This window comes from Colossoma macropomum, unplaced genomic scaffold (assembly GCF_904425465.1).
Source record: "Colossoma macropomum unplaced genomic scaffold, Colossoma_macropomum, whole genome shotgun sequence".
Classification (NCBI taxonomy): domain Eukaryota; kingdom Metazoa; phylum Chordata; class Actinopteri; order Characiformes; family Serrasalmidae; genus Colossoma; species Colossoma macropomum.
The window spans coordinates 56,152-128,240 of NW_023495965.1; the positions used below are offsets into that span (position 1 = coordinate 56,152).

At 40.3% G+C, this 72,089-nt stretch overlaps 2 protein-coding genes across 2 annotated transcripts in view; one reads left to right on the plus strand and one right to left on the minus strand.

The window, feature by feature from the left end:
• The first annotated feature begins 248 nt into the window (after nucleotides 1–248).
• Nucleotides 249–39,214, plus strand: LOC118803793 (aldehyde oxidase 3-like). Its single transcript, XM_036564288.1, has 35 exons — nucleotides 249–354; nucleotides 529–586; nucleotides 1,522–1,618; nucleotides 3,816–3,924; nucleotides 5,421–5,547; nucleotides 6,087–6,148; nucleotides 7,648–7,725; nucleotides 8,012–8,092; nucleotides 8,904–9,048; nucleotides 9,601–9,693; nucleotides 10,795–10,946; nucleotides 12,955–13,048; nucleotides 14,249–14,358; nucleotides 14,500–14,708; nucleotides 14,955–15,117; nucleotides 15,611–15,700; nucleotides 16,670–16,839; nucleotides 18,157–18,283; nucleotides 20,240–20,362; nucleotides 20,784–20,880; nucleotides 21,214–21,338; nucleotides 21,761–21,894; nucleotides 22,890–22,977; nucleotides 24,420–24,506; nucleotides 30,078–30,269; nucleotides 30,426–30,653; nucleotides 32,263–32,358; nucleotides 32,633–32,761; nucleotides 33,325–33,399; nucleotides 33,498–33,550; nucleotides 34,959–35,073; nucleotides 35,646–35,711; nucleotides 36,023–36,211; nucleotides 37,282–37,449; nucleotides 38,324–39,214. Exons 1-35 carry the CDS (start codon nucleotides 301–303, stop codon nucleotides 38,375–38,377), a joined length of 4,038 nt encoding a protein of 1,345 aa, XP_036420181.1. The 5' UTR covers nucleotides 249–300; the 3' UTR covers nucleotides 38,378–39,214.
• A 2,234-nt stretch (nucleotides 39,215–41,448) lies between these two features.
• aox5 (aldehyde oxidase 5) overlaps nucleotides 41,449–72,089 on the minus strand; it is a 43,070-nt gene continuing 12,429 nt past the window's right edge. Inside the window, exons 13-35 of the mRNA XM_036564293.1 lie at nucleotides 69,977–70,086; nucleotides 67,706–67,890; nucleotides 66,267–66,429; nucleotides 65,726–65,815; nucleotides 63,375–63,544; nucleotides 59,805–59,931; nucleotides 55,619–55,741; nucleotides 55,411–55,507; nucleotides 53,599–53,723; nucleotides 52,452–52,585; nucleotides 51,325–51,412; nucleotides 51,150–51,236; nucleotides 50,394–50,585; nucleotides 48,341–48,571; nucleotides 47,208–47,303; nucleotides 46,827–46,955; nucleotides 46,081–46,155; nucleotides 45,376–45,428; nucleotides 45,177–45,291; nucleotides 44,082–44,147; nucleotides 43,815–44,003; nucleotides 42,502–42,669; nucleotides 41,449–41,499 (exon numbers count right to left, since the gene is read on the minus strand). Coding sequence (XP_036420186.1) covers nucleotides 41,449–41,499; nucleotides 42,502–42,669; nucleotides 43,815–44,003; nucleotides 44,082–44,147; nucleotides 45,177–45,291; nucleotides 45,376–45,428; nucleotides 46,081–46,155; nucleotides 46,827–46,955; nucleotides 47,208–47,303; nucleotides 48,341–48,571; nucleotides 50,394–50,585; nucleotides 51,150–51,236; nucleotides 51,325–51,412; nucleotides 52,452–52,585; nucleotides 53,599–53,723; nucleotides 55,411–55,507; nucleotides 55,619–55,741; nucleotides 59,805–59,931; nucleotides 63,375–63,544; nucleotides 65,726–65,815; nucleotides 66,267–66,429; nucleotides 67,706–67,890; nucleotides 69,977–70,086 — 2,864 coding nt within the window. The remainder of the gene's footprint in view (nucleotides 41,500–42,501; nucleotides 42,670–43,814; nucleotides 44,004–44,081; nucleotides 44,148–45,176; nucleotides 45,292–45,375; nucleotides 45,429–46,080; nucleotides 46,156–46,826; nucleotides 46,956–47,207; nucleotides 47,304–48,340; nucleotides 48,572–50,393; nucleotides 50,586–51,149; nucleotides 51,237–51,324; nucleotides 51,413–52,451; nucleotides 52,586–53,598; nucleotides 53,724–55,410; nucleotides 55,508–55,618; nucleotides 55,742–59,804; nucleotides 59,932–63,374; nucleotides 63,545–65,725; nucleotides 65,816–66,266; nucleotides 66,430–67,705; nucleotides 67,891–69,976; nucleotides 70,087–72,089) is intronic.

The following is a 72,089-nucleotide window of genomic DNA, read 5'->3' on the forward strand; positions in this document are numbered from 1 at the left end:
GGTATTTATAATTAATACACTTATGATGTACAGCAGTATCGTTTGTTGAAACAGGGTGATAATCGTTCACGTATTTATTGTGTCCAATGTGTGTAAATAAAAGGAGGAACTTCTGAAGTCACCCTTTACTCTAATATCTTACTGAATCAGTTGGGCCCTTTAAGGCCTCTCTAAGGCTGCGTTGGCCCTTTAAGGGGTGTTTATTTTTAACAGAGGGGGCGTTTCTCTGTGAACACGGCCTCTCTGCACTTCCTCAGGGCCCAGGCAGGGTGAAAGTAGTTCCAGCTGGAAGTTTAGAACATGGCTGAGCAGCAGAAGAGCGACGTTCTGACTTTTTATGTGAATGGGAAAAAGGTAAGGAGCTCTATGTGTATATAAACGCCTTTAATGCGCTCTAGCTGATTATTATGGTCTGTATTTCCTGCCACTGTGGAGCTGTGGAAGGTCAGCGCTTCTCCAACACTGGTTCCTCATTCTGACGTGAGAAAAAGTCTGAAATATATTAAAGTAAGTTCTGCTGTGCTGCAGGTGACAGTGAGCGATGCAGACCCGGAGACCACGCTGCTCGGCTTCCTCAGACAGAGCTGTATCCTTTCAGCTTCACCTGCTGAAGTGCTGCAGGAGTCTCAGCAGGTGCTCTGATCAGCCTCATTAGTGCTGCTTTAGGCTCATAACTGAGGTGTTTTCTGTAAGGAGACTTTCAGAGAAATCTTTCAGCTTCGTTTTGGAATCGATAGGAGCTTTTTGTGAAGTCTGACTTGGAGCAAGGAGAGAGTTAAGATCATTTCAGAGAAATGGACCGAATGAGTGAATGAGTGCACTGCCGAGTGAACCTCAGAGAAAGAGAGAGAAAGAAGATAAAGAAGAGAGAAAGAAGACAAATAGGTGATTTCAATACATATTTATAGATTTCAGTATATATTTATATAGTGATAGATGTAGATATATGTACACCTTCAGTTGTCTCTTTATTAGGCACGTCAACATTGTACCATCATTGTCCATAAAAAGTAAATGGACGAGAGGGAAGGAGAAAAAAAAACAGTAAAAAAGTAGATAGAAGATAGAAGATGGGAAAAAAGAAAAGAGAGAGAGCGTGATGAGAGTGAAAGAGAAAGAAGCAATAAAAAATAGAAGAAAGAGGAGAAGAGAGCGTGATGAGAGAGTGGAAGAGAAAGAAAAAAGCTATAAAAAAAGAAGACAGCAGGGAAAAAGAAAACGGAGAGAGCATGATGGAGAGAGTGAAAGAGAGATAAGTGATAAAAAAAGTAGATAGAAGAAAGGGAAAAGGAAAGAAGCAATAACAAGCAGAGAGAGGAAAGACAGAACGTAATAGAAAACAAGAGAAAGAGAAGATGAATAAAATGCAGTAAAGAAGTTACATAGGCAGAAATGTATGATTCTAATATAAATATATATATATGTATCTGAATGTATCTGAAATGTGTTGTTTTCCTGTGTGGGTGTGGGAGGTCAGGGAGGCTGTGAGTGTGTGTTTAATGTCCTTGACCGTTTGTTCAGTGCGGCTGACGGGCAGTAAGTACGGCTGTGGAGGAGGAGGCTGTGGAGCCTGTACTGTAATGCTGTCCAGATACGACCCTCAGACCAAACACATACAGTATCCTTCAGTGTGTGCTACGCTAAACAGTGCAGTAAGGTAGCGCGTTTAACGGAACGCTTTAAAGGGGACCTGATCCTTTTCTGATTTGTCCCTTTCCTTTATTGTGTTGTAGCTTTTTGTGAATGTAAACGTTCTGCAGAGTCCCAAAGCTCAGCGTTCCCTCCAGAGGGAGAAACTTTTCTCAGCTGCCTGGAATGCCTCGTTGGAATCCCAGCGCTTTTCCTTTGTTACAAGATGACATCATCTCATAACACAGTCCTTACTTGCCTGCCTACTGGTGAGCTCCGCCCCCTCACACAGCGCTCAGCGGCTACTGGAGGAGGAAGAGTGTGTTCAGTGATGTAGAGTGTGGAGAAGATGCTGACCAGACTTTCAGGATCCACTCTGGATCAAACTGATACAGCAGAACTGACGCCGCTGGAGAAACAGCCACAGTGGAGTTTACAGCTGCTCAGGAGAGAAGGGTCTGTCTGCAGACTGCAGGACAGGGGTGGAACCCGGAGGGGCAGAACCACTCTGGAGGCTGACCGATCAGAACAGAGTGGGCGAGCTGACCAATCATTGGGAGGCGGGGCTTAAAGACACAGGAGCTCTAACAGAGCATTTCAGCCAGATATTGTACACAGATATTGTATTTTTAGATAATCGAAGCATTTAAATCTGTTTTAATAGAGCCCTAAAATAAAATGATCAACACTGAAAATGAGAATAATAGATCCCCTTTAAACAATGAGTAAAAATCTCCAGTCTGATGGACAGAATGAAGCGCTACATGCTGTAAATGCAGTGCTCAAAACAAAAGACTCAAACCAACTTGAAAAGGGTTTTGGTCCAAGCATGCTAGCTGGCCAGTGCTACCCTTCTAGAAAAAAAAACCAGCAGAGACCAGTATGTATGCACATGTTGTGTTTTGGATGCTGATTTGCTGGTAAGCAGCAGAAACAGCAGATCATCACTGTCCAAAAAAAACAGTATCTTCATTTTCTTCTTCTTCTTCAGGCAAAAATGAAACAAAACATCACAAGCATGACAAAAATCACAATGCATTAAGATAAGATGAAGGTAGAAATACAAATGGATTAACTTTTGAAAGTTGCAATAAATTATAATAGATTTTTATACTATTAGACAAAATTGACGTTTTTTACCAAATGCAAAATTCTAAACATAAAGCCTGGTGTTTTGTTTTTATTGCTGAGTAAACAATTCTGTGACTCTGTGTATTGAGAGGGTGGCACGGAGGTGCAGTGGGTAGCGCTGTCACCTCACAGCAAGGAAGGCCTGGGTTAGATTCCCTGGCTGGGCGACGGGGGTCCTTTCTGTGTGGAGCTTGCATTTTCTCCCTGTGTCTACGTGGGTTTTCTCCCACTGTCCAAAGACATGCGGTCAGGCCAATTGGACACACTAAATTGCCCCAAGGTGTGAAAGTATATGTCTGTGTGTCTGCCCTGCGATTGACTGGTGGCTTTCCACCCAATGACTGCTGGGATAGGCTCCAGCTTCCCCTGCGACCCAGAAGGATAAGCGGCTTAGAAGATGTGTGTGTGTATTGATAGTTTGAAGGAGCGCAGTTTTTATTATAGCCAACAACCACATTGTTGTAAGTTTTAGGTGGAGAAATTGAACTAAACTGCCTTTAGGTGATGTAGACCAATCAGAAACCCCAGGTGCAGCGACATCACAACCACAACTAAATGCCAGTTCAGTTTTCAACCCTCAAGCCAGAAAAAGGACATGCTGGTCTTACTGGCTAAAAATGGCCTGGACTTTAATTCATAGAAAAGAATCACAGTTTAAATCACTGTCACAAAATTTATAAGAGAATCTTTGATTTCCCAAATTGCTCAGCCTTGTGTTTCAGTCACATTCCTGCTTTCAGTGTGTTTTTAAAAACAGTTTCAAACAATCAGATGAACTCCAGTCAGGATGAAATGTGGGATGATGCCCTGAATCGTTTCCTAAAGAATCATAATCGTATTGAACCGTTTAGAGATCAGAGTCTGAGCTGAAACGCTCCTTATAACTTCAGCGTGAGTGGGCGGGGCTGAACTGCTGTAGGCTAAGTAGGTGGATGTATGTAAATGTGTAGGTGTTTGATTTGGAAAAATACTAAAAAAATCAGTTTTATGTGATACAGGCCCTTTAATAAGTACTGAGGGGCGGTCAGTGTGCTGTGGTTTCCTTCACTGTGGAGTCATTTCTCTGTTAATGCCTGTCTGATGCCCGTATGCCAGCTGCACGGAGCGGCCGTCACCACCGTCGAAGGGATCGGCAGCACCAAAACCAGGTTACACCCTGTACAGGTAATCCGGATTATAATGCAGGACACTGGATTAGTCTGCGTTCACTGAGACTCAAATGGTTTCATTTACAACAGATCACAGTCTTAAAGGGATTTTCAAGCAAATACTTTGTTTGGAAGGAGAACTCTGTCAAAACTTGGTGAAGGATACCCTGTTCTTCAGTGGTCAGGACCCCCATGGACCCTCACAGAGCAGGTACTATTTGGGTGGTGGATCATTCTTAGCACTGCAGTAACACTGACATGGTGTTGGTGTGTTAGTGTGTGTGTGTCCACTCACTGTCCACTCTATTAGACACTCCTACCTTGTCAGTCCACCTTGTAGATGTAAAGTCAGAGATGATAGCTCATCTGCTGCTGCACAGTTTGTGTTGGTCATCCTCTAGTCCTTCATCAGTGGTCACAGGATGCTGTGTCCAGCAGTGACACTGAGGTGTTTAAAAACTCTAGCAGCACTGCTGTGTCTGATCCACTCAGACCAGTGCAACACACACTAACACACCACCACCACGTCAGTGTTACTGCAGTGCTGAGAATGACCCACCACCCAAATAGTACCTGCTCTGTGAGGGTCCATGGGGGTCCTGACCACTGAAGAACAGGGTAAAAGGGGGCTAACAAAGTATCAGAGAAACAGATGGACTACAGTCTGTAACTGTAGAACTACAAAGTGCACCTATATAGTAAGTGGAGCTGATAAAATGGACAATGAGCGTAGAAACAAGGAGGTGGTCATAATGTTCTGCCTGATCGGTGTATATTTGTGCATATATACACACACACACATGCACACATACACTCGTATGCATACACACTTGCACGTGCATATGTATGTATGTATGCAAGTAGGTATATAATAAATAATAATAATTAGAAATTGTGCACTAAAATTTACATTTAGAAAATCAGCAAATGAAGCTGGGGTGTTCAAACATTTGTATAGGACTGTGTGTGTGTGTGTGTGTGTGTGTGTGTGTGTGTGTCTTGAATGGCACATCTGTCTAGTTTTTCAAAGACGAAATAACTATTAAACTCATTAAAACTCGTGATCAGTAATTTTTATCTGCCTTACATCAACAGTGCTTCAACAAATCAACAAATATATGCAGCATTTTGTTTTGTAAAACATGATAAAAGAATAAAATCTACAGAACTTTAGCTCTAATAATAATAATAAACAGGTCATTTTGATCTGAACATAACACAAGTGTTAAAAATAAAGAGTCCTGTTTATCCGATTGGATTTCAGTCTGGAGCAGTAAATTCACTTTCCAGGTTTTATTTTAAATGCACGTTGTGTTTAAAGGATGGTTTTATCAAACATATTAATTTTGCTAAGAATTGATGACATCATCAAAATTGGTGGCCTGATTGGCTAAATTCTATTGGCTGTTAGCCGTATTAGCATGTTTGGATGAGCTGCCTGTACAGCTGTGTGAGTTTAGCTGTAGCCGTGTGGTTTCTCTGTGTGCTGTATCTGTGTGTGTCTGTGTTCAGGAGCGTATAGCGAAGGCTAACGGCTCTCAGTGCGGCTTCTGTACTCCTGGGATGGTGATGTCCATGTACACACTGCTGAGGAACAAACCAAAGCCCACCATGGAGGAGATCAGAGAGACTCTGGGGGGTAAAATATACACTTAATTAATGCTTTTATATTTCGATCAGTGCTCAGTAGCAGTAATGCTGCCCAATCAGCACTCAGTAGCAGAAATGCTGCCCAATCAGCACTCAGTAGCAGTAATGTTAACCAATCAGTGCTCAGTAGCAGTAATGCTAACCAGTCAAGACTCAGTAGCAGTAATGCTAACCAATCAGCACTCAGTAGCAGTAATGCTGACTAATCAGCACTTAGTAGCAGTAATGCTAACCAATCAGCACTCGGTAGCAGTAATGCTAACCAATCAGCACTCAGTAGCAGTAATGCTGACTAATCAGCACTCAGTAGCAGTAATGCTAACCAATCAGCACTCAGTAGCAGTAATGCTAACCAGTCAGCACTCGGTAGCAGTAATGCTAACCAATCAGCACTCAGTAGCAGTAATGCTGACTAATCAGCACTCAGTAGCAGTAATGCTAACCAATCAGCACTTAGTAGCAGTAATGCTGACTAATCAGCACTCAGTAGCAGTAATGCTAACCAATCAGACTGCTTTGTTTGTGTAGGTAACCTGTGCAGGTGTACAGGATATCGGCCCATTATCGACGGCTATCGGACCTTCTGTGAGGTAATCAGCTCTTTCATCTGTGCGTTCCTTCATACAGTGGGAGAAGCTCTAGAACCAGTTCAGTCTCTGGGCAGGACAGTGTTCATCCTTACTGCACCACTTTAATACAGTTACAGATACAGGCGTCCAGTTTAAAACGGGCAGCATCAGCCGTTTACTGAGGTCATTCAAGCTCTTTTTATCTATTAGTACAGTATAAACAGTTTTACACGCTCTGAATTTTAAAAAGACAAAAATGGTTTTATTTGCTTTTGTTTGTTTGTTTATTTTTTAATAATATGAATTATTATTATTATTATTATTATTATTATTATTATGTTACTGTTTTGTTGTTATTTTTATATTACACAAAGTTACAAATTTATAGCAATAATAATAATAATAATAATAATAATAATAATAAGGGGTCTATTTACATACTTCCACCTCTTCAGCCCCTCTTTAGCCCCGCCCACTCACCTTAAAGTTATAAGGAGGGTTCCAGCCTGGACTCTTTTGAATGAGGCACAGCCAATCAGAATGAAGCTTATTTGCATATATCGGCCTAAAACAACACATTTGATTCTAAGGGATAAGGAGAGGCTGGAAATGGTCATAATAATAATGAAACGCAGCACATTTCAAATATAATAAAGTCATAATTCATTTTGTAAAGTGTTGCGTTGTCATGATTTATGACTTTTGTTACGTAAAACTACACAAAGGACAAAAAAGTGGAGCTCCAATAAAAAAAATAACATTCAGGAAAAATGTAGGATATGAGCTGCTAAAATCCAGCCTTTTATCAGATTTCTTAATCGGATTTATAGAATTTATTCTGATCTCAGAAATCAGAGGGTGCTGTTAACATTACCATTTGAATAATCAGATAACTGCATAAATCTGATTATGATCAGATTATTGAGTGCATGTAAACACACTCAGTGTCCTGTTAATATCACTGTAAGCGCTCTGACTCTTACTGTAAGACTTGTATGTCTGTGAAGCGCTGTTTCTTTAAAGGGCTCATACCCTACATTTTCTGTCACACCATCTATGTGGTTTCATGTACCCATAATTCATTTCTACACGACCATTTTCCAGCCTCTCTTTATGTCTTATAATTAAACAGGCTGTTTTTGTTCCTATGTCTTTAAAAATGATATATATATATATATATATATATATATATATATATATATATATATATATATATATATATAGGCTCTGTTCTAATTGGCTGTGCCTCATTCAGAAAGCAGTCTGGGCTGAAACACTCCTTATAACGTCAGCATTAATGGGTGGGGCTAAACCACTGTAGGCCAAAGAGGCGGGCCTATGCAAATGATTTGGCTCATGACGTCACAAAAACAAAGCAGTTTGGTATCTATAAATGGACGGTATGTTCCGGGGAAGTGAACATTTTGATTATTTAACAATGTTTACATGCTGCATCACAAAATGATCAAAATTCAGTTTTTCGTGTTTTGGGCCCTTTAATCTGTTTGTTCTCTCTGCAGAGTGAAAACTGTTGCCAGGTGAACGGCAGCGCCTGCTGCACGGCCAATGGAAACAGACCTTTGGAACCTGCGGAGAATGTAAGATTATTTTCGGGTCATCTCGGGTCAGTGGCCTATTTAGATGTTTTATTACTTGGTTCAGACTCTTTGTTTAGGCTTTTGAGCCCTGTTTTCAGTTTTTTACTGATATTAACTGCACATATCATACGTTTCACTGTAATTATGACTGCAATGTTGTGGATTTATGATTATCTTCCTGGTTATGAGCCAATCATTGATATTTCACTGCCACAAACACTGAAAGTCCAGCCGAAGTTATTGATTAAATTTGTGAGTGAAGTGTTTCTTTTGTCTGGTCTCTCAGGGTCAGACGGGGCCGTCTGGTAAAGAGGAGTTTCTACCTCTGGACCCCACACAGGAGCTCATCTTCCCCCCAGAGCTGATAGTAAGACTTCAAACAACTAAAAGCTCCCTCACAGAAAGTTAAATGGTTATGAATTAACTTTATTCACTGAGACACCGTTTTATGATTTGTGTTGAGAACTTAAACTCCATTCATGGTGGAGGGATACATAATATGCAGGGTGTTGTGAGGCAAAATAGTCTCCAAAGAAGATTTGGAAGATTTTCCACTATTTTCCATCATCAACATTTCATATAAACTCTGAAGACACTTGTAGGTGATTCAGGGTGGTTTGGTGTGAAATGGTTCAGATGTCTTTACAGTGGTGGTGATAGGAACCAGGGGTCGCCATGACTACAACACAGATATAGACATTTTATTTACTATCCAGAACCACCAGTGAACCTACACGAGTCTTCTGAGTTTTATATTGATGATGGTAAAATAGTGGATAATCTGAAATAATAAGTTTTATTAGGGACTATTTTGCATCACAACACCCTGCATATCATGTATCCCTCCACCATGAATGGATTTTAATGCTGAAATCTTCTCAAAACTATCATAAACAATGTCAGATATAAATGATGGTAAAATAGTGGAACTGAGATGAACTGGCGACCTGTCCAGGGTGTATCCTGCCTTCCGCCCAATGACAGCTGGGATAGGCTCTAGCACCCCACCGCGACCCAGAAGGATAAGCGGTTTAGATGATGTATGTGTCTATGTAAAATAGTGGAAAATCTGAAAAAAAAATTAAAATTTAAAGACCGTTTTAAGATGCTCTGATGCTTTTGTGATGGTACCACTTTCATTTGATGTAGTAATTTAATCTGTGGGTGATTCTGTGTAGAGAATGGCCGAGTTGGAGGAGCGAACCACTCAGACGTTTCGGGGGGAGAGGATGACCTGGATCTCCCCCGTCTCTCTGGATGAGCTGCTCCAGCTGAAGAGTCAACACCCACAAGCCCCCATCGTCATGGGCAACACTAATCTAGGTATTTTTAAATGTTATTTCTTATCTGATCTTTCATTGAGCTTTTAGCTAACAGCTAGATGGCTCGTGATGGCTGATAGGTGCACAGATCGAAATGAAGCACATTCATATACAGAAGTTTTAATGTTTTGTAATGATTTTCTAAGTGAAAATATGTTGCCAAATCCTCTACAGAGAACACACTTAAATATGACATTGATTTTTCTGTATATTTTTGATTGACTTGCTGAGTTTAACATACTGAAAGGAAAATAAAACAAAATGCGCATTAACTTTTGCTAATTTGATGTGATATTTATTAAAGTACATGCAGTTTGAGACTAATTGTAAACTCCTGCCCACATGATCACTGTTATTTAGTCGTGTGCGTTTTAACATCCTTTAAACCAGACTGTCCGGTCCAAAACTGGACACCTGGCCACCTTGCCTCACTTTAAGTCTGAAATGTGAGAAGTGTAAATGTTAGTGTGAGTGAAACTGTGCACTACACTGTTGTTTGTTGATGAAGTGATTGATCTGCTGTCCTGATTTTATTGTGTGATGTTTTTATCAGGGCTGGACATAAAGTTTAAAGGAGTCGTCCATCCCATAATAATATCAGCCTTTCGTGTGCGGGAGCTGTTCGAGGTCACAGAGAAACCAGAAGGTAAGTGTCCAGAACACTAAGGGAGGCAGGAAGGTGTTTTGAGTTGGGGTTGTCCACTTTATCAGCTCCACTGACCATAAAGTTTCACTCTGTAGTTCTACAGTTACAGACTGTAGTCCATCTGTTTCTCTGCATACTCTGTTACCCTGTTCTTCAGTGGTCAGGACTCCCACAGGACCCTCACAGAGCAGGTACGTGGTGACGTGGTGGTGGTGTGTTAGTGTGTGTTGCGCTGGTATGAGTGGATCAGACACAGCAGTGCTGCTGGAGTTTTTAAACACCTCAGTGTCACTGCTGGACTGAGAACCAAAAACATCCAGCCAACAGCGTCCTGTGACCACTGATGAAGGACTAGAGGATGACCAACACAAACTGTGCAGCAGCAGATGAGCTATCGTCTCTGACTTTACATCTACAAGGTGGACTGACAAGGTAGGAGTGTCTAATAGAGTGGACAGTGAGTGGACATTGCTTAAAAACTCCACCATCGCTGCTGTGTCTGATCCACTCACACCAGCGCAGCACACACTGACACCACCACCACCATGTCAGTGTCACTGCAGTGCTGAGAATGACTCACCACCCAAATAATACCTGCTCTGTGGGGGTCCTGTGGGGGTCCTGACCACTGAAGAACAGGGTATCCTTCACCAAGTTTTGACAGAGTTCTCTTTCGATCGGGGAAGGGGTCCAAAGCGCAACCCATGTTCTTCTGCCACACACCGCATGCAATTACACATTTGCACCACAGGGGTCTCCAAATCCCCAGCACTTACATGGTGCAGTTTTAAACTGTGCACAGCTGCTGCAGATTTTGAATATAGTATAGAAACAAAGCATAGAAATGGAAGCTCCACTCAACAAGCACACATGATTATTTGAATGCATTATATGATTATTTCTGATTATTTTAAAGTGTATTTATTAACATTATTATTATTGTTGTTTTGGTAGTTGCAGTAAACCCATCCTGAAATCTGGAGGTGCTGCAGCCCCTCAGACCCCCCCGCCCCAACACCTTCACCCGACATCCCGTATCAATGCCTGACTCTGTGTGTGTGTGTGTGTGTGTGTGTGTGTGTGTGTGTGTGTGTGTTGTAGGTGTGTGTATTGGAGCGGGCTGTAGTCTGTCCACCGTGCAGAGTGTGTTGGAGAAGTGTGTGTGTTCTCTCCCTGCTGAACACACACAGACACACGCAGCACTGCTGGAGCAGCTGAGCCGCGTCGCAGGAGAGCAGATCCGCAACGTAGCTGTGAGTCTCTTTCATATATACGCATACAGTAGAGTCCACAAGGCAGAGACCACCCTTCATTTATTTAATTTCCCTGCTGAGTGGTTACCACTGAGACCGCTAGATTCCTGTTAGACACCTTTAGATCTCATTAGGAAACCAAACGCATCTGGAATCAGTCCCAGAACGCCATTAGAATCCCTTACACTGTGATAACGACCCAACACAACAACAGAATAGCATTTGTGTGTGACCAGTAGTGATGCACCAGTACCACTGTTTCTCTTCCAATACCGATAACTGATCCTTGAGTATCGGCCAGTACTGAGTACTGATACCAATACTAACTCTGTCTAACCCTTATTAACATATTAGTCTTGATATTCATACAGTTTGACTTTTTAAATATTTTATTTTAGTAAAACTGTGTTCTCTGTTGCTAATAAAGCATATGAAGTTTGAATGAACATCATTTACCTGTTGTAATAGTTATGTTTTAATATATAATCTAACAATTTTAGATGCTTAAGGCTATTAATTATAGGAGTGATGTTTAACATGTGAATTAAAGGTAAAATATATTTGTGTAAAGCAGTTAAAAACAGAACTGAACGATACATAGATAAACCTGCGATCTGTGCATGTCAGCATGCAGCATCTTCTCTGGCTCAGCAAAAATGGTGTGAGTGTTTTTATTTGTCTCATACGTGTGTCCCGTTCACTCGCGCTGCAGTGAGGTGTCATTTCTGGGCAACAGTGTGGTATATTGCGCCTTCGAAGCACATCTCAAACGCAGTTCGGTTGCACATACATTCATCAAAGTGCTGCCTTCTGAGGCACTGACTTATGAGACAACAAGGCATCAAGACAGCTGCCTTCAGTTTTGGACACAGCCTTAGACAACAGATGTTTCTGGTTCAAATTGGGTAGTGACAAGGCGAGGGTGAGTGGACACACAGGCTAGTGGGCTGCTGTGCTAAAGGCTAAACCCAAGCTAAAGATTACCTCAGGATTACCTCAGTGGTGGTTCCTTCCACATGTCACCTCTAAGTCCCTGAATAACAACCTGGACTAACATTAAACTCACACTGTTCAGTGAATTTTAACCAGTGGGTTTCAATGCAATTAACAGAGCAAGACACATCCGGGGCTAATGATTACAGGGCGAGGTTACAGATCACTGAAAGAAGCGGGTCAGCCGTTGAGGTAAGGAGCTCCCACTAGTGTGTTTTATGTTGTTTGCATGCAGCTCTGTGTTGTGTATTTGAATTCCGAATGGTAACTCGCCCACTTGCCTGTATATACAGCGTTTAAGTGCCAGTATCGGCACCAATACTGCTATATTATCATATTGGTGCAACTCCAGTAACCAGGTAGGTGTGGAGGCAGGACGCAAGTGTGAGTGTCTTAAATTAAAGTCTGGAGGGGTTTACATACACTGAACAGAGCTGGACACACATGGGGCTAATGATTACAGGACAGGGTTACAGACAAAACACAGGTGGGAGAGTAACAAAAGGGCGCAGCCAGGGAGCAGCAGGCCAATAAAACAGAAGCACATGGATAGACAAACAAATGCAGACAGAGACAGAAACAGAGCAGATGTTACGTAGTGACTATTGGACACCAGCAGAAAATGTAATGGTTTCTGTGATTTCAGCACGGCTCAGTTTTTAGGACCTTTTCTGTATCAAATTGCTGTTAGTTACAGTATTTATGGTACAGTAAAATACTCGTTTGTTATTTTACAGGATCATACTGTAAAAGATTGGGCATTGACTGCAGTGCACTGGTTTAGAGTAACATACCAGACAACGCAATTACAGTAATATACCGGCAGTCAGGTTTACAGTAAAGTACTGTAAATGCAAATGTAACTGTAAATGCAATATTCAGTTCATTACTGTAAAATATTTACTTTGAATATGCAGTATTATACTGGCAACTCTGCTGCCAATAAATTCCTATAAATTTTACAGTTACTTAAGTTCACATGTTCATGAGTTTGTGTTTGTGTTTGTGTTTACAGACTCTGGGTGGTAACATCGCGAGCGCGTATCCAAACTCAGATCTGAACCCTGTTCTAGCTGCTGGAAGATGCTCCGTAGTGCTGCTGTCCAGAGGTGAATAAAGCACTCACTGTTGTTTCCCAGTTTATTTGATTTAGTTATGTACTTTATTATACACAATATGCCCCATATGTCTCTTATTTCAGTGACATTTTGTCTGAAGCCTGCTTACATGAGCACTTCATAACATGCATAAGCACTGCATGATCACATCAGCATCTGAAAGATGACTGTATTATGAAGTAATAATAAGTATTGGTATAAGGGAATATTATATGCTGACTTTTTGCTGTGATGTTTTTCACATCATATAACTGATGACATTGGTTCATAGAGCATAGAATGACAGAAGACAATCAAGAACACAATTAATATATTGTTCCTATGGGGCAAAACCTTCTATCTCCATTTTTTCTTTTTTTAATTAATTACATAATTTGCAAACGTCAGCTGCACTTTACGTGTTAGAATGAATGGACCAGAATAATGATCAAAACATTTTTACAATTTGATACAGAAGTTCTTTTACGTCTGTTAGCTTTGATTTTGGGTTTCCCCAGTAAGAAAGTAACTTCATTGAGTGAAATGAGGTTATACAACATACTTACCTTTGCAGCAAGGAAGAATATTCAGTGGATTACTGAGAAGATTTCTGCTGTGATTGGTGGGCATAAGATATTAAGACAATTCATTCAACTGGAGTATTTAACTTGTGCAATATATTCAGATACAGACCACTTTTACAAGGTTTATATTTGCTCCATCAGATCTAATTTAGCATCCATTTTAAACTTTATGATTTTAATATTGGAATCATTTGCAACAGTTGTATCAGTAACAAGACCCTGTTTTTTTTGTTGTTGTTTTGTTTTGTTTTTTTATATAATGCCGAGCCGGAATCTGTTGAATCAGTTGAGCCTGTTGAGATTGTGGAAGCTGTTTGATTGTGCATTGTTAAGTGTTTTAAAGACAAAATCCAATAAAAATATATACAAAAAACACACATTCTTACAAAAACATCTTTTTGCATTAAAAGGTAACGTCCAAATGTTTTTTCCTTCTCCATTTTTGGAGATTTTGTTCGGACAGAGACGGAATGTTTTTGTGTTCCTTTGAATCCTTCACTGTAGTGTCGTTCATGCAGATTTGTGGAGTTTGATGCTTTTATGCTAATCAAATGATATTTATTCCGTTTATTACTCTGTTATAATGCATTATTCCCAGGTAATGTAGATCTTTTGTGTGTGATTTCAGAGGGAAAACGGGAAGTTCCTCTGAATAAGGATTTCTTTGTTGGTTTTGGAAAGACGATTCTGAAACCAGACGAGATTGTGCTGTCCGTTTTCATCCCAGTGTCCAGAAAGGTGATATTTCTACTGTAAATAATCAGAATCAGAATCGCTTTATTGGTGAAATACATGTATTTATAAACTATCTGTCTTTGCCAAGAACCATTTAGGAACCTTCATTTTTAAGGAGTCATGTATGCATGCTAATTTGTTTAGGATGACCCTTTCTCTCCTCCTGCAGGGGAGGTCATTCGGGCGTTCCGTCACGCTCCCCGTAAGGAGAACGCTCTGGCCACTGTGAACGCTGGGATGCGCGTGTGGTTTGAAGAGGGTTCGAATGTAGTGAAGGAGATGAGTGTTTGTTATGGAGGAGTGGGACCCTGCACGGTCAGCGCAGAGAAGACCGTCCAGCAGGTCATCGGCAGGTAGCAGAGTTATCCACCGCTTAAACCGGTTTTTACTGAGCTCTGAGAAACTTTCACTAAAATGATAACAGAATAATAGGCTTAACATTAATGACTTCATAGTAATACAGTAGTGTAGATGTGTTGTGTATTTGAAGCAGGTATGCGCAGCGTTCACAGGTACAAGGGGGACTTTTACTCTGATGTCTTTATTGTTTCGTTTTCTGATATTTTGTTTGGTGTTTATTTGTGTATTTTTTGTGGCAGGCCGTGGAACGAGTCGACGTTGAGTGACGCGTACAGGGCTCTCGTTGATGAGGTCACTCTAGGGGCTTCTGCTCCGGGGGGTAAAGTGATGTTCCGCAGGTCTCTGACCCTCAGCCTGTTCTTCAGGTTCTACCTGCATGTCCTGCAGCACCTCAAAGACACGGTACGCCCTCCTTCTGTCACCTGGTCCCATACTACTGACCTGGTCCTGCCCTGGTCACCTAGTCTCTTCCTGCACACCTGGCCATGTTCTGCTCATGTATTCCAGCCCCTGCACACCTGGCTCTGCCAACTCAAATGTTCATGTCTCATTTACCTGGTCCCAACCCAATCATCTGGCCCCACCCCCAGTCACATGATCTCATCTACCTAACATGGTTCTACCCTGGTTCAGTCTGGATTTGGCAGTACTTATTGATCTTTGAGCTTTTTAGAATATTTATCTTTTTCAATTAATTCTGTCATATTTTTTGTTTCTCTAATTTTTGGTTTTGTTTATAGGAAAAACAGTTCGAGGCTTGAAGACATGCAGATTGAAATTATTTTCATCTTAGTAGTAATTTGTGTCATTGTTGTTTTTATTTTAATGCTGCATACTGTAAATCACATATATAATGCTGCACATCATATATCTGACTATATAACTGTGTTGTCAGAATGTGAGCGAGGGGGAGATTCCCTCAGAGCAGCTCAGTGCTGTGGAGCATCTGCCCAACATCATCCAGCCCAGCTACCGCGAGTTCCAGGTACTGAATGGCACAGTTTACAGAAACCTACATACAGCACCCGAAATGTACAACTAGATGAAAATGTACACCTGCAGTTAGATTGACCGTGTTGTCAAAAATCAAGTGGCTTGTAAACCAATAGGAAAAAGAAACAAAAACAACCATCATTAACCCAGAACTGTGCCATGTATTTTCTGATGTATATTCAGTATATCAGTTTTTTTGCCCTTTACTGTCACAGGTTTTGATCCATTGCTTGCCACTACAATGAACTGGCATCTCTGATCTCCCTGTTGCTACATATTTTGGAAAAATACTTTGATAGTGATGAATGGGAGGGAAAAAAATGGATCATCCATTAAATGTAAAGGCATAACTCAGCCGATGTTTACAGTGAGGTACAGTAAATAAGTGTTGCAATATATAAATATATAACAGTATATACATTTATAAAAGCAGGGCAGCTCAGTGCTTCTTTTCTGGATTCTGTTGCATTTAATGCACATAAAATATTTAGTGTGACTTTGATGCCTTAATTTTGCATAAACTCCCCAATACAGTAAACAACAAAACAGTAAACAAATGTGCTGTGTTTTTGGTTGGTGGACTATTCTCAGTCCAGCAGCGACACTGAGGTGTTTAAGAACTCCAGCAGCTCTGCTGTGTCTGATCTACTCAGACCAGCGCAACACACACTAACACACCACCACTATGTCAGTGTCACTGCAGTGCTGAGAATGACCCACCACCCAAATAATACCTGCTCTACGGGGGTCCATGGGGGTCCTGACCACTGAAGAACAGGGTAACAAAGTATGCAGAGAAACAGATGGACTACAGTCTGTAACTGTAAAACTACAGAGTGAAGCTATACGGTCAGTGGAGCTGATAAAGTGGTCAGAGTGTAGATACAAGGGGGTGTTTCTTGTGTTTTACTGTCTGCATCCATGTGAACATCTGTAACCGTATGCATGCTCATGTGTGTAGGATGTGCTGAGTGGTCAGTCGGAGCAGGACCCCGTGGGCCGGGCGGTTCAGCACCAGTCGGCTCTGTCACACGCCACAGGAGAGGCTGTGTACTGTGATGATTTTCCACACACACAGGGAGAGCTCTTCATGTCTGTGGTCACCAGCACCAGAGCGCACGGCAAAATCACGTAAACATACCTCACCAACACACTACACGTTACATCACATTAGCCAGGACAGCCCGGAATTCTGATCGGAAGTCTAGAGACCAGTTTATGGGTTAAATTCACATGTAACCCCTTTTGGCATCAAACCAGGAGCTGAAAGACCAGTACACCAGGGGTAGAGTACAGACCACAGTGTCCTGCTATCCAGAGGCGTAGCCAAAGGCTGGCCGATGGGGACCCCTGCCATCCTAGAGTGAAGCATGGCTGCCCTTCTGGCCACCCCAGTTATGGAAAATGACCATCAGCCATCATCAATAAAGCATCAGTTATGCTTTAAGCTGAAAATCTGCTGCAGGGTAGTTTCCAGTCAGTTAACCCTCTCAGGTCGACGATGTCATATGCAACATCAAAGGACGTTGTATATAAAAGAAAACATATTTTGTGAACGCTGCATGCTGGAGACATACTTTAATTTGCCCGGAAGGGTAGCTTTGTACTGTCGACAAGTCAGGAACACAGCCTCTGATTGGTAGACGAGTCAGGAACACAGCCTCTGATTGGTCAACAATTCAGGTATATAGTCTCTGATTGGTCGACAAGTCAGGTATATAGCCTCTGATTGGCCGACGAGTCAGGAATACAGCCTCTGACTGGTGAACAAGTCAGGAACACAGCCTCTGATTGGTCAACGAGTCAGGATTACAGAATCTGATTGGTCAACAAGTCAGGTATATAGCCTCTGATTGGCTGACGAGTCAGGAATACAGCCACTGATTGAAGTCAAAATAGTTTAACGTAGCATGTAAACATGGCTACAGTTTCACTCTTCAGTCCACACAGTCCATGTATGAAAATTAAACTGCAAATAACAGCCTGTTTTAAATTTACTGTATTTGTGATGTTCAGCAGGTTAGCCCCGCCCACTCACACTGAAGTTATAAGAAGTGTTTCCACCTGGACTACTTTTTAAATGAGGCACAGCCAATCAGAACAGAGCTTATTTACATATATCAGTCTTAAAGTCACAGTAACAAAAACAGCCTGTTTAACTGTGCGGGATAAAGAGAAGTAATGTAAAAATAATGACTGCTTTTGGTTCAATAAAACAACATTTCAGGTTATGAGTGGACCCTGTCGGAAGAAAAATGTAGGATATTTAATAAAATTGAGCACAATAAAAATATCTTTTTTTTTAATCTTTTTAAAGACTAGTTTATATTATTTAAGTTGTATTATTGAAATAACTATTAAGTCATTATTGCTAATAACAGCTATTATTAATATGCAGGTGCAAACCTTATGAGCTGTAAGTCACCGTTGTCTGTTTTGTTTTGTTAGCCACATTGACGTGAGCGGAGCTCTGAGCATGCCCGGCGTCGTGGACGTCTTCACTGCTGATGATATTCCAGGCAAGAAGTTCAGGTCCTTCGCCGGGATCGACGAGGAGATACTGGCTCTAGGCGAGGTGGAACCGTTTATCAGAACTCTGAGCGAGAAATTCTGCATACTTAAAAATGATAGTTTGTCAAGGGTTCTTTTATATAGAAAAAGGTTCTGTATAGCACCAACAAGGGTTCTTCTATTGTAACAAGCCTGACATCATAACAGTAGAAGAACCCTTGTTGGTGCTATACAGAACCCTTTCAAAAAGGCTGTATATAGAACCATCTCCATCAATCTGAAGAACCTTTTCTTAATGCAAAGAACCCTTTAATCATGCAAAGAGTTCCTGGAGTGTTAATGGTTCTATATAGACCATTGTCTTCACTAAAGAACCCTTGAAGAACATATACATACATATAGAATAAAATATTCTCCTTATCGAAAACTGCCTACTTTCATAACTTTACACTAAGGGCTGCTAAGTAATAGAATACTCTATATGTTAATTAACTGGTTATTAAGGTTAGTTAATGATTAAGTACTTAGTAATTAGTAACTGAGTGGATTGTTAACTGATGAACTGATAAGTGTGTTTACTCATATAAATTGGTAACATGAAAAATAACTGGTAATTAATCACGTTAACTATCTGTTAATAAATCTACTGATTTATAGTCCACTGTGCACAGCTCTTGGGCTTCACTGGACACTTTTATTAACCTCCACATGTGCTGCCTCATTGTGCTCAGAGCTGCTTTTACATTTTCACCATTAATTACTGCTTACTTCATATTACCTAACTATTAATTAACTTAATTTATTAATTTACCACTTTCTGTCCCTCGAAGTAATTGACGATCTTCACTACTAATATACTGTGAGTCTATGATTAAGAGCAGCGTGTACACACTTCACTGTAGAAACGTAAGTGGACATACAGAATAGGCCTAAACACTGGCTGCTTATTCAGAGACGTATGTAAACAGTGGCGTTTATAATTATAGGAATGAAATATTATCTTAAATGTTAAGGCGCCATAAGGGTTCTTTTTGGAGCGATACAGTGGATCCCTAAACGACCTGTCAGTGGATGAGATGTGCAAGAATTGTTTTAGTTTAAAATAAATATTGTGTAGAATCATTTAGAGTAAACATTAATTAATAATGTAAATATATTTTCCACTTTTATTTGAGGGGAAATCACATGAAAAAGTTCGAAACGTAAAAATGAAGATATCGGTAAATTGTCATCTTAATCATGAGTTTACCGTGTAATTAGTAATACAAAATATCAATTAACTATGAGGGACACAAAGTAGCAATTAATTAATAACAATAAATCAGTATATTAATTAACAGATAATTAACAAGATTAACAAGATTAACGCAAAGTCCTTATAGGACAGTCTGCTCACTCGGCGGCCATATTGGCAACACCCCAGTTAGTTATTTCCAGCTGTTCAAGACCAGACTCCTCTGTCTCTGAGTGGGGAGAGACCTAAACACTCGAAACTGAAGGTCAGATTATTGTTTTGAAAGGTTGTTCTAGCTAAATCTCCACAATGGTGGGGGTGGGGAAGGGGGTTTCCCTCCTTGCGGGGTAACCAGCAAGCTGATTGGCTCTTTTTATTTGAAGGGTGGGACTTTCCCTGCAAACGGACACCATGACTGGCCTTAGGAGCTTTGATATTCATATTTTAACCAGCGACCGTCTCCTCCTCCTTTATAATGTCTCTGGTACTCATCAGTTCATTATCAGAGTAATAAGCAGCAGTTATTACACAGTTATTGAGGAGACGTGCTATAAACTAATACCAGACTAAATTGTCAGTTAGCTGTGTACTCAGCACTTAATCGTTAATGAATGCTTAATGAGCAGTTAATTAGCATATGAATAATGAGTATTTAAGCATATATTTATCAATTAATTCACGACCCTTAATGTAAAGTGTTACCATGCATGCAGTGCTGTATATTCCCGTGAATCCGGATGAGTAGCGGTCACTCCTGCTGTATGTGTGTCTCCTGCCTGTCCTCAGGTGACCTGCGTGGGTCAGATGGTTTGCGCGGTCGTCGCGGATACAAAGCAGCACGCCAAACTAGCGGCTGCAGCGCTGAAGGTCAACTATGAGGACCTACCGGACCGAATCTTCACTGTAGAGGTCGGTGGTCAGACTGTGGTCAAACAAGAAGAGTGAAAAGCCGAAGATAATGTGAAATAATCGTTTGATGCTCTGCTTTATTGAATTTCTTTAGCTTGATTTGAATATTAACCCTGAGAATGCAAAAGTTAGTATGTTTAATTTTAATTATTTAAGAAAATGTTTAGATACATGGTGTTTCATGCAGTCAGTTACATCCAGTTTACATGTTTTTGTCTTTTTCTAGACCTTTTAAATTTTGTCCATGTAGAAGTATTGAATTGTGTTGTTAATTCATTTTGTAGCTGTGTTGTAATTATTACAGTGACAGTAATAACTCTAAGCTTCTAAAGACTGAGAGTGCAGTGTGTTGTTGATTTCGTTCAGGTGTTCAGTGGTTGATTTTAAAGCCTGTATGCTCTGATTTAACGTTTTTTTGCAGGAAGCTGTGGAGAAGCGTTCGTTCTTTCTGCCTCAGAGGGAGATTCAGAGAGGAGACGTGACCAAAGCTTTTCAGGAGGCGGATCATGTTTATGAAGGTTAAAGTTTCAAATTAAAGCACAGTCGAATGCTTACAACCACAGTGAACACGTTCATTAGTAAATATTAAAGGAATAGTATACCGAAAAAACCAAGTCTACACAATTTATATGAAAGATTTCTCATTTTCAGATCATTGTAAGAACATTTTTAGATTAATTAAGCTATTTCTAGTCGGCTTTCAGTCATTTGTTTAGCATCATTTGTCTGCTAATGGTATAAAACATTTTCACGCCATAAAATTATTTAAAACAGGTAAAAAATGTCTAGAATGAACTTTCAAAGAGAATATTTTTCAAACTTTAAGCCTGAAGATTCTGTGTGTCTCGCAGGAGAGATCCGTCTGGGGGGTCAGGAGCATTTCTACATGGAAACGCAAAGCATGCTGGTCATTCCACTAGGGGAGGAAAAGGAGATGAAAGTTTATGTGTCCACTCAGCACCCAGCAATGGTCCAGGTACACAGTTCCTACAGTACATCCAGGTACACCCGCAAAACCACTGATCACTGGCCACTTTATTAGAACCACCTGACTTGTATGTCCAGTAACTGGCCACTTTATTGGAAACACCCACTTTGTGCTTCCACTAACTGGCCACTTTATTAGAAACGTCCACCTTGTGCTTCCACTAAATGGACACTTTATTAGAAACACCTATCTTATATCTCCTCTGTGTTAGTCTACAGTCACAGACTGTTGTCTGTCTGTACAGTTTATCAGCCTCTACTCCATTCATCATTGGTCAGTTTCTGAAGACAGGGCCGCTGTTGTCCAGATATTGTTTTGTAGTTGTCCACTCTGAGCACAGCATCTAAATATAACCAGGATGGTCACAGCAGTAATGCCTGTTGTTATCATTGCTTTGATCTTCTCTGTAGGAGGCTATAGCAGAGACGTTGGGTATTCCGTCCAATCGCGTGTCTTGCCATGTTAAACGCGTTGGTGGGGCGTTTGGTGGCAAATTGACCAAAACGTCCATTCTGGCCAGCATCACTGCGTTGGCTGCTTGGAGGTGAGTTTGTCTTAACGCCATGTACAACGCTGCTGCCAACTATAATATGGGTCAGCTGATGGTGGCTCCACCCATTTCCATGTTACCCTGCACCAGTTTCCATGGTTACGCTACATGTATTTCTGTGGTTATGCTACACTTGTTTCCATGCTCACATTACACCCTTTTCCTTTACATCCGTTTCCATGGTTACATTACGCACTTTTCTGTGGGTACATTACAGCCATTTTCACAGTTGTTAGGCTTGTTTCCGTGGTAATGCTATGCCTATTTCCATGGTTATGCTTAGCATCTTTGCTGCACTGTGGTAATAAAATCGCGTCCATCATAATGTGTTAAAACACAGTTGTAGAACCCAACATTGTAATAATTTCCCAATAATGTAATATTGCCCGGAAATGTAACAATATTTTGCAGTTAACTTGGTCAAAATTGTAATAAAACCCAACAATGATACTCATAATAATGTAACACAGTGTCTAAACTGATAATATATTACATTATGATTAAAAATATTAACATATTATATTATTGGGAATTTAGTTGATCATTTTTTTAATGGGTGATATAATACTTTTAGCATTTGCCAAAGGTCTCCTTCAATGCTTTTGTGCATTCTGCAAAATGTAGACTTCTATCTATATCTATATCCATTTAAAAAGGCTGTATATATGATAAATAAAATATATAATATATATGATAAATTCCCAATCAATGACATAATAAAGTATTAAACTTGATTTGTGTGAAACTATAAAAGAATAAGGTATTATGTTTTAATTACAAAAAAAATTACATCATCAATTTAGGCTTTGTGTTACATTCTTGGCTGAGTTATTACATAATTGGGTTTGTATTACATTTTTAACCAAGTTAAGTGCAAAATATTGTTACATTTCTGGCAGTTATTACATTGTTGGTAAACTATTACAAGATTGGGTTCTATACTCACTTTCCCCAACCAAAGCTGCACTGTTTGTGATTGTGTGTTGCAGGACGGAGAGGCCTGTGCGGTGTGTGCTGGAGAGAGGGGAGGACATGCTCATAACAGGAGCTCGTCACCCAGTTCTGGGGAAATACAAGGTGAAGAGTACATGCTAATCAGCATCATTAGTTGATGATGTAAATGTGCTAATTTCCATCTTCTGTCACTGAGAAGCTCTTTAATAAACTCTTTAATACTTTTCCAAACTCTTTAGTCACCTCAGTGTCCGTGTGAGTGCTGTAGTATTGGAGGTGGTTGCTAGGGTGTTGCTGTAGTGTTGGAGGTGGTTGCTAGGGTGTTGCTGTGTGAGTGCAGTAGTGTTGGAGGTGGTTGCTAGGGTGTTGCTGTAGTGTTGGAGGTGGTTGCTAGGGTGTTGCTGTAGTGTTGGAGGTGGTTGTTAGGGTGTTGCTATGTGAGTGCTGTAGCGTTGGAGGTGGTTGCTTGAGTGTTGCTATGTGAGTGATGTAGTGTTGGAGGTGGTTGCTTGAGTGTTGCTATGTGAGTGATGTAGTGTTGGAGGTGGTTGCTAGGGTGATGCTAACTGAGTGCCGTAATGTAGGAGGTGGTTGCTAGGGTGTTGTTTTAGTGTCGGAAGTGGTTGCTAGGGTGTTACTGTAGTGTTGGAGGTTGTTGCTAGGTGACACTAAGTGTTGTAGTATTGGAGGTGGTTGTTAAGGTGTTGATGTGTGAGTGCTGTAGTGTTGGAGGTGGTTGCTTGAATGTTGCTATGTGAGTGCCGTGGTGTTGGATGTGGTTGCTAGGGTTTTGCTGTAGTGTTGGGAATGGTTGCTAGGTTGTTGCTATGTGAGTGCTGTAGTGTTTGAGGTGGTTGCTAGGGTGTTGCTCTGTGAGTGCTGTAGTGTTGAAGGTGGTTGCTGGTGTGTTGCTATGTGAGTGCTGTAGCGTTGGAGGTGGTTGCTAGGGTGTTGCTATGTGAGTTCTGTGGTGTTGGAGGTGGTTGCTAGGGCGTTGCTGAGTGAGTGCTGTAGTGTTGGACATGGTTGTTAGTGTATTGCTATGTGAGTGCTGTAGTGTTGGAGGTGGTTGCTAGGGTGATGCTAAGTGGGTGCTGTGGTGTCCGAGGTGGTTGCTAGGGTCTTGTTTTAGAGTTGGAGGTGGTTGCTAGGGTGTTGCTGTAGTGTTGGAGGTTGTTGCTAGGGTGATGCTTAGTGGTTGCTGTAGAATTGAAAATGGTAGCTAGGGTGTTAGTTGCAATGGTATCTTTGGTGCTTGCTAGGGGGGTTGCAAAGTGGCTGCAGCAGTGTTCCAGGTGGTTGCTATGGTGTTGCCAGTGCACATGTATCATGTACTTCATGTGCAAAGTTGTGATTTTCTGCAGCTACGATTAAAACAGGAAAAATGGGGAACAACAGCGATTGGTTGTTGTATATGAGCTGATTTGCATATTAAGTGCTATAGAGCGATTGGATTTCAACCTGACTATTAGACCAGGTATAAAAAGGGTCTAGGTGTGTGCTAAATACAAGCAAAACGCTCTAGTGGAAACACGCTAACCACACTGATGGTTGTATGTCCTCAGGTGGGCTTTATGAATGACGGCAGAATTACTGCAGCTGACGTTCTTTACTACGCCAACGCAGGAAACACGGCCGACGAGTCTGTTCTGGTAAAATCTTACCGCCGTTTAGAGGTCAAAGAGCATATTTAATTTTTGAGGTTTTGGAAATATGATTAAACATTTAACCTACTTTTTAAATTCCTTCTTATTAGTGTTAATGTCTACGTCGTTGAATCTTCTTCATGCTATTTTGACAGGGCAAGCACATGATGCATTTGTATCGCCAAACTTGGTTAACAAAGTTTAGGAATGTTATGGAATAATAAAATTAGAGATTGAACATTTTATATTATGTAAAAAATGGAAATTGTTAAGGTTACTCTCTCTCTCTCTCTCTCTCTCTCTCTCTCTCTCTGTCTCTCTCTCTTTCTCTCTCTCTGTAACGTGCCAACAAGAGTCAGACGCTCACGTTTTGAAAACACTCAAGAGGCTTTACTTCCAGAATCAAAGTCCAAGTTCTTAGTCAAAAAACATGTGTGGGTCCAATCCAAAATACACAGCAGATACACAAACATAACACGATATGAACAGTTCAAAAAGGGGCAGGCAAAAGACGTAGTCGAAGAACAGGCAAAAAAGGTCAAAAACATGAATCAGAAGAATCCAGCAACACAATCCAAAGGGTAGAGCATGAGGCAAAGTCGAAAGAACAGAAGCAATGGTCAAAAACAGGATACAGACAATCGATATACAACGCTCAGTAGTTCACAAACGGAAACAATACCTCGCAACTGTCTCTTCCTAAAGCCTGGGCTTTTAAACTAAACTATGAAAGTCATATGACCAGTAACACAGGTGACACACATCAATGTTCTGGAGATCTAGAGCGCTGATAGGAGCGTGAGACAAGGTCAGGAGTCATGTGATCCCCCGGAAGATTCTGGGAGATGGAGTCTGATTGAGACTCAGTGTGAGGGAAGCCCTGCAGTCATGTGATCTCCCAGAGGATTCTGGGAGATGGAGTTCAGGTTCCTCTGAGAGCTTGACAGATGCGTGACAGTACCCCCCCCCAAACGAGTCCGGGTGGGCCTCGGTACGAGGACGACCAGGAAGCCCACCACGCCCACCACCGGGCATCCGAACAGGATCAGACCCAGAGCTGCCAAGGCGCTCCCCTCACGAGAATCCCGCAGGCGGTCAGGAAAAGAGCTAGGGAGCCCCTTACATGGGTGACCCCTAGGACGAGGAGAAGGCTTATCCGGGTTTTGGTTGTCTGCTATGAAACCTGGGTCCAAGATGTCTCTCACAGGCAACCAACACTGCTCCTCCGGGCCATATCCCTCCCTGTCCACCAGGTACTGGAGGAGCCCACCCCGTCATCAGGAGTCCAGCAACCTATGGACAGCATAGACTGGGGCCCCATCTATCTCCTCCTGTGGGGGTGGCGTTACGTCTGGTGAAGCCTCTTCCAAAGGATCTACAACAACGGGTTTAAGAAGAGATACATGAAAAGAATGTGAGACTAAAAAGCGTGGAGGTCACAATTTTGAAAGGCCCAATGTATTTGGGCTGGAGTTTTCTACTTCCCTCAGCACTGCGGAAGTCCCTGGTGGCCCACCATACTCGGTCTCCAGGTTGAAATATAGGAGTTTGACTCCTGTGCAGGTTTGCTTGCTCTTTGTTCTTTTGCAACACAGTTTCAATGCGCTGATGTGTGTCCTCCCACACCTGTTCACTCCTTTTCATCCAGGCATCTACCACAGGAACCTCTGTAGACAAGCCGGTCCATGGTGCTAAAGGTGGTTGGTATCCTAAAATACACTGAAATGGGGTCATCCCCGTAGCAGAGATGGTTAAAGAGTTTTGTGCTATTTCTGCCCAGGGTAAGAAGCGAGACCAATCAGAGGGGTTTTTGTGACACAAAGATCTTCAAGAACTTGCCTAATTCCTGATTCATTCTTTCGCCTGTCCGTTTGATTGTGGATGATATCCTGAGGTAAGACCTATGGAAACACCAATGTGCTTGAAAAATGCAACCCAAACTTGTGAAGTGAATTGGGGTCCCCTGTCCGAGACAGTGTCCTCAGGTATGCCAAATAATTGGAAGCCTCGGCTGTTTGGAATGCACTGGGAATGGTGGGGAAGGGTATAAATCTGACTCCTCTAGAGAAATGGTCTATGACTGTCAAAATGGTAGTGAAAATGGTAGGTCAGTTACAAGGTCCACGGCAATATGGGACCAAGTTCTTGCTGGCACTGGTAAGGGCACTAGATTACCTGCTGGTAAAGTTTTTCGGTGTCTGACGTTGCGAACAGGTAGAGCATGAATTAACAAAAGAACGTATGTCTTTAACCATCGATTCCCACCAATATATGGGATATGGGATAGGAGCTTGTGTGTTCTCATCTCCCCCCGGGTGACCAGATGTAAGTGAGGAGTGAGCCCACATGATAATCTGTGTACAGAATGAATCGGGTACATAAATTTTCCCTGGGGAGTACTGACTTGGTACAGAGATATTTGATAAAACCTTTTCAATGGCCTCGTCTGTCTCCCAGCGGATGGAGGATATGGAAACTTCAGGGGGAAGGATACGCTCGAAAGTTTCTGAATCTGGTATGGGAGTGTCATTTTGGTAGATTCAGGATAAAGCATCAGCTTTAGTATTTCGGGAGCCGGGTCGATAAGTTATACTTAAGTTAAAACGCGAGAAAAACAGGGACCATCTTGCTTGACGTCCATTTAGGCGTTCTGCATTTCGAAGGTACTCTAAATTATTGTGAACAGTCAAAACGACAAATGGGTGGTTAGCTCCCTCGAGCCAATGTCTCCATTCTTCCAACGCTAATTTGACAGCTAATAATTCTAGACCGCCAATACCATAATTTCGTTCTGCAGGGGATAACTTGTGTGAATAGAACGCTACAGGATGTAATTTCTGAGGAGAACCTGTTCGATGTGATAAAACTGCCCCTATGCCTGTCTCAGAAGCATCCACCTCTACTATGAAAGCCTCAGACGGATCGGGGTGTTGTAGAATGGGGGCTGTGGTAAAGGCATCTTTTAATCTTTGGAATGCACTTTCTGCCTGTTCCGTCCATCTTAGCTTCTTGGGTCCACACTTTAGTAGAGACGTGAGAGGGGCCACAATACTACTGAAAATTCTTATGAATCTACAGAATCTTTGAAGAGGGAGTGGGCCATTGGATAACTGCCTCGACCTTCTGATCATCCATTACAAATCCTTGCTCACTAATGACATAGCCTAAGAAGGACACGGATTGAAGATGAAATACACATTTCTCTCCTTTCAAAAATAAGTTATTTTCTAGTAGCCGTTTTAGCACCGCTTGAACATGTTGAACATGGGAATCCTTGTCAGGAGAGTAAATGAGAATGTCATCTAAATAGGCTATGACATATTTCCCTAACATGTCTCTGAGCACTTAGTTTAAAGCTTGAAAAACAGAGGGGGCGATAGAGAGGCCGAAAGGCATCACCAAGTATTCATAGTGCCCCCTAGTGGTCAAAAAGGCAGTCTTCCATTCATCAGCTTCCTTGATTCTGATTAAATTGTTGGCACTCCTAAGATCTAGTTTTGTGAAGTACTTGGCCCCTTGTAATTGCTTCCAGGGGAAGAGGATAAGGATGAGCCTTGGTGATCTGGTTGAGGGCACGATAGTCGATACATGGGCGTAAACCACCGTCTTTTTTCTTGATAAAGAAAAAGCTAGATGCGATGGGAGAAGTTGAGGGTCTAATAAATTCCTGTTCTCGGGCTTCTTGGACATCCATGGCTTTTTGTTCTTCTTGGGTCAAGGGATATATTCTAGACTTGGGAAAAATGGGTTCACTATGAGTTTAGTAGCAAAGTCATACGTTCTATGAGGGGGTATCTTGGTAGCATTTGTCTTGTTAAAGACGTTTTAAGTCAATGTATTCGGAAAAGATTTGAACTGTAATATCTGCATTAGGGCTCTCTATTGAGGTTGACGAGACAGATACTGACAGTGGTGTAATGCATGATTGGATACAAAAGTCTGACCATTTTAAGTGTGCTCGGACCAGGAAATGGAAGGGTTATGTTTCTCTAGCCAGGGGAGACCTAATATCAGCTCAAATTCGGACTCTTTGTGAAGAGCGCTGGTCTGTAATGACAAGGGTTTCGTCAGCCTGGATATTGTCCCCATGCGTACTGGTCCTCCGTCCAAGGCAGCCACCTTCAATGTTGTCTTCAGGGTCTCCACCGGAATTTGCAGCTGCTCCACCAGGCGGGCATGAATGTAGTTTCCCTCCGCACCACAATCTATCAGGGCTGAAAGGACAACAGAGTGGGGCTGACAGTATATAGTGACAGGCAACAGAAAAGACTTTGAAACAACCCCTTTGAGGGAACACTCACCACATTAGCACGTGGAGTATACTCCATGTGCTGTCCAGGGGTCAGCGCCTCACTTTTTTGTGGTCTGGCTCGGCACTCACAAAGTTGATGCCCAGCATTACCACAATACAAGCACAGATGGTTTCTCATCCTTCGCTGTCTCTCTTCTTGTGATAAACGGGATGAGTCACACTGCACTGTTTCAGTTGTCTCAGCCTGTTCTGGGGTGACTCTTACTCTAGTAAGCTTTCTTCTGGCGCTTTGTTCGTCCTTGGGTCTGTGGCGGTGGTGTAAGAGATGATCCAGTAGCAAGACACTATAAAAGATATCTTGGAATTTTCAAAAAAACTGAACACTGGAGTAGGAACCCACGGCATTTGTCCGGATCACCCTCAAATTGATCAGGTTTACTAACGGCTTGAGCTAGTGGGTTAGTCATACTTACTTCTGGTTCAGCTTGGCTCATACTCTGGAGTTGAGTAGTTAAGCCCTTAACACTAGCGACTAGTTGAGCTAACTGAGCTTGTTGTTCCGATTGCTGGTGGGCTAGTGACTCCAGTGAGTGGGTTACTCCGGACAAGACCTGTTGATGTCGACCTAGTAGTTGTCCTTGTTCAGTCAGAGCTTTCTGAAAAGCTTCTGGGTCCACTGTCTGCATGTTAGGCAAGGTATTCTGTAACGTGCCAACAAGAGTCAGACGCTCGCGGTTTGAAAACACTAAAGAGGCTTTACTTCCAGAATCAAAGTCCAAGTTCTTAGTCAAAAAACATGTGAGTCCAATTCAAAATACACAACAGATACACAAGGACAAACATAACACGATGTGAACAGTCCAAAAAGGGGCAGGCAGAAGACGTAGTCGAAGAACAGGCAAAAAAGGTCAAAAACAACACAATCCAAAGGGTAGAGCAAGAGGCAAAGTCGAAAGAACAGAAGCAATGGTCAAAAACACGATCGATATATAACGCTCAGTAGTTCACAAATGGAAACAATACCTCACAACTATCTCTTCCTAAAGCTCGGGCTTTTAAACTAAACTATGAAAGTCATATGACCAGTAACACAGGTGACACACATCAATATTCTGGAGATCTAGAGCGCTGATAGGAGCGTGAGACAAGGTCAGGAGTCATGTGATCCCCCGGAGGATTCTGGGAGATGGAGTCCGAGTGTGAGGGAAGCTCTGCAGTCATGTGATCTCCCAGAGGATTCAGGGTTCCTCTGAGAGCTCGACGGATGCATGACACTCTCTCTCTCTCTCTCTCTCTCTCTCTCTCTCTCTCTCTCTCTCTCTCAGATCATTGAGAAGATCCTGCTCCACATGGATAATGCCTATAACATCCTGAACCTCCGTGGCCAATCGGCTGCCTGCAAGACCAACCTGCCATCCAACACCGCATTCCGAGGTTACGGTGTGCCCCAGACCCTGATGGTTATCGAGAACATGATCAATGACGTGGCCATGGCGCTCGGCCGACCAGCTGAAGAGGTCAGACATTACTGAATCACAGATACTGAATAATTCATAGTAGACGCTAAATAGCGTGTATTATCTGGTGATGTGGTCTGAGGGTTCAGTACATTATAGATGTGCTTCATCTGTTTGACTTTATCCTGTTTGACCGTGTTGTTTCCGCTGTGTTAGATCAGGGAGAAGAACATGTATAAGGAAGCGTCACTCACACACTATAAGATGGAGTTTGATCCGGAGATTCTGCTGCGCTGCTGGGAGGAGTGCAAAGAGAGGAGTGAGCTGGACCGCAGACGTCTGGACGCCACCCGGTTTAACCAGCAGAACCGCTGGAAGAAGAGAGGAATCGCTTTGATCCCCCTTAAATACGGCGTCGGCTTCGCTGAGGGATTCCTCAACCAGGTAGATCAGTGTTAGCCACTGACTTATAATGTGTCTCAGAACACTGAACTGGACAGTACAGGGACTTTGTTGACCTCATACTAAATGGACATAATATGGACACGCCCTCATATGGTTTTCTATAGTTTGATTATGAAGTGAATGTGTAGCTTGTTACTAGTCTGCTGTAAGGTGCTTCTTATGGTATTTTTGCTTTTACTATGGGGTTGCTTTGGCATCCCAGGTGGTTGCTAGGGTGTTGCTAATTGGTTGCTAAGGTGTTGCTACATGGTTGTGATGGTTTCTATGGTGGATGCTAGGATGTTGCCACATGATTGCTATGGTATCTCTTGCCAGGGGTTGCTAAGTAGTTGCTATAGTGTTCCAAGCGGTTGCTATGGTGTTAAGTGGTTACTGTGGTATCCCAGGTCATTTCTAGATGACTCTAAGCAGCTGCTATGGTATTCCAGGTGGTTTCAATGGTGTTACTGTGTGGTTACTGTGGTATTCCAGGTGGTTGCTAGGGTGTTGTTGGGTAGTTGCAAAGTTGTTGCTAGATGGTTGTAATGGTATCTATGGTGGATGCTAGGGTGTTCCTACATGGTTACTACGGTATCTCTGGTGGTTGCTAGAGGTTGCCAGGGGCTGCTAAGTGGTTGCTATGGTATTCCAAGGAGTTGGTATGGTGTTTATACGTGGTTGTGTTGGCATCCCAGGTGGTTGCTAGAATTATACTAGTAAGTTACTCAGATGTTGCCAGATGGTTGTGATGGTTTCTATGGTGGAGGCTACATTGTTGCTAGATGGTTGCTATGGTATCACTGGTGGTTGCCAGGGATTGCTAGGTGGTTGCTATGGTGTTCCAAACGGTTGCTATGGTGTTGCTAAGTGGTTGCTATGGTCCTCTAGGTGGTTGCTAGATGCTACTAAGCAGCTGCTATGGTATTCCAGGTGGTTCAAGGGTTTTACTGAGTGGGTGATGTTGTATTCTAGGTGGTTGCTAAGGTGTCGCTACATAATGGCAATTGTATTCCAAGTGGTTGCTAGGGTTTTGATAAGTGGTTGCTATCGTATCTCTGGTAGTTGCTAGGAGTTGCCAGGGGTTGCTAGGTGGTTGCTGTGGTGCTCCAAGTGGCTGCTATGTTCTTGCTAGGTGGTTGCAGGTGTATTCCAGGTGGTTGCTAGGGTTTTGATAAGTGGTTGTTATGGTGTTCCAGGTGGTTGCTAGGGTGTTGTAAAGTAGTTGCTATCGTATCTCTGGTAGTTGCTAGGAGTTGCCAGGGGTTGCTAGGTGGTTGCTGTGGTGTTCCAAGTGGCTGCCATGTTCTTGCTAGGTGGTTGCAGGTGTATTCCAGGTGGTTGCTAGGGTCAAATGATCAAAGAAAGCCTTAATGACAACTGATGAAAGGCTTTTGTAGATGTTATGTAACCCGTGTTACCAAATATTCTTTTTCAAACAAAAAAGTTTTGTTTTGGAAATAAATTCATACATCTGCATAAATCAACTTCACTGTTTATATTTGTCTTATGCTGTGTTTACATGTTGGAGCACCCATTTTCACTAGTAATGCAGTCACCATCACAACATTATTTCAGCTGTGCTGTATTTTGTGTTTGTTTATGTTAAAAGGCGGCTGCACTGGTGCATATCTACAAAGATGGATCAGTGCTAGTGAGTCATGGAGGAATTGAGATGGGTCAAGGCATCCACACCAAGGTCCAGCAGGTACTTCTCTCTCATTCTTCTCTCCAGTTTACTCCACTCAACCACTAAAGCAGTTCTCACTGTGAGCTTTTCACTCAGAGTTTGGATCCTCGGCCTCTGAATTCACCATGGTTCCAGGTGGTTGCTAGATGTTTGATAAGATAAGAGCCTGTGCTATACTGTGAGATGCTGGCGCTGGTCTGTTGCGGTTATAGGCGTGATGCTGAAGATCAGCCAAGCAGTGCCGGTATCTCAGTCCAGCACCACCACCTGTTAATGTGTCTGTGTTGGGCAGGTGGCCAGCAGAGAGCTAGACGTTCCTTTGTCTATGATCCACATTTCTGAGACCAGCACGAGCTCCGTACCCAACACCTGTCCCTCTGGTGCATCCATTGGCACCGACGTCAACGGCATGGCTGTCAAGGTAGCACACACACACACAAACACACACACACACACACACACACACACACACACCCCAACACTAAACGCACTCAGAGCTCAATATCATACACAGTCGTAGATTAACCTTTAGAAACCCTTAGAGGGTTCATTGTTATTATACCATTATAATATAATTACATTGTATAATAAATTACATTGTTACGTAATTACATATGTATTTAATTTATAATACAATGTAATTTATTATACAATGTAATTATAATGGTAGAATAACAATGAATAATAAATTACATGTTATGTAATTACATATGTATTTGATTTACATTCTGCATAAAAAGTATAAGTATACACATTTTTATTTTTGTAGTAAAATTGAAAAAGACATTAAGATAAATAAACTTTAAGATAATTTATTGACATTTGTTCATTACATTGTTTTTATTCCGATGATAATTTAATTTAAAATTACAGCACATTTTTGTTATTGCTGGGCAAAATAATAAGCATTCCCCTCAAAAGCATGGCTAATACTGTTAATCATTTCTAATTAAATTCCATGTTCAGTTTGTGTTTGTTTTGTAGGACGCCTGTCAAACTCTGTATAAAAGGCTGGAGCCAATCAGGAAGCAGGACCCCAACGGCACGTGGCAAAGCTGGGTACAGCTGTTTGGATCAAATACTTCTTTTATTAAATGGAAAAAAACAAGCACACATATATTCACTATACGACACTTTGGGTCTTTCGTTTGGTACAGATTGCTAAAGCATTCTTGGAGAAGATCAGTCTGTCAGCTACTGGATTCTACAGGTACAAATAACCAGGTTTTCACTCTCTTTGACGTCGTTCACAGGTTTAATAGGATATTATATGGCATTAATATTTATACACTCATTTATACAAATTTCTTTATCTTATAAATGCAATGATATAATTACTTAATCAATCACAACATAGTTACATTATTAATAATATTTAATTAGATTCAACAATGTAATTAATTATGTAAACTCAGCACTGCACGAGTGTCTTAAGGGCAGCTGAGGAAATTAGATGTTTAAAAGCTACTCGTGTTTGTATTGAGCTCTTATTTGCTCAGAAAAACACTAATATTATAATAAAACAATATTAATATAGTCAGTAGTGATTTTATATATGTTAATCTGTTTAACTATTTCCTGTCCGCTCCTCAAGAAAGACCAGTAGTGCTCGTAGTTATCATCCAATACCTGCTTTATCTAATCAGTACTTCATTATGTTAAATGATGTGTGCTGCTGATGGAATTTAATGTGTTACACACACACACACACACACACACACACACACACACACACACACACACACACATTTTGTGCAGCCAAGCTCTCCTAATTGAATTCAGAACCATCTGCCAACCTCCGCATTTAACCCATCCCTGCAGTGAAACACCCACATACATGCACACTAGTGAACACACACAGAGCAGTGGGCAGCCCGATCCATGGCACCAGGGAGCAATTGGGGGTTAGGTGCCTTGCTCAAGGGCACTTCAGTCATGTCAGCCGAGGGGATCGAACTGGCAACTTTCCGGTCACAGGGCTGGTTCCCTAACCTCCAGCCCACGACTGCCCCACCTACAGTCAAGAATCCACATTTTGCACTTGATTTTGAGCTATATCTTTAATAACACACACTCACATTGGAAATGCTCTGAATTAGCATTTTCAATTTTGCATTTGAATTCAAACGGTCTGGAATTTGCTGCCAGTTTTCATGAAAGTAGATTAAAGCAACTGTTAATTTCAAAAACCTTCTATTTTACTCAATTATCTGAGAGAATAGATAAAAAATTAGGAAAGTACAATCATATCCTAATTGGTGGAGTGTAAGCTTGCACTACTTTTTAGCTACATTACACAAACTAAAGAAGCCAACTTCACTCCAAACATGTCTTAGCTGGTCCACCACATCTGTAGGAAATTGGGTAAAGTAGACGTTTCCTGGAGCTGTTCGTTTAATAAGTGAGGTATTTTCCTGTGTGAGTGTATATGCATATATGTGAATCTGTGTAGTTGTGTGCATTTGTTTTTATCTATTTAAGCCGAGTCTAAAATCCTGTAAGTCCAGGCTTAGATGCAGTCTGGGCCTGAGAAACTGACCCTGTGTGTATTTTTGTGGATTTCTGTTCTGTTTCAGTGTATTTGTGTGTATATATGTGTGTTTATGTGTTTCTGTCAGAGGTCATGACCTGTGTATGGACTGGGAGAAGCAGGAGGGAAGGCCTTACGCTTATTTCACCTACGCCACCTGCTGCAGTGAGGTGGAGCTGGACTGTCTGACCGGAGAATACAGGGTCAGTCACACACTGACCTACTGTAGCTAATACAGAAAATATGAAAAAATGAACAAATATAAAAGAACTAACACACCAAACACCAGCCTTAGTCTAGAGTTATGATTGTCTGTTCTTCATTCTGTTTATACGAATTTACTTTACATAGTCATTTAAATATAGTGATGTAAATACTTAATCAATCATTACATTGTTACATAATGAATCACATTTAAATGAGGTTAATAAATATTATATCATTAATTAAGTAAAGATACTATGTGCAAATGTTTTAGGCACCTGATTAGATTGTATTAGATGTATAGCAAAATGATACTAACTCTATAGAGTCACTCTTAGCAACAGGATTCTATATAGCACCAATAAAAGGTCCTTTAGCTATACAGAACCATTTTTAAAAGGTTCTTTAAGGACATAGACAAGAACCATTTAATCGTGCAAAGAACCTCTTAAACACTGAGTTATCATGATTGAACTAAGGAACCTATGAAGAACCTATGAAGTGTTAATGTACTTTCCTCATTCAAGTTTTCCTTTAATCAATTAAAATCTAATTTCTATCTTTTACTCAGACTGTAAGAACAGACCTCGTCGCCGATATCGGCCGGAGCATCAACCCATCCATCGACATCGGACAGGTAGGATGTCACTGACTTGGGAAAGTGTGCCTTTATACTGACTTCTTCAGACTGACTTCATAATGTACACTCTTAGCAAAAAGGGTTCTATTTAGTACCATAAAGGGGTTCTTTGGCTTGTAACAATAGTGGAACCCTTTTTGGTGCTATACAGGACCATCTACAACACATTCTCCAATCTGAAGAACCATTTCATGATGCAATTAATCCTTTAATCATGGAAAGGGTTCTTTGATTGTTCATGGTTCTATATGGAGCCACCAAAGAACCCTTGAAGAACCATCTTTTTTAAGCGTGTATGTGTGTTCCAGATTGAAGGTGCGTTCATGCAGGGTCTGGGGCTCTACACTATGGAGGAGCTGAAGTTCTCCCCGTCTGGTGTTTTGTACACCCGCGGTCCGGGTCAGTATAAGATCCCTGCGGTCTGCGACGTCCCGCTGCAGTTTAACGTGTACCTGCTGGCCGGATCCCACAACCCGCACGCCATCTACTCCTCGAAGGTACGTCCACTGTTCTATACACCCATGAGCCATAACATCATGACCACCTGCCTAATACGCTGTGACAGCTCTGACCTCTTGAGGCAGGGATGCTTCAAGACCTTAGACTTTAGCAGAAGGTCCTTTTAAGTCATGTAAGTTGCAAGGTGGAGCCTCCACGGATTGGATTTGTTCCAGGACATCCCACAGATGCTGGATCAGCTAGAACTCTTCGTCATGTTCCTCAAAATGTTCCTGAATGATACGTGTAGTGTGGCAGATCATTACCCTGCTGAAAGAGGCCATTGGGGAACACCATCACCATGAAGCGTCCGCAATGATCTTTGATGCAGGTGGCACATGTCAAATTGATGTCCACATGAATGCCTGGACCAGAACATCACCCAGAACATGACACTCCCTCAAATGGGCTTGACTTCTTCCCACAGTGCATCCTAGTGCCACCACTTCCCCAGGGAAACAGTGCACATGTACGCGGCCGTCCACGTGATGAAGGAACTCACTGGACCAGGCACCTTTCTTTCATCGCTCCAAGGTCCAGTTCTGGCACTTGTGAGCCCATTGTAGACGTTTTTAATGGTGGACAGGGGTCAGTATGGGCACCTTAACCACTCTGTGGCTACGCTGCACTGACACATTCCTCCCTGAACCATTATTAAACATTTCTGTGGCTTCTGCCACAGTAGCTCTTCTGTATGTTCTGACCAGTCTGGACAGCCTTTGTCACCCATGAGCACTGATAAGCCTTGGGCGCTCAGCACCCTCTCACTGGTTTGCTGCTGACCGGGAGTGCCCAACAAGCCTTGCCGTTTCAGAGATGCTCCATCCCAGTCAATCTGGCCATAATGATCTGGTCTTTGTCCAAGTTGATCAGGTGTTCACACCCACCCATTTCTCCCACGTACATCGACTTCAAGAACCGATTGTTCTCTCACCGTCTAATATGTCCCAGATCTTGACACATAATCAGTGTTATTTGCTTCATCTGTGAGTGTTCATCCTGTTTTGGCCGCTCAGTGTAGTCTGGCTGTGTTGCAGAGTTGTTTACTGTTGTTTACTCTTTGTTTCAGGGTGTTGGTGAACCCGCTGTGTTTCTGGGCTGCTCTGTGTTCTTCGCGCTGAAGGAGGCGGTGGCAGCGGCTCGGAGCGACGCGGGACTGAGCGGCCCATTCACTTTACACAGCCCGGCTACACCTGACCGGGCCTGCGTCGCGTGCAGCACACGCTTCACACAGATGGTATGTGATGCATTCGAAGACTGTTACCGGTATAAAGTGGGATTTAAACCTGATTTAAACCAGTGGATTAAACTTTCAGTCATACATCTGTATGAGGCTTGTTTGCTGTCTTTACTGTTAGAATCTATAGTTATTACTGCCGGTTGGCTGTACGTTCAGTTTACATTAGTTATTTATTTAAATACTATTATTATATTTGTACATAAAATACGCTAAAGTATATATATATATATATATATATATTATACGTTAAAATACAGTATATATCGCTGCTGCCAGAAGAAAACCTTGTATCTCCATTTTTGTCATTTTTCAGTTTTTGACATAATCTGAAAATGCCTGTTTCCCTTTACATTGTGTGTAAATTTCATGATGAGTGGACCAACAGAAACGGCCCAGAATTACTTGGAAAAAAAGTTTGGTTCCATTGATTTATATTAAAAGTAGTTTTTTTCCTTCTCCTGTAAAGTTACCATTTTGGAGATACGAGGTTTTCTTCCGACAACAGCGATATGAGTAAATTTGCTCTTGATTTTTCTAATCTTTATGGACAAGTTTGAGTCTGAACTTCTGACTTTTTTCAATGTGTTTCAATGTCAAATATTGACAAAAAAAGCAAAAATATAAAGGACAGTTTTTCTTTTTTGCAAAACTAGATTGTACATATATTTATAATATTTCCTTAAATTCAAAACATAATAAAATATTTCCTTTTCTGCTTACAACAATCTAATTGGGCAGAAATAATTCATAGAAAGCTACATCATGCTTTTAATATTGTGCAAACTGTGAATTATTTTTCTTGAATGAATTAATTTTATTTTGATGAGTGAATTTATGTTTCACGTATCAAATTTTTGGTATTTTTCTCCAGATTCCACAAGCAGAAACAGAAATGGCTCGGCCGTGGGCTCTGGAGCTGCCATGATTTGCCCAAACATCTGACCACTCTGTCCATACATGGAAACTGAGCTGGAAAAACAGCCTGTTTTGAATTCACTGTTTTTGTGATGTCACAAAAACCAGCACATTCACATATATCCTATTCAGCCTGCAGCAGTGTAGCTCCGCCCACTCACTTAAACGGAAGTTATAAGCAGTATTTCAGCTCACAATGGTTTTTGAATGATACACGACCAATCAAAACAGAGCTCATTTACATACATTTTAAAGGGGCGGTATCAAAAAACAGCCTGTTTAATTGTAGAGCTTGGAAAATGGTCATGTAGAAATTTATTACGGGTGTTTTACTACATAAACACACACAAAACATCATAAATCAAGAGGATATGAATGTGTTCCAGGATTACAGATAAAGACTTTTATTCTTTAAAATGATCGTAAATCCTTCCAGCAATGTATACACGTTAAAATTAACTCAAAATTTCCATCAGTTACATTAATTAAACCCTTAATAGTAATTAGCACTCAATGCATTCAGACTTCATGTTTAGCCTAAAAATAACGTTTCAACCCAAAATGAGCTCTAATTAACTAATAAAAGCACTAAAAATGCTGGGAAGCTCCGCCTCCTATACTAAACCAGCACACTTAAATTTTCTGTTCTCAATGTGATTCATTTTCAAGCTTGACCTTTACAGTGTAATATTTCTTTAATTGTAATTACTAAACATTAGTTTGATATCAGGCACAATCTGTTATCATTCAAGATCTGACACGTGACTTGGTGACTGTTCTGTAACTAATCAGATATGTTTGACAATAAAAACTCACTCTTTATGCACTCCATTCAGACGTGTTAGTTTTATTAAGTACATTGTCATGATGGTAACTGAGTGAACGTCTACCTCAATGCCACAGTGATAAACGTGTTGTTATTATGTTATAATATTACAGTATAGTCGTGTTAGTCCTGAAGATTGCAGTAATTCTTCATTCACAGCCTCTTAATCTCTCTCTACTGTTACTTCCTGCCAGATGAGTGCAAAGTTCTGCTGGCTGCAGAATCTGCTGAGTCACTGTCCTACTTATTGAGGATCTGGGCTCGGTCCAACGTCCAGCAGGGAATCAAATACAAGCTCAAAAGAAAATTTCCAGGTGGTTTTCATAATCATATGATCCTTCCATAACCATAAACACATCTAAAGGAAGAAAGAAAACCTTATATCTCCAAAATGGTAACTTTACAGGAGAAGGAAAAGAACTACTTTATTTTTAATGTAAGTCAATGGAACCAGAATTTTCCATTTTCCAGAAGTCATTTTGGGCCGTTTCTTCTGGTCCATTTATCATTAAATTTATACACAATGCGAAGGCCAACAGGCTCTCAATCAAATTATGTCAAAAACTGAAAATGCCTGTTGCCCTTTATATTGTGTGTAAATTTCATGATGACCAAATGAACTGGCCCAAAATTACTTGGAAAAATTCTGATTACACTGACTTACATTTTATATGTGTGTATATATATATATATATATATATATATATATATATATATATATATATATATATATATGTATGTATGTATGTCGCTGTTGTCAGATCAAAACCTTATATCTCCAAAATGGTAACTTTACAGGAGAAGGAAAAAACTACTTTACTTTTAATGTAAGTCAATGGAACCAGGGTTTTTTTCAAGTAATTTTTGGTCATTTCTGTTGGTCCATTCTTCATGAAATTTTTTTTTTTTTTGGAACAAACCCTTGTATGCCCAAAAATATAGATACTAAACATATAGATACTCATAGATACTAAAGAATCTGAAACAGAAAGTTTGGATTAAACAGTTTTTGGTCTCGTATGTTGGTCCAAAAATGTGGAAAAAAGTAAAACCAAAGAAAAACCTCATATGAGCCCAAACGTCTAATTGATACTAAAGAAAGTTGGGGCTGGTTGTCACAGTGATACACACTGTCTAGAAATACTAATGGTGAAATATTAAACTTAGATTAAATTTCAAACTTAGATTAAATTTCAAACTTAGATTAAATATTAAACTTAGATTAAATATCAAACTTAGATTAAATTTCAAACTTAGATTAAATTTCAAACTTAGATTAAATATTAAACTTAGATTAAATATCAAAGTTAGATTAAATATTAAAGTTAGATTACAGGTCATTTACCTGCATACAGTCTCTCTCTAACTGCTAGAGATTTAAGACAGATTTACTAAGAAGAGCACAACGCCTACAGCATCTGATACATTTTAGCAAGCAAAGAGCAGATGGTTCTAGTTTGTGCCTGATTTATGACCAGCTGGAGAAAAACAGACAGAGAAAGAAGAAATTCTCTGTAGAAGAGCTGGATGGAGTCAAGTTCCATCTGCTAAAAGACGTGTGGTTACCAGAAAGCATTAAGCTTTTTATGTAAAGCCTAAAAATTACACGTGTTGTTCCTTTAATACCTTCAAATGATCACACGCACTTACTTTCTTTTAAATAAAATCCGTCAATGAGGAAACGTTATAGGTAGGAAATCTTCCCAAGATGAACTAAACCTTATTGCCCAATTTCATACATTTTCAAATGTATATGATATGCATTTTTTTCATATGAGGCCATGCGATACAAAAGAAGCAATAACAGAAAAAGGGGCCTTAAAGTCTAAGAAATGAAAACTTTCACAAGTGAAGAGACGAGAACAAAAACTTGCTTTGTTTTCGCCTCTTTTGGTGAAATTTCCCAGTTGGTTCATGTTAGTAAATCACTGCAGGTTGTTAATCTGCATAGTTTCTCCCCTTTTTTGCATCTGAACAATGTTGACCCTAAAATGCAGATTCATGAATGTTCATCATACTTTATCAAAGTACTGATTTAATATCTTGAAATATGGACTAAATTTCTCAGAAATTTGATTTAGTATCTTGAAATAATGAGCAATTTTCTCAAAATAATGACTCAGTATCTCAAAGTATATTTTCCAAAATAATAAGCAATCAGATCTGAAGAGTAAAATAATCTCAAAGTAATTATTACAAGATATTAAGTCATTATTAGTTAGGTGACCGTCCGAGAGGCCGGCGGAGTTTTTGGTTCACACGTTGATGGCCCAGGGTCTGCAGCGTCCACCCTCAGAGGAGGAAGCCTAAAGAAATAGAAGGAAACGAGGAAATGCACTTCTGTAATATACAGCATTTTTGCATTCTTTCCAAATTTTATATTATTTTTTTCATCACAAATCTGGGTGAACAGCAGAATCTTGTTGCATCATCTTCAGACATGGTCAGTGTCACAGATTTGCTTAGATTTTTAGAGAATAGTGACCAAGAAATATGCAAATTGAATATTTCTTCTTCATTTTGCTTCTTATAACTGTTTTGTTTTTTTTTTTGTTTTTTTTCAAAATTCTAAAATGTTCTGTTATTATTTTCCAGGTTTAAATGAAAATAATACCAGATTCTCAATGTGGTCTCAGACCTTTGGACCTTTCTATCTCTATATCACTGTTACTGTAACCTGTAAAATTTAAAGAATTGTAATTCTACCTGTGTGTGTAGGTGTGTGTATTACGATTGGTCCCCCTGAACAAATTCAAAAATGCCATTATTTGGTAAATTTTAGTGCGTAATTTCTATTTATTTGCTGATTTTACCATGCTGCAGGTACAATATAAGAAAAATGGTCAATCCTTTGCACGTGGCACATTTTGGGTTAACCCTGATCATATATAATATACCTATTAGACATGTTATTTCTTTCATTAGAAGGTCCATGTATAGTCCAGGACTAGGCTTAATCTCTATCTGGGAAACAAGCCTGGTTATGTTAATATGTTAAATTCAATAAATAAACAGTAACTCTGTAGAGGATGTGTTAAATTATTTACAACAATAACATGGAATTTGGTAAGGGGTGCCTAAATTGTTGCACTCCAAATAATTTTTATTACAGAATACATATATTTTTTCTTACTAATTAAAAACATAAGTGATGGCCCATGTAAGCTAATTATTCCTGTACTTCATCTCATTATTGTGTATAAGTAGAATAATATTTTGTGTTTCCACTGGATATTATACACCTACATTACTGAATCTTATTTATCTCTGTTTGTGTGTTGAAACAGTAAAAAGCAGTGAAAGCTCACCGCAGTGGTGAAGGTTTCCTGGCAGGCCATGTGTATTTTCTCAGCTGTAGCTGGAGAGGAGAGACTGAAGCTCTCGCTGAGGCCCCTCTCTCTCCGCGCCGCCGCGATCGCTTCTTTAATGGCGAAGAACACAGTGCAGCCGAAAAACACCGGGGGCTCACCGATTCCCTACAACAGGGAAAACAAACAAACAAACAAAAACAAACAAACAATATATATATATATATATATATATATGTCACAGAAAATTAAGAATATCAGCTTAGTTTTGTCCACTTCAACTCATCCATCCTTCTAATCTTAAAATAAGAGAGATTACTTTTTGCATAAATAAAGAGAAAGCCCAAGGAAAATAAGTGAAAAACGTATAAACTGATAAACAGCACTCAAAGCTTTCATCTTTGAGAGAGAGGAGAAAATCAAGCTGCTTCAGATCTGAAAAAGTGTAGAAAAAAGAGCAGCATTTGATGAAAGGAACAATGTGTCAAGCGTTAAGCATGGAGGTGGATCTATTATGCTTTGGGGTTGTGTGGCAGCCAGTGGCTCAGGTAAAACAGGTAACACTGCACAGGTATCAAGCCATATCAGTAAATTCTGGAAGACCAGAAACTGGGGCTGAAAAGAGACTTCTACAACAGGACAGTGATCCAAAACACCAAAACCTCCAAATCCACCATGAACTACTTCAAGAAATGTACGATTTTGGAACGGCCCTGATAGTTTATTGATTTTAACATCGCTGAAAATCTGTGGGTAGATCTTAAACATGTTGTGCATGTAAGACAACCCAGGAATATTACAGAACAAGAGGCGTTCTACTAAAACTAAGACTCCTAGCTGGCTATAAAAAAGTGTCTGCAGGCTGTGATTTCCGCCAAAGTTACTCCGAACTTTTGGACGTCTCAACAGGTTTTTCATTTGTTTTTCTATTTTTTAGGTTCATCTAATATAAAATAGGTGTGTGTTAAAAATTTCAGAAAAAATGCTGCAGAGGTTGTTTAGGTGTTTAATCCTTTTCACTTCAACAAAAAACAACACAGTATGTCATTCGGCCAAGGGTGCGCCAACTTTTGACAGAGAAGAAGAACATCTGCAAATCAAACAAAGAAGCTGAACAATGGACTGACCTCCCCAGAGTCCAGACCTCAACACCACTGAATGTGTTTGATTACTTCAGAAAATCATCAACCAGCTTCTAAGACTGAACTTTGGAGGTGTGTCTGCAGATTCTTTGAGGAGCTGAAAGTGAGGCTCCTTAACAGAATGGAAGCTGGAGTGAAGGTGAAGATTGACAGTGGTTGTGTTTGTGTTACCTTAGATGAGTAGATGGCGTGGGGGTTTCCTGCGTTGGTCAGCAGGTGCGTGTTGAGAATGTGCGGGACGTCGCTGAGGGCGGGGATCTTATAGTCTGAAGGTCCTCTGGTCCTCAGAGCTCCATCAGGAGAAAACTGCAGCTCCTCTATAGTGTAGAGCCCCAAACCCTGAACGAACCCTCCTTCAACCTGGACACCAATAGACTCGCACATTCAGCTCTACTGAGACACAAACACCAAATAAACCTGTCTGGGTACGATGCGTACCTGCCCGATGTCCAGCGCAGGATTTAGACTTCTGCCCACGTCCATAACAATGTCAGTCCTGATGTTCTGTAACACAGCAGGTTTACGTCGGTCATCAGTGAGAATGAATGGAAAACTGTAGTCATTCATTTATATTTGATTTATGTTTAATTTTTAATGGTATTTAGTTTCATTTAACCATGCAAGTCATTAAAAATATTTTTATTTGCAGTGGGCAGCAAAAAAATGGTACCTTGCAAAGTGAAATTCTATTATTTTATTTATATTATTTTAAATCTAGTCGATATATCTAATATTTCTCATCTTGAGATGTTGTACGCTTATTCTAAGATTATTTTTTCCAGACATTTTTAACTTGTTTTAAGTGATTTTATAAAGTGAAATGATCTCATTATGTTGGCAGATAATTTGGTTTGTTTTAAGCACATTTATTACAACAAGCAAAATTATCTGCCAGTGTAGTGAGATCATTTTACATGATACAATTACTTAAAACAAGAAAAAAATGCCTAGACATAAGTTAAACAATCTTATAATATTCTTACAATATTTCAACATAAGAAATATTACATATATTGACTAGATTTCATATAATTTTACTTGTCCAGATGTATTTTTTTTTACAATGAAGAAGCTACTTTATATAGAGGGACACAAAAGACGGAACAACGAAATAGCATCAAACAAAATTTGAACATGTTTGAAAATTTGAATATTCAAATATTCAAATACACCACAATCAAAAAATGTTGACAACATATAATAACAAAAACACCAAAATCAGAAAACTGTATTCTGTGTATGTCACACTGAAATGGTAAAATTGCCAAAATTACACTATTTAATATATTTTGTACATACAACAAAAATCTGCATTCATTCTGAAATTTGTCTTTAATACAAAATTTATAATAGTTATATTGGGCATTATCGTTATTATTATTATTATTATTATTATTATTTGTAGTAGTAGTAGTAGTAGTATATGAGTAGAAGTAGTATAGTAGCAGTAGTAATCATAGTAGAAGTAGTATAAGGCTAATGATTGTTTACAAAAAAAAATTCTAATTGTGACTGTAAAGGTTGTTACGGTACTTTATGATCTCCGGTTAGACAGTCTATTTCCACTTCAGAGCAGCAGGCCCCAAAGGTGAAGTAATAATACGCTGTTCCTTCACTCCTCTCCCAGTCCACACCGGTGTGAGGCCCCCTGATGGAGGAAGAGAGAATTACGGTAACTCTATAAAATCATTTCAGCCGTGATGATCAAATATTTATGATTTGAATGACCTACATGAAAAAGCCAGTAGCTGATAGGCTGATCTTCTGGCAGTACGCCTCCACCACCTGCGGCAGAAAAAGCAAAATAACTAACGAAATTGCTCATTAACTGATTAACTGCAGTTGCACTGCACTGAAATCAGCATCGGTTGAAAAACACTGCCATTGTATTGTATCCTAAAGAAGACCCCAAGTGTTCATCATGGTGCAATGCCAAGGTCACAGATTTAGTAAAAGTGTGTTTGAGTCGTGGCTAGAACGGTTTACCATGTCAGGTGTTCTGACCTCAGGAGAACCATGAACATGTGGACTTATTATAATAATGTTTATTTACTTGAATAAAATGTAAGTATAAACTCAAGTTGAAGGACAGAGGCTTTTACGGGTGTTTAAGTAGATGCCTGTTTAAGTTGAAATTAGTCTGAAAAGTCAGGCGGCGCAACCAGACAGCACAGTCAAATAATTGAAAAAGGAAATTTAAAAGATATAATAACATTTACTATATTTAAGATTAAAAAATGCACAGAGATATAAATGCAAATATATACGCAGATATAAAAATGCACGTTCTTTACACTGTAGTCTTTTATACTACTAGTGTAAACGTCCTGGTTCGGTCCAGTCTCTTGAACTAAGACCTTAGTTAAGGCTATAGTGTGCAGCATAGCTAAGTGATCAGAACCTTTTGATGCTTCTGGGATATTGGATCTGTGCTCACCAGCTTTTTCCAGGTGTATTCTGGGTTCTTCTTTTTGATTGGCTCCAGTCGACCCATCAGCTTCTCACATGCATTCTGCAGGACATGATAAAAATCTCAGAACATCACTAAAAAACATTGAGCCTCGTTCACCAACCGTTCTTACTAAGAAATTTCTTCTTAAAACCCACTTCCGCAGTTTTGACGAAGATTCTGACATTCTGTAAGAACAGAATCTTCACACACTCAAGAGCACAACGGTGAGAACAGTTCTGCGCTTTAAGAACACGTCATGAACCTGATGCAGACTTTTTCTTAGGACCTTTATCAAGAACACACTTAAGAACAAACTCAGGAGGATACTGGACAATGTGGCACAATGTAGACTACACTTTCACTGAAGCTGCTGGATTATTTTCCAAACATGACATGATTTAAATGACAGTGATGTTAATGCTGTGATAATATGATGCCAAAATACTTGAATTCAAGAAATAAATATGTTATGATTGTTTTATAAGAGTCAGTTCCCTTCATGCTGTGCAAAGGGTGAACATTTCATAATGAATGAACCTACAGAGATTTTGAAAAGCAGATCTTTCCAGTATTTAGTTTTCCAGTATCCAGTATGTATTTAGATTACAGTTCTGTTCAAAAGTCAAAGACCCTTAATTTATTTCTTTTCCATTCAATTTTTTGCCTTTTATTTTTACTCAGATACTTTTACTTGTGTAGGTATTATTTTTCACAGTGTATCTGTTGGTTACCTTCACAGCCATTCCCACAGCGTCGGTGCCAAACGAGGCAGCAGATGGCGCTGCGTTAGGAACATTACCAGTGCAGGTTTCTTTGACATGGATTGAGGACATGGGGACCTTCAGGATACGACTAGCGATCTGAAACACAACACACAGCACAAGTGTAAAGAGCTAAACCAACAAATCCTCAGTTTGGGTTTAAACTTAAGATCTGAGGATATAAATCCTGGTCAGAGGTTCTCAAACCAACTCCTGGACACCACCACTGTTCTGCTCCTATCTAGTCTAGGTAGATCTTTCATCTAGGTGCCTCCAGTCTAGGTAGATGTTTTGTGTAGGTTCATCGTCCACTCTAGATGTTTGAAAGTTACTGGATGTTGTGCTGCTGACCTGAATGGCCTTGGTGTTGATGCCCTGACCCATCTCAGTACCACCGTGAGAAACCAGCACTGAGCCGTCCTTGTAGATGTTCACTAACGCTGCCCCCTGAAAGAGAGAGAGAGAGAGAGAGAGAGAGAGAGAGAGAGGGAGCAATAAAGAGATTTAGAGAGAAACTGAGAGACACTCCAAACATTTCAGGAGTCCAACCCATTTAATGTGATGTGTAAGTGAACTGTACAGTAGCAAAAGTTTGGACACACCTACTTATTTCCATTATTAACTATTTTCTTGATGACACAAATAATTAAAGCACTGTAAATGCTTTTCAGATGATGCCTTAATAGTTAATAAATATATAATAGTTATATATGCATTACACTACACATATGCATTAAATTGTAGAAATCCAACCTATTAATTCTAAATTAGTAACGGTTTAGTTATTTGATTCTCAGAACTCCAAAATATGTTACCGTTTTTCATAAATGTTTTAATGTGATTTAAGTCTTATCATTTATGTATCTTTATAAATTCATTATAAAGTCATAACTTTAAAATAGGGCCCAGTTTGATGATTATTAATGTTTAAATGAGTAAATGAGTACTTTTTGCTATTAATAAAATGCCTAATATTGTATATATTGTATATAAGCCCAATAATATGTGAGTTGTGAATATTAAATAACTAAATTATTAGTTTTCTACATTTCAAAATAATTCTTGGAACTGATTTATTTGTATCTCACTAAGTAAATGGCTAATCAGTCAAATGATTTATTGATAAATTATGATATTATATAATTATTATCAATCATTAACATGTTATTAGATCATTTATTTGGACTATTCTCTGAGTTTAAGAATAAGCAAAGACTAAACAATGAAATAACAAACACAGCCTAAGCTTTAGCCCTATAATTGCAAGTTCAAACCCCAGCGATGCCACAGCCATCCGTAAGCAGGAGTCCAGGGGATTATAATTTTCCTCTCTCTCTCTCTCTCTCTCTCTCTCTCTCTCTCTCTCCCTCTCTCTCTTTCTCTCTTTCATCTGCCTTGGGAGAAATTAGTTAGCACACAAGCAGTTTCCAGTGCTTCATAAGAGGACTTTAATATTGTAACTGTGGCCGAACGGCTTTACACACCTGGTTGTAGAAGCCCTTTGAGAAGCCGATTCCGAACTTGAGCGGGACGATGGACATTCCTCTCTTCCTCCAGCGGTTGGAGGAGTTGAACCGCTGGACGGCGAGGAGACGCTCCTCGTAGTCCGATTTCTCCAAACACTCGCTCCAGCAGCGCAGCATGTCTGTGGGGCTGAAGAGCTGCCGGTGGTGGGTGAGGCTGCTCTCACCCTGATACATGTTCACCTCCCTCACCTGCACAGGGAGGAATAAACAGCCATTCCAAGTGCTGAAGTGATGGGTCAGAACGATTATGGGTCACTGTGGATATACAGTCCTGTTTATCTGCTTCCAGAAGTGGAGAAGACCCCCACTTTCATCATTGGCCCTCCCAAAATGACCTCTTAAATTGATTATGAATGAATGAGACCATAACACGTTCCAAGTTCCATTTCTGACCAATCAAAATCCCAGTTGGACCAGTAACTATGACTGGACGTGAGGCCAAAAACACATAGCCATAGTTTTCAATGCTGAATCTATGAGTCCGGAATTACACGCTTAAAAATATTGAACTGTATGCGTGCTTAATTGGCTCTTTGCATGGTGAAATGGTTCTTCAGACTGACTGAGAATGTGCTGTATTCTAAAGGTCCTATGTAGAACCTTTTTGAAAATGGTTCTTTCTAGCAGCAAAAAGCATTCTGCTATTGTTACAAGCCTTTTTGGTGCTAGAACCATATACAACACATTCTCCATCAATCTGAAGAACCATTTAACCATGCAAAGAGCCATTTAAGCTAAATGGTTCTAAGTACAGGTCATGCTTCTAAATAGAACCATTGTCTTTACCAAAGAACCCTTGAAGAGCCATCTTTGCTAAGTGTACAGCAGTGACACTGTAGTTTGATTTAAGCATAAATTGGTAGCTGAGCACACAATATAGCATTACACTGTAAAATTTCTGGCAGCAGAAATTTTTACAGTAAAGTACTGTAAAATATTTACAGTAGTAATCTGTAAATATTTCATGGTATTTTACCGCATATTTGTTTTACAATTATGTACCAATAAATTACTGTAAATTTCACAGTAAATACAGTGTCAGACTTCCCGCTATGCATTGTTTTGACTGGTATGTGACTATAAAACAGTGCATCGCTCTAAATGACAATGTTTTACAGTATGACACAAAATAAACCCAACATTTTACTGTAAAAAATATAATTTTTTACAATGAATACAGTAACTATGTTATGCAAATCTGAACATGGCCCAATCACCAACCTGCTCATTAACGACAGAGGTGTGAATGGCAGTTAGTTTGGTTAAAGTTATAAGTTATTAGGTTAAAGGTTTTATATATATATAGGTTATATTACAAGGGTATATAAGGTTATATTATAAGAGTGTATTATTAGTTTATAAGGGTACATAAGGATATATTATAAGGTTATAAGGGTACATAATTTATATTATAAGGTTATACTATAAGGTTATAAGGGTGCATAAAGTGATATATAAGGTTATATTAAAAGGTTATAATGGTACATTAGGTTATATTTTAAGGTTATAAGGGTATATAAGGGTTAAATTATGTATGGTTATATTCTAACGTTATAAGGTTATATTATAAGGTTATAAGGGTATATAAAGTTATATATATGGTTATATTAAGTTATATTGGTTATATTAAGTTATTAGGTTAAAGTTATTGGTCATTAGTGCTCCTGTGTGCAATGAAATAGATGCTGGTTGCTAATCGGTGGGGTATGCTAATGCTAATTGGTGGGTTATAAACTCTTATTAATTGTTAGCTACATTAGCCTGTAGCTCCAGTGCTAAAACTAAAGGAGCAACTTCAGACACGAAACATATCTTGGCTGACTGACCACATTTGGGGCAAAACATTACCTTAATCAGTTTTCAGAGTTACTTTAAGACGGGCTGTAATTCAGTTCTGCCTTTGTTCACTGCTGTCAATAATGACTGACATCCAAAAACACAGCTCTTTATGAAACAGTAAGAAGTGTATTAACCACAGTAAACAGCCTTCTCTTGTTGTCCTCAGTCTCACCTGGTGTGCAGGTAAGCCACATTTAGCCGCCACCTCGTGCAGAACGCTCTCGATGATGGTGAGCCCCTGGGGGCCGCCGAAGCCTCTGAAGGCCGTGTAGGAGGGCAGAAACGTCCGGCACACGAAACCACGGCCGCGCAGGTGAGGGATTTTATAGCCGTTGTCCATGTGAAGAAGAGCTTTTTCCATGATCTGAAAGTACAGAACACACTGAGCTACAGACGTGTAAGTAAAATAAAACTGGCAGAAACTGCACCCTGCTTCGTCCTAAAGGCTCGTAGAAGTTACAGTTATCTCCAGTGATCACGGAGTCATGCTGTAATTTTACATGAATAATATCTCATAGTTCATAGAAACACTGGAGAGTTTGTGTGGAAAGTGCAGATTCTAAATGTTTAACAGATACCAGTTTAGTGTTTGTAAGTAGAAGAGGAGACATTTTATTATGGTGTGAATTTGTGAATATTGTTGTGTGTAAAGTCCTGTTTGGCAGAAATATTTGCTTGATAGTTTTGCAAAGTCTTTGTTTTTGTCAATTTTTGTTGTCTGAACAAACAGAAAGTAGTCAGAACCTGTCGAAACAGAACATATATTTACTGAATTATTTCATTATTTGTGATTATGGAATGGTACAATAAATAAAAAACAAGATAACTGTACGCAACTAGAGGTTTAGACATTATTTTTAGAGTTGAATTTTTGGTATTCGATTGCAAATGAGACTCTCAATGTTGTAAAAAAAATTTGCAGACTCACGAATGAGGACTCGTCCAGTGTGCAGCCCCCGTTGCTGTAGTAGGTTATATCAGCAGCCAGAATAGTGCCATCATTCATATAACCAACCTGAGAAAACAGGAAAACACGCTTCAGTGTTATAAAACCACTCAGGAGGCAAAGTTCTGAACCTAACTGTACGACAGGTCCTCAGTACCTTATACTTCCCCAGGAAGGGGTGTCTCCCGCTGGTGATCAGCATATCGTCCCCGCGCTCTAAAACACAGCGCACCGCACGGCCCGTCCTGCAGGGTGGACGGATACGGTCAGCCAGTGTTTACATACACACAGCAGGACAGTAAGCCTTATGTTCACAGACTCCAAACTATACAAATCGGAGACACCCTTAAAGTACAGTTTTATAGTATATTATAGTACATTTATAGAGGACATTACAGTACAGTTCTGTGGTACATTTCTATAGTGGGTCATAGTACTTTTCTATAGTATATTATACTGCATTTCTATTGTATATTATACTGCATTTCTATGCTACATTATAGTCCATTTCTATAATACATTATATTAGAGTTCATTAGTTTAAATTATAGTTATTATAGTTAATTCCTGTAACACATTTACAATATTTTTATTGTACATTATAGTAAATGTCTATAGTAACATCTCTATGGTACCTTACTACATGTCTATACTACATTATAGTACTTTTCTATACTACATTATAGTACTTTTCTACAGTATATTATACTACATTTCTATAGTAAATTCCAACACATTACAGTACATTTCTATAGTACATTATACTACATTCCTGTAGTACATTGCTACACTACACTGCAGTACATTTCTATAGTACATTATACTACATTACAGTACATTTTTATAGTACATTATATTAGAGTTCTATAGTGTTAATTATAGCTAACAGTTATTATTGTTAATTTCTGTAGTACATTTACAATATGTATATTGTATTATATTAAAGTACATTTCTATAGTACATTATTATATGTTTTTACAGTATATTACAGTGCATTATACCATTATATAATACATTATAGCACATTTCTTTAGTATTTTTCTTTAAAACATTATACTACATTTCTATAGTACATTTCTACAGTACATTATAGTGCTGTTACAATACACTGAATCAATGTTATTGATGTTAATGGAGAAAACTGTATTAGACTAGATTAACTGTATCCCAGCCTTAGGATGTGCATCCACTCCCGCCTCCACACAACGGTCGCCAATCTTAGCTAATGTAACAAAACAAAGACCACTGTTCTAAGGCGTGTGTCTTATAGTGGTCAGTCCTGCCTGTAAGCAGCAGTGGCAGTGATGGCGGACAATGAGGCGATCTTCATCACTTTCCCTCCAAATCCTCCACCCAGCCTCTTCACATGGCAGGTGATCTTGTTGGACTCGACCCCCAGAGTCAACCCCACCACCTCCTAGTGGAGGAAGACGGAAGTGTTATTTGAATCTAAGACACAATAATGGATACAATTAAGTACATTTGAGGTTAATGTAGATGCCTTTAAATATCTGTTCATTCCTTCTGTTTTCAATGCACTTCATACAGCAGATTATTTTCACTTTAATGAAAATCCATAAGATGATAAACACTTGCTGGTCGCCTACCTTATACAGTCAGATGCAAGAGTTTACACCCCCCCGATCAAATAACATCAGTATGATGTTGATTTTGAGATCATTTGAGGTCTAAACATCGAGCCGGACCTTCTTTTAGAGTCTCTGTGTGACGTAAATATGTAAAGACGTACGATGTGTGTGTGAAAAACTCAACGCCTCTGACTTTTAAATGATTATTTCAGGCTTTCACACTCACCATATTTTAGCCTGTTTTTATTCTCTTCACTCAGTAATGACCCTTTTTTAACATTTAACCAAAAATTTTAGCAGTACTGCTTTAAATATGCCATTTTTTCTGCAAATTTATTGCAAAATCTCTATATATTTGCTGAGAAAAACATCAAAAATAAAATGTCTTAACTTTTGCACAAGACATTTTATATTTTATATTCTTTTCTAATATTAACTTATTTTCACTTAAAAAGCAACAAATTTCAAACTTTTGCATTTGACTATAGGTCCACTACAGTCCACTATAGGGACACTATGCAGTTACAGACTGTAGCTCATCCGTTGCCAGTTTCTGACCACAGGACTGCTGTTGCCCAGACATTATTTGGGTGGTGGTCCATTCTCAGCCCATGGTAGTGTGTGTGGTGCTGGTACAAGTGTATCAGACACAGGAGTTTTCACACACATTAGCCAGGTTGAGACCCAAAAATGTCATCAAGAGCGACTCAGTGGTCAGAAACTGACCGAAGGATTAGAGGATGGTTAACCATGAATAATGTAAATCTCTAACTGTGCACCAGCAAGGTAGAGCTACGAGGGAGGTGTTTCTGATGAAGTGGCCACGCTATCAGTGTCTGACCTGAGTGTAGGCTGCATGCTGCGTGGCTACATATAGCTCCATCTCTCCTGCTTCCCCCCTCGGCACGGCGATCACCCCCTGCGTCTCCATGTAGAAATGCTCCTGACCCCCCATATACAGCTCGCCTGGAACAGTGGACAGTATCACGGTCAGAGAAACAGCTTCATCTTCAGGGTCTTCAGCTGACACTAGGACACCAGGGTCCCCTGGTCAAATTCCACACCCTCTACAGAGAACACATATCAGCACGTTTTAATTCCTAATTACTGTTTATTTGCTGAATGTAACATATTGGAAAAAATAAAACACGCTGTGCAAAAGTGCACTTTAAATTTAAAAATAGAAATTGTGCACTAGAGTTTACAGAAAAATGTCATTTTTAAGTGAGTTCTCTGTGGAGGACGTGTCAACTTTATTTCATGTATAAAATCAACAAAGGATGTAATTTTGACCCGAGATGTTTAAACTTTTGCATACAACTGTGTACACAGTGAAAAATTACATACTGGCAAGTAAAATCATCGTAAATGTAGAAATACTTAAATACTATTAGATCTAATTATATTCTATTAATTTTCCTTGTTTAAAGTTATTTTATCAAGACATATGATCTCATTCTATTGGCAAAAAATCTAACGCTTTTAAGCATTACTTCTTGAAAGAAGCAAATGGAATGAGAAAAAAAAATCACTAGATAAAATTCTGTAAAACAAGAACAAAAACATCTAGATATAGTTTAAGTAATTGTATTGATGTTATTATGTTAGACTAGATTTAAAATTGTCCAAAATATTGTTTTTTTTTGCAGTGTAAAGACAAGACAAAGGACAAAGCTTCCCACACTTTGTTGGTTTCTACTTTTCTTATTTTGTTTATCCTAATTGTCTTAAGTTTCTTATTTTTATACAATCTTAATTCAAATATATAATATATAAAATATATTTTTCTGTTTTTCTTATTTCTTGGTTTTCATCAGTGAAATCATTAAAATTCTAAGTAATATAAAACAAGAAACTTCAAACCAATATAAGCAGTATTTTCACCAATATAGATAAGTCTGTGGAGCCACAGTATTAGCCAGTTTTATCGTGTAACTGATATATCAGTCAGGTAGGACTAGGTCACCTAGTCTACTGTATATTTCTTTGGTCTGGTTCCTCTCAGTGGTTCTTCCTCACTGTCATGCCTCCTGCCAAAGACGCCTCCTCTGTCTGTTCCCTTTCCCCTGCAGAATCACTTGAGTCCATGGACTGTCTAGAGGACTCCAACTCCCATGAGTCAGTGGGAGATCACCTGACTCTCCACCTATCGCCATCTACCAATGAACATTCACTCCAGCGCTCCTCTTCACCGGAATTCTAAGTTGTCACACCTGTTTGTCATTTCCTTTCATTAGGTAGTTCTTCTCAGTGGTTCTTCCTCATGCTTATAGGGAGTTCCTCCTTTTGAGTCTTGGTTCCTCTCAGTGGTTCTTCTTCATGCTTTTAGGGAGTTCCTCCTTTTGAGTCTTGGTTCCTCTCAGTGGTTCTTCTTCATGCTTTTAGGGAGTTCCTCCTTTTGAGTCTTGGTTCCTCTCAGTGGTTCTTCTTCATGCTTTTAGGGAGTTCCTCCTTATGAGTCTTGGTTCCTCTCATTGGTTCTTCCTCATGCTTTCAGGGAGTTCTGTCTTGAGTCTTGGTTCGTCTCAGTGGAACCACTGCACCCACATACCTGGACAAACTTCTTTGGGACAATGTCTCTTCTAGAAAGATCCACACAAATAACACCAAACTGAATTAAATTCAGGTAATCAAGTGTGCCGTCTGAAAGTACCCTCCAGAATGTGGTCTGATCTCTCAAAGCCTTCCTCCACGTTTCCCCTCTCCAACTTCCTCTTTGGTTCAAAGAACGACTGGTGTTCTATGGCTTCCTGCATCAAACAACAACAAATCTGCTCAGTGCAGTAACGTACTGGATGTGCCCCATATTTCATAACATGCCTGAATGTTTCTATGAAATATGTAATGACAGTACAGTGTACCTCTATGGTAAAGAAGACAGGCAGGACGTCCTCATACGTTACAATGACCAGCCGCAATGCTCTCTTCGCTAGTTCTCTGCTTTCAGCTACGATGGCTCCAATAATCTGACCCACACAGATCACCTAGATCATATCAGAAATAATTACTGTTGCAGTCTTTCTTATTTATTTCTACTTATTTCATTTCAAATGAAGTGACATGCATTATATAGCCATGATTAAAAACACACTCCATCCCAATCATGGTAAAAAGCATTAAGAATTACAGATTGTTTTGCCAAATTTGTGTAGTAGATGCAAATGAAGGCATGTGTTTGTTAAATCCCTGACTTTTTGTTGGAGTAGTTAAAAAGCTCTGATAGTTACACTCATCCAAACACTTTATTAGGAACACTTGTACACCTACTTGCTCATGCCATTATCTACTCAGCCAATCATGTGGCAGCAGTGCAAGTGCATACAATCATGGAGATATGGGCAGCAGCTTCAGGTAACGTCCACATCAATCATCAGAATGGGGGAAAATGTGGCCTTGGCATGATTGTTGGTGCCAGACGAGCTGGTTTGAGTGTTTCTGTAACTGCTGATCTCCTGGGATTTTCCCACTCAGCATCTCTAGAGTTACTCAAAATGTACCAATAAAGAAAAAACATTCAATGAGAGGCAGCTCTGCGGACAGAAATGCCTTGTTAATGAGAGAGGTCAGTGGAGAATGGCCAGACTGATTCCACCTGACAGAAAGGCTACAGTAACTCAGATAACCACTCCGTACAAAAGCATCTCAGAATGCACAATACATTGAACCTTGAGGTGGATGGGCTACAACAGCAGAAGACCACATCGGGTTCCACTTCTGTCAGCCAAGAACAGAAAGCTGAGGCTGCAGTGGACACAGGTTCACCAAAAATGGACAACTGAAGACTGGAAAAATGTAGACTGGTCTGATGAATCTTGATTTCTGCTGAGGCTCACAGATAGTGACACAGTAGGGTCACAATTTGGCACCAGCATGGATTGTGTCAGCAGTCCAGGCTGGTGGAGGTGGTGTACTGGGATGGGAACTGTTTTCTCAGCCTGTTATTACTGATCACAGCTTTCTTATTTGTGTATTGTTGCTGACCATGTTCATCCCTTCATGGCAACAATTTATCATCTTCGAATGGCTACTTCCAGCATGATAATGTACCACATCATAAAGCAAAAGTCATCTCAAACGTGTTTCATGAACATGACTGAGCTAATTGATCTTGTGTAGCGAACACTGGCTGAAACTTTACCCCCAAGCTGAGTGTTTCTAATGTATCAACAACCCAAAAGTTAAGGGCATTTTGGCTCCAGTGAGTCTGAAAGTGTAAATCTGTCAACTTAACACTCCCAACCCCAAACTCAGTCAAATTTACGACTGAATCAAGAACCAGCACCCCTCTCCCTCGACCCAGGGGGCAACAGAACACCTCCCTGGAATATTGGCCACATTGCCCTCCAAAGTCCTGTGGACAGCTTTATCTTGAAGTAACAGAAAGTACATTTCTAAGGTATATATCCACTCCAAACTGCAACCATTCGTTAGAACTCTTTTTAACTAAACTAGACATACCAAGAACGGAACTGATACGACAATCTGGACTGCAAATTTCAACTTTCTAAATTCCCTAGGGATCTCAAGCATGGACCCACAGCACCCCCAAGGGGTGAAAATGAGAATTACCACATCGCCACTGTAAGGACATGTGCTTATAAGGAACCCAAGAAACTTCTTGCTTTGTCTGCTTGATTATCAACATTTCTATAATCAATACTACTTGATTTATTAATCTTGTTGTTGTACATATACATACATACATCATCTAAACCGCTTATCCTTCTGGGTCACGGTGGGGTGCTGGAGCCTATCCCAGCTGTCATTGGGCGGAAGGCAGGATACACCCTGGACAGGTCGCCAGTCCATCGCAGGGCAGACAGACAGACATACACAATCACACTCACACCTAGGGGCAATTCAGCATGTCCAATTGGCCTGACAGCATGTCTTTGGACTGTGGGAGGAAACCCACGCAGACACGGGGAGAACAGGCAAACTCCACACAGAAAGGACTCTGGTCACCCGGCCGGGAATCGAACCCAGGCCCTTCTTGCTGTGAGGCAACAGCGCTACCCACTGTGCCGCCCTCTTGTTGTTGTGTATTACCTAAATATTACCTGTATCTTTTTCTAGTATTAAGTGCTAGAAATACGTAGTGTATAACTTTGATAACAAACAGACCCAACCATTTAATTGCTATGAGTTTAGACCATTGACCAATATGTATCCTGAATGTGGTTTTCTTTTCTTTTCTTCCTTTGTTCCTTTCCTTTTATTGTCGATTTTATTTTTCATGCAATGGGTCATGTTCAGATATGATAGGCAAATAGTACCTGTGTTCTTTGACATGTTGTGTATCAGGTAACAAGGGTTAAACTCTCTCTTAGAAACATGCCTGAATATCCTAGTTGTTCATTCCTTGATTTTGAAAGAAACCAATTTGATGATATAGGAATGTTTCTTTTTCTTTGTTTAAACTAGATGAAACAAAGGAGGCAGTGATTCTGGGGGAGGCATTCCTAAAATTATGCACAACCAATCAGAGTTGGAAACAATGCTAGTAGCTAGTTAACCTTAGGTGAGGAGAACCTATCAGCACTCTCCACCTCCAAAGCATAGGGCCTCCAGCCGAGCAAAACCAGAGTGCACCACAAATTTCTGGAGTTCAGTTCAGTGTCCTGCGTTCTCAGCAAGAGGATAGCTAAATTTCTAAGTTTGTGCTGGCCTTGGTCAGAAAGACAGATCAGAAGTATTAGAACGCTAAATTTTCAGATCTGAAACCTTTGTTTGTTTTGTAACTTGCCTGTTTGTCTACACACCTTAAATTTAAACCACCCTCAGAGAAGGAAGGTGGATAGTTCTTGTCTGGCCCGGGAGGATATATCCATAACTTTCAATTCTGCTAAAGAGAGGTAGTTAGTTAAATTAGTATCACCAGCCTCAGAACCCTGATTGCAACCTGAACCTCGTCAGCGGAGTGGGAGCGGTTCTGACGCCATGGAGACCCAGCATCGCACCCAGAGCCACGCACTGATCTGTGAACGGATCGACCATCGGAAAGCTGCCCAAGCTCCACCGTCAGACGGCCACGAGATGCCTCCGCCCAATCACTGACGGAAAGGCGCGTGCCTGCATGGAGATGCAGCATCCACGGCCAGCGAGGAGAGGAACCACCGCGTGAGCTCCAGCCTTCGATCGAGTCTGTCCTGAGACGACCCCTCCTGACGTCAGCCCCCGACTCCAACATAAGCTTGTTCCATCAATTTGCAGTCAGGGCCCTGACGCCAATTTATTTAATAAGAGAACTTTTATAGGTACATCCAGCCATATAGCTATTCCCGTCCATGCTTAGGTTAATTCTCTAGGGGCTCTCCCAAGCAACTACCCAAAACCACACTGCCTCATACCATTTAGCCGTGAATCATTTACATCAACTTACTCGAGCTATTTTGTCTTTCATTACTGTCACTTTGTTTTGTTTTATTTTCTGGTTTTATTTTCTATTGTTTATCATTGAATGTAGTCCAAAAGTAGTTTGATATTTAGCCAATAAATTCCCTTTTCTAAAGCATCCTTGGTGCGAGTGTTTCTCTCTAAGGTCTGTAGACTTCAAATAAATCCGGGTTACCCCACACTCTCACATAAGGTTCTAGCAATAATAACATTAAAAATTGCAAAACCTGTTACAGTGGCCTTCCCAGTCACCAGATTTGAATCCAACGGAACTCCTTTGGGATGTGGTAGAACAGGAGATTCATAGCATGAAAGTGAACCTGAAAAATCTGCAGGAGTTGCATGAAGGAAGAATATCAACATGGACCAGAACTTCAGAGGAATGTTTATAACATTTTGTGGAATTCATGCCATGAAAAACTGAGGCTGTTTTCAGAGTAAAGGGAGGCCCTACCCAGCATTAGTGTAGTGTTCCTAATGAAGTACTGTGAGTGTACATATTTGAAAAAACATCCAATGTTGTAAGTTTTTGTGCTTTATGACTGCAGGATGTTGCTCTGCCATCAAAACACCATCTACAACATGGTAAATTCTAATAAACTTATCATATAAGTACAATGTAATACAATAAAATGTTTTATAAAGTGGCACCTCCTCTTCAGCGAACAGTTCCTCTATGTTACCAAACCAGAGTCTTCGGTTCTGCCCAGGAACGTGTTCAGCGGTAATGAAAGTGACCACTCCAGGCATGGCAAGTGCTGCTGACGCATCTATCGACCTAGTGACCAAGCACAGGAAAGGAGAGACCATTTTAAGGGGGTAAAGATATGAAGAAAATCAACATTCGTTTCAGGAGACTCACATTCAGATTTTCAAAGAAATCTGCAGCGATATTTATCTACACCTTCAAAGTTGAGTCTACAAATTGTTTCTCATGATCCAAGTATCCCAAACACATTCAGTGGTGTTGAGGTCTGGACTCTGGGGTGGTCAGTCCATTGTTCAGCTTCTTTGTTTGATGTGTCCGTCTCCTTTTCTCAGTGAGGTTCTTCTTGACAGCTACACATCCTTTCAGACCCATAGCGCTGAGTCGTCTTCTCACAGTGGAAGGATGGACAGAAACACCTGTGGATGTTTTCAGATCTGAAGCAGCTTGATTTTCTCCTCTCTCTCAGAGATGAGAGCTTTAAGTGCTGTTTATCTGATGGGGCAGTTTTGGGGTCGACCAGCTCTTCCAGGTGGTTGTTAGGACACACATTTTCTCTGTAGTTTTTAATCAGTTTTTGAACTCTAGTTTTAGAAACTTATTTTCCTTTGACTTTCTCTTTCGTTACACAAGCGCATTGTATTACATATAATCTCCACAAATATAACTCCTGACAAATTAATAACTTTTACTTAATGGCTGTTTTGACTGGAGAGGAGCTATATGAAGGATGGTTTCTGACTTTGCACAGTACTGTATGTGTATCTGTTAAATGAACATTTTAAAGATTACAGCAAAAATTCCACTCATTCGCAGGACACTGTAAAAATAGATTAACTTAAAGTAATAACAATACAGAAGCTGTGTATCTCATTTGCGGTAAATACATTCACACAAACATATGAAATGTTCAAAATGTTCTTCTAGTAAGAGAGAAGTCAAGGATAACAGCTCATCCATAACTACAGGTTACCCAAAAAAAACTCAGACCGCCACTCTGATACAGTAAGGTAATACAGAAAACTACTGAATTCAGGGGCTCCTTCCTTTATTTACACATATTAGAGACACTGATTTTGGGATACTTAGTAAGATGATTATTGCCCAGAAAAAGATATTAAAGATGCTACTGAATAAAGCATAAAGACAGAAAATGATTTTTATGAACAGTGAAGCCCATGCGTTTAGTAAGTAGAAACAAATAAAATAGGGCCTAAAATGGAACCCTGAGGAACTCAAGACAATGTAAGTGCTAAGGAGAAAGACGCTTTTGTTTTTATTTCGGAGGCTCCTCCCTTTATTTAAACACATTATACAGTGGACACTAGAGCCTATCTTTAATCCCCAGACAGCCACACCGATGAGTGTCCATATGTATAAAAGGCAGGTACGACAGGGTTCAGACACTGAGCTACGGTGAAGAAGCATCCAGATCATCTCCACTCACTGAAGCAACATGGAGCCCACAGCCTCTCTCTCCATTCTAGCCCTGCTGCTGCTCGGCCTCTTGCAAGCCGTCCCTCTCATGGAGCCTCAACTTGTGGACATCACAGCAAACATTCTGACAACCAACAACGGTCAGATAACCTGCTGATTCTACTGATTCTAAATCTGCATTGTTTAAATTTGACCTACATTTTCCAAAACTCTGCTTTTCCTAATCAAATTTCCATCTCCATCTGTGTGTGAAGGATCCAGGGAACTGTTGGTGGAGGGAGACATAGTCTTACCAAGAACCAGGAACGCTCTGCTCTGCCCCGACAACAACTGCTTCTGGAAGAAGTCCTCAACTGGTTTAGTGCAGGTTCCTTTCACACTGAGCAGTGATTTCTGTGAGTAAAAGTTTGTTCTTCACATTCTACATTTCCCGTTATCTAATTAATGCTATTATCTGATTGTTTATTGATCATTTACTTTTCAGCATCCTCTGACAGGTCTGTAATTGCCGGTGCCATGGCGACTTTCCACAGCAAAACCTGCATTCGCTTTGTTCCCAGAAGCACTGAAACTGACTACCTCAGCATTGAGAACAGAGATGGGTGAGACCAGCTGAACCCTCTAAAGATCTCTTAGATCAGCTTTACTCCTGTTTTACGCTCACTGTCCACAGCTTTACTTCAGTGATGTGGACAATCTTCTCCATTTCCTCTCAGGTGGTACTCTCCAGTGGGCAGATCAGGTGGTCTGCAGGTGGTCTCCATCAGCAGGAATGGCCATGTGTACCATGGCATCGCCCAGCACAAGCTGAACCACGTGCTGGGTTTCTACCACGAGCAGACCAGGAGTGACCATGACAGCTATGTGAGGATCAACTGGGCAAACATCTCACCAGCAATGCAGTACAATTTCAACAAGGAGAACACCAACAACCTCAACACCCCATACGACTACTCCTCCGTGATGCACTATGGGAAAACCTGGGCCATCAAGCTTGGTTCCTTCCATTGCAAAGACCATTTCTTTTACAACTCTGTCTAAAACTGTAGAACTTCACACTCTGAAATTATAAAGGCGCCAAAAAGGGGATAAAGAATGGATAAAGAACCTTTCAATTGAGTTATTTTTAAAGGACTAGGTTGGTTACAGAACCAAAAATTGTTCTTCTGCGGCAGTGGTCATCAAGCCTGGTCCAGTAGATCTACCTTCCTGTGGACTGAACCACATTCTTCCAGCTAATTAACTTCTTCAGAGGTCCTTGATTGGCTGTATGAGAGGCAGTATGTTAGAGGCAGGTTGGCTCTAATCTCTTCAGGAAAGCAGATCTCCAGGAGGAGGATTGGTGACCACTGTACAGTATCACCCCAAGAACAATACCTGTGGCCTCTTTCTGCAGGTCCTGCTGGTGGTGAAAGGGAATGTATAATGGATATTTTTAATAAACCCCTTTCTTCAGGCCTCCTAGTGGCCAATACTATTAATGCAATGAAATAAAACAGTTTAATTCAAAATAGAATAAATTTTTATGGCTACTGCAAAAAGGGATCAATATAACTAAATATAATATCTTTTTAAAATCTGTTATCAGATTAACTAGAACACTGTTGGCTCTGTGTTGGGCTGCTAGTGAGCAATAAGGGGTGAAAGGACAGGGGTGAGAACCTCTGTCGACTCCACACATTACATTTCCAATGATTCTCTGGACACTCACACTATGGACTCCTGTTCACCAGCGCCATTATTCCATCTCTAGTAGGAACAATTATCTAGGAACCAAAAAGGACCGTACCATTTCATAGTGGCCAAGATAAAGCATGTACTACCAGAGAACTTGTAGAGAGGAGCATTTCTACTCTGTAATCTCTTCCGGGTTTCTCAAACACTAGAGGGCGCTCCCGAGTGAGTCCAAAATAAATGGGTTAAGATGGAGCATTTGAGCAAAATCATAGTTTGTAAATGATTAAACATTTTTTAAATTAAAGAATAAATTAATTTCCTGAACACAGAACAGCATAAGACATTTTAACACTGCTGTTATATTTTTAAATGATTTATCGTAGTATAACCATAAAGCTTACATGATTTTGGCATGGGCTCTGGTGCTCGTCACCATGGACACAAAAAGCTCCCCCTGCACTGCCGGGATGTCGTCGTAGTACTGCGCTTCTCCTGTGGCCTGCTGGAACGCTGCCTGATGCATTCTGGGACGTCCCACCGGGTCGGTGAAAGGTTGGACCTCTGGAACCATCTTCATTCAACCAAATCAGAACAAGGTTCACATTATTTTCCCAAGCAAGACGATAACTATGACGACGATAACTACAACGATAACTATGATCACACATATTGCTATATGCTTACAATTTCCTGCTGAAAGCCAAAAATCTTGACGCTCTTTGTCTTATTTTATAAAAAATCATTTATACAGTGCAGATCACTGAAGAGACGCCATCTGTTTATAGTTTATAGCCCAGATTTGTGGAAAAATGGGTCGACTTGCAGTAGAAAAAAAAAGATTGTGAGTTCAGCTTCTTTTATTACAAGGGTTTAAAATTACATCACCCATCAATTTGACTGGAAAGAAGACAGTTACAGCCTCATACGACCCCCACCTTTATGCTATTATGCATCCTTTGCATGCATAAAAGGAGACGTTTGATTGGGACTGTTGTTGAATGTACATGATTGACTACAGGCCCTTGCAACCAGTTAAAGCAGGGGTTCTCAACCTTTTCCACCCCAAGGCCCACCTGTTTATAACTTCAAAGCATAGCAGCCCTCTTATGTTAGAAAATATAACATTTAAAAACCATATGTTTGCAGAGAACTCAAAAACGGGGAAAAAGAAGTAAAGGCAGACGTAGATGTGGGCTGTGATTTGGAGCTGCAGTTCCTCGCGTTTTCACTGAAAACACTCATGGCTCCCACAGGAGTCACTGTTTGGTCTGGAGTCTCTTTAGTTTTGAGGGGTTTAGTGCCTCATTTGAAGTAAACCTCACTAAACTCAGGGGGCTTCTGGATTAGTGTTGCCACAGTCAACAATAATAATAAACCTTACTTGATCTCTGCTTCTATGACATTAGCTTATCAAGTTGAGTTGAACCTCTTATGCTTCAGGGTATATTTTGGTTTGTCCATCTGAATTGTCATGACCAAATCTTAAGGCAAACTATTCAGTAACTGCATGAAATAAATGTAAATTTTTATTTTGTTTTATTTATTTTTTTGTAAAAGCTCCCCTTAAATTAACAAAACACGTGTTTTATGATCACACATATTGCTGTATGCTTACAATTTACTGCTGAAAGCCAAAACTCTTAGACGCTCTTTGTATTATTTTATAAAAAATCATTTATACAGTGCAGATCACTGAAGAGACGCCATCTGTTTATAGTTTATAGCCCAGATTTGTGGAAAAATGGGTCGACTTTCATTAGAAAAAAAAAGATTGTGAGTTCAGCTTCTTTTATTACAAGGGTTTAAAATGACATCACCCATCTATTTGACTGGAAAGAAGACAGTTACAGCCTCATACGACCCCCACCTTTAGAATGTAGCTTATGAAGTATAAAAGTTATGAAGAATATGACGAAGTGCGTTTTGGAACCACCAGTGTTTCCAAGGAGCATAGAGGCTACCTACTCAGGTCACTGATGTTGGGCCAGAAATCAAACACAGATCACAGCTATTATTTTAAGGCTCGTCTCTCATTTTTATCAGCTGCAGCTCGAACTGCAGGAACGATATGAGAGCAGTGAGAATCTGTAAAGAGTCAATGGTTCAAACAGGCAGGTTATACTGAGTGCAGTGCTGACCTGCTGCTGGAAGAAGAGGAAAGCTGGCTATATTGATGAATTTCCCTCGTTTCATCATAAGATGTGTTCACACCAGCAGTGACCTGAGCAGGGCTCAGTTGGAAGCAGACCGAGACCCGCGGGTTTCGCCGGACCGGTTCGGCTGTTTGTGAGTGTTTACTCATGTCAAAATGTAGTGAACTACAGGTCCGCACTGAACAAGGTAGGAGAAACACCCTGAGAAACCTCTCCATCTCTGGCTAACTGTCTGCGCTGCGTCCCAGCGGCTGTGCCGTCTCAAACTGATGACGCTTAATTAGCCTGTTAGTGCAGTGCTTTTATTTATATGCTTGTATTGGCCTACTGCGAACTACTGCCTCCCCCTGAGTTCAGGCCCACGGACCACTAGAGGGTGCTTCATGGCCCACTGGTGGCCCGCGGCCCAAAGGTTGATAAACCCTGACTTAAAGCTGACAGTGCATTTGGTTTTACATGTACAGTGTCTGATGTACGACTAAGATCAAATGTGGATTTTTTTCTGTTTGAAATTATAATTTTAGTGTTTAATCAGCTTGGAAAAGGTTCTAGAAGAAAATCTGTAGGATCTCTCGATCATGGACGTATGGTGCGCTCGCCTGGAAGGTGTGGTGTCCATGCGGCAGCTCGTTCCTATACTGCTCCAGTGCACTCAGGTACTCCGGAGGTGGATCACTGACCGCTATTCCCTGCACAAATACAAACACTTTGGTGAGGAAAATGACCAATGACCAAACTAACATTGACCCTTATAAAAACAACAAAAAGTGCAAATGGCCACTAAGTACGTTATTCACTTTACAGGAGAAATTTCTGAGGAACATTTGCAAATGCATAACTGGTGCTCTCAGAACAATGGACTGACCACCCCAGAGTCCAGACCTCAACACCACTGAATGTGTTTGATTACTTCAGAAAATGATCAACCAGCTTCTAAGACTGAACTTTGGAGGTGTGTCTGCAGATTCTTTGAGGAACTGAAAGTGAGTGAAAAGCTGCAATAAAGATACACTATATACTGAAAATTAATACTACAATGCCAGCATGGCTTAAATAATAAGCATGTTCATAATACTGTTATCTCAAGATACTGGTGGACGATGGTGAACGGTGATGGAGCATTTTCATAAATAAACGCACCTTCTGTTTAAGCTCCAGCAGCACCTGCACGTAGAACTTGAAGAAAAAGCTGAGGACCAGCGTCCTGCGATACTCCACCCTGCCACCGGGGGCAGTGGGGGACAGAGAGATCTCCTCTCTCAGGAGCTGAGTTCCCTCAGCCAGGAGCTTCTCATCCCAGACTCTGATAAAGACACAGAGCACCGGTCAGAAGCACATATTTCAAAGATTGAACATAAACAAGACCAAACTGTGCTGTAGATTTTTAGACGAGTTTAGACTTAGACTACACCAACCAGACACTCCCTGACTCTGTAGTTTCACTGTGTAGTTCATCTACAGACTGTAGTCCATCTGTTTCTCTGCACCCTGTTCTTCAGTGGTCAGGACCCCCACAGAGCAGGTACTATTTGGGTGGTGGTGTGTTAGTGTGTGTTGTGCTGGTGCGAGTGGATCAGACACAGCAGTGCTGCTGGAGTTTTTAAACACTGTGTCCACTCACTGTCCACTCTATTAGACACTCCTACCTTGTCGGTCCACCTTGTAGATGTAAAGTCAGAGACGATAGCTCATCTGCTGCTGCACAGTTTGTGTTGGTCATCCTCTAGTCCTTCATCAGTGGTCACAGGACGCTGCCCACAGGACGCTGTTGGCTGGATATTTTTGGTTGGTGGACTATTCTCAGTCCAGCAGTGACACTGAGGTGTTTAAAAACTCCAGCAGCACTGCTGTGTCGGATCCACTTGCACCAGCGCAACACACACTAACACACCACCACCACGTCAGTGTCACTGCAGTGCTGAGAATGACCCCCCCCTGCTCTGTGGGCATCCTGTGGGGGTCCTGACCATTGAAGAACAGGGTGCAGAGAAACAGATGGACTACAGTTGTTACAATTTTAGCTAATTTTGAGCAGAACCCAAGAATGTTAGCCACTACATGACCAGCAAACACAGCTTTGAACAGCTGTTCACACAGAAAATCATCATATTTTTCATTAAAACACAAAAAAATTTGGAAATCTGTGTTTCGGTAGTGACGTTTCTTAATGTTCCACACTGATTTTCAGACTTTGGGACACATTTACTTCAAAACAATGGGATCTAACTGCTCACCATGTGGCCATGAGGGACAGGGATGCATGGGTGTGGCTAAAATAAGGCTCCGCCCACAGACTAAAACGCTGTGTTTCGATAGTGACATGAAAATGTGGGACAGTATTTTTTTTTTTTTAAGTTTTTTTTTAGTTTAAACTTAAAGATGAAAACTTTAAAATCATTTTAAAAGAAAACAAAAAATCTTTCAAAATGGAAAACATACAAATATTTATAGAAATATAAGTGCAAATTTGACTATTCCTGACAGACGCCCTCCAGCAGGAAGTGCCCTATAAATGATGACATCAATGCCTTGGGTTTAAATAAATCACAATAATCCAGGAAATTATACGTAATACTGACCTTCCTGTCAGCTCCTTGCAGGTGGTCCTGGCTTTGACCAGGGTGGGTCCGACTCCTCCATAAAACAAATCCAGAGATTCGACCACCGGAGACTCGTCTCTGAACACCACCCTCATGCCTGCGTTCAGTATGGAGAAGGCGAATTCCCTCCGCTGGGCCTGACGGAACGCCGAAACAAACTCCCACTGCAGCCGGATGGACAGAACACATTAGCCTCTGTGACTAACAGTCCACTCAGGTAGTTTCATCAAACTGTATACAGCAATATGCACTCAACCCAGAGCTACAGCTGCATGATACACTGAAATAAAGGTTCTGTTCAGGTACATTTCTCGTTCATCAAGGTACAAACAGTGTAAATGTTCCCTCAAAGCTCCAACAGTGGTTTTAAGGTCTGATTGTGAACCTTAAATAAGTTTTTCCAGGTGAAAAGTTCGTATTTGTACCTTTTCATAAGCGAATGTTTTAAAACAGAACAGTAAAATAAAAGCCTGGAGACGAGACGGGGTGTGTGGAGTCAGCACAGCTTAGAACCTTTATTTCTGAGAGTGGATGAACAAAATTACATGCAGTGATTAAAATACTGCATAATACAATCATGATACACCCAACGATATGTTTAACAGCCCATACATTACATTTTTTAGTATTTTACCATTCATTGTGTGCTTTTAAGTACCAAAAACAAGCAGAGTTGATTTCTGTTTGACTATTTTCCATCCTCTCTTTATCCCGTATAATTAAAATGTAAAGTTTTAATATTGAGCCTTTGAGCCTTAGACTGTATATCGTTGCTGTCCAAGGAAAAACAAGTACCTCCAAAACGGTAACTTTACAGGAGAGGACAAAAACACTGTTTACTTTTAAAGCAAGTTAATGCAAAGAGGTTTTATTTGAAGCACTTTTGGGTCATTTCGATTAGTTCATTCATCATAAAATGTCCACACAAAGTGAGGAACGGCTGCTCAGCTCAAATTATGCACAAAACTGAAAATCGACAAAAATGAAGATGCTTATTTTTTTTGGACCGATATGTAAATGAGCTCTGTTCTGACATTCAAAAATCAGTACAGACTGAAACACGTCTTATAACGTTGGTGTGAGTGGGATGGATATACACCGGTCAGGCATAACATTATGACCACCTCCTTGTTTCTACGCTCATTGTCCATTTTATCAGCTCCACTTACTATATAGGTGCACTTTGTAGTTCTACAGTTACAGACTGTAGTCCATCTGTTTCTCTGATACTTTGTTAGCCCCCTTTTACCCTGTTCTTCAGTGGTCAGGACCCCCATGGACCCTCACAGAGCAGGTACTATTTGGGTGGTGGATCATTCTCAGCACTGCAGTAACACTGACGTGGTGGTGGTGTGTTAGTGTGTGTTGTGCTGGTCTGAGTGGATCAGACACAGCAGTGCTGCTGGAGTTTTTAAACACCTCAGTGTCACTGCTGGACTGAGAATAGTCCACCAACCAAAAATATCCAGCCAACAGCGTCCTGTGGGCAGCGTCCTGTGACCACTGATGAAGGACTAGAGGATGACCAACACAAACTGTGCAGCAGCAGATGAGCTATCGTCTCTGACTTTACATCTTCAAGGTGGACTGACAAGGTAGGAGTGTCTAATAGAGTGGACAGTGAGTGGACACAGTGTTTAAAAACACCACCCAAATAGTACCTGCTCTGTGAGGGTCCATGGGGGTCCTGACCACTGAAGAACAGGGTAAAAGGGGGCTAACAAAGTATCAGAGAAACAGATGGACTACAGTCTGTAACTGTAGAACTACAAAGTGCACCTATATAGTAAGTGGAGCTGATAAAATGGACAATGAGCGTAGAAACAAGGAGGTGGTCATAATTATGCCTGATTGGTGTATATTGTTCTATTATTTTGCACAATTATTTTACTTCGGCACACTTTAATGCACAGTTAATGTTTATTTGCTGGGTTTAACAAATCGGGAAAAAATAAAACATAAAATGTGGGCTGTGCAGAAGTTCTGGCACATTTTCTATTGTATGTTTTATTATTTCCCAATGTGCTAAACTCGGCACATTAAAGTTAATTGCGTATGATGTTCAAGGTGTCCTGGGTCGTTTAGCTCTTCTCGACAGAGAAAAACTAGGCCTATTTCTTAAACTTTCTCCAAAGTGGAACATTACCGGCATCATTTCTAATTTTAAGTTAAAGCACTCAATGGACGAAGCCCCTGAGCATGATTAGGATTAGCCCCAGGCGGCTACGTCTGCGTTTTCGGCTGACTCACAGGTTTGGAGTGTGGAATGTCTATAGCCAGCAGAATCTCATCCGGTCGCAGTGCTGTTTTACCAAAGCCTGTGAAGAACTCCTCATTCAGACAGACCTCCCGAACACCAGCTACGAGGAGAGAACAGACTGAACTGTGACCTCCACCATCAGTGGGCAGCCTACAGGCTGCAGGCCTAATCTGTCAGAACCAGCGCACTGAAGGGGAAGGCCACTGATTTTTCAAATCCTTTCATAATTCAACCACTGAGATGTAAACAAAGTCATTCCGAGTGGATTAAACACTTAAAATCTCAGGCTTCTTACATACTAAGGCTTATTATTCAGTAATTGTAGGGACGTCATTGCAAACTGGCTGAGCTATTCTAAGGTTATATATGTGTTTATTAAAGGTTTTGACTCTTTAAGGGGTTAATGGGTTGAAGTGAACCACAAATGACCAGTGAATCTCAAAATGTAAGGCCTCAGACACATGATGTTAATCCAGATATTTTTAAAAATGTAGTTTTTTTCTACATTTAAAAAAATAAAATCTTCGTCCGCACCTTCAGTGCTTTCAAACATCTCTACGTCCACACAAAAACCCAAAAATGACTTAAAAAAGCTTGCATGACCATGCCAGCAGGCCGTCAGACCGTCAGACCTCCATAATTTGACATTTCACACAGATTCAAAGTCTGATTCCTGCCAGAAAATAAAAGTATCAGAACCGAAAGAAAACCTACCACTTGCCGTGGGGTTGTTTACATTGTCTATACCACCAAGTTTTTCAAGCTGTTCAGCCCATTTGAACTGACAGTTTGGATTTGTTTCAAATCTGACTTAACCCCGGTTAACCCTTTAAAATCTCAGGCTTATTACATACTAAGGCTTATTATTCAGTAACTACAGGGACTTCGATGCAAGCTGGTTGAGCTCTTCTTAGATTATAGAAGTATGTAATAAAGCTTTGGGCCTGCTGGGGGGCTCTGGACATTTAAGAGTTAATGATCATCAAGTTATATATGTTTAGAATCACTGAGGTATTTTTAGCGTTTGCAGTCGTGTACGAGAACTGAGCGCAGTACAAGTAAGTGGTGTCTCCACTGCAATTTAATGTAAAAAATGAAGCCAAATTCAATTATAAGCGTGTTATGAACTCACAGCTGTCAAAATCACCCCTGAATTTTTCAAAAATATCTGCATACAAATGGACATGGTTTTCTTTGGGGACTTTTTTGCCTCACAGCACCCTGCATATTATGTATCCCTCCACCATGAATGGAGTTTAAGGCCAAAATCTTCTCTAAACTATCATAAAACAGTGTCTCAGTTATCAGGCAGTGAATTCATAACCATTTCATGTAGGAACTTTCTGTGAGGGAGCTTTTAGAGGTGGACGTCTGGTTCCTATCACCACCACTGTGAGTGATTCTGACTCTAGAACAGAGAATTTCACACCAAACCACTCTGAATGACTCTGTTTACATTGTGGAATTCACCTTTAAGAAACAGTTATGTTTTGTCAGTGACAAATTTACTGAGAAATAGTGTTTCCCTATTGCTGAACTTAAGAGGCCTTACACAGTGGGCACAGTGCCATCATATATAAACATTCAATTAACCATTGCAAACATTTAATGAGTGGACATCTTTAAATGAACCACTAATACATTAGTAGGATTAAATATGAACTGAAGTAGCTTTTTAAGGATAATTTAGAGGAATGTAGAAAGCAGAGGTGGGAACAAGCCACTAACTTGCAAGTAACAAAGTAAGTCTCATGTCTTGTCCCAAATCCCAAGTCTCAGGTCCCAAATCAAGATGGTGGGGTCTCGATTCAAGTCCCAAGTCAGTACATGCGAGTCTAAGTTGAGTCCCAAGTCAGTAGTCCTAATCCTCGAGTCAGTCTGCATTCTTCAGCTAATTTTTAAGGTCATAACACTGAATAAAGGCAACAGTAGTACAGACTTTTAATAACAGCAGTGTATGGCTGTATTTTATTTATTTATTTATTTATTTATTTATTTATTTATTTATTTACCCTTCCAACTGAAACACAAAATCCATGATACACAAATAGTTGACCTTTTTTTTACCAGCAGCTTTTCGTTTGAATTTTCCGTTCCACCTTA

Bases quoted from the DNA above. Each gene is read 5' to 3' on its own strand.
- LOC118803793 (XM_036564288.1), top strand. From the start codon at position 301: ATGGCTGAGCAGCAGAAGAGCGACGTTCTGACTTTTTATGTGAATGGG. The intron at 10,947-12,954 runs GTGAGTCTCTTT...TTGTGTTTACAG, and splicing joins AGCAGATCCGCAACGTAGCT to ACTCTGGGTGGTAACATCGC. The intron at 15,118-15,610 runs GTACGCCCTCCT...CTGTGTTGTCAG, and splicing joins TGCAGCACCTCAAAGACACG to AATGTGAGCGAGGGGGAGAT.